Raw genomic sequence first — 72,089 nt, 5'->3', positions numbered from 1 at the left:
AGAGATCAGTCGGTTATTGCCTACCACTAATTCCACCTAATTGCCTACCCTTAATTCCCGCCTGTTGGTTGGCCCTTCTACTAGATCCCTCTTTAATGTGGTCATGTGTCCAGGCCCAGGGGAGACAATGAGTGTTTCCTGATCTCCAGCTTCTACTACATTTAAAGTTGCCGACAGGATGCAGCTAGAGCCAATGAGGCATAAATAAACGTTTCCTTGAGAAATCTGATAAATTTTTGCTTTCCTGGTGAGAGGGGATAGATGTCATTGGCTGCTCTTCTCCTTCTTCTTTAAAAATGGGCATAATATTTGGCATATAAGTGGCCATCTTGTCGTCAAGAGGCTAGCAAGTACCAAAAGAAGGATCAGCAGAATCAGATGGCAGAGAGAAGGAGAGAAAGCATCCTGGTCTCTGATAATAACTTGAACAATTAAACCAATACCCAAAAATCCACCTCTGGATATTCTGTTTTATAAGAATAATAACACCTACTGTTGTAGGCTCCTTTTAAGTAGGTTATCTATTATTGAAGCTAAATGTATTCACAAGTGATGTACCTTCTGTTACTTTCTCACATTGGTCATTTTGATTTTAGCACTTTGTTTGTCAATTTTTTTTTCCCTATTATTTTTCAACTGTCTGAGCTGATTCAGATCTTTCTCCCACCCAGCACTTTATAGAACATGACACTGAAGATGAGTTCCTTCAGGTTTAAGGACTGTTCTAGCCCTTTCCTTTCCCAGGATATTAGTTATTAAGTATAGTGAGGACAGTCACAACCCCCTACCTCATTTTGAATGGGTTCATTGGTCAGGTCCTACACTAAATGGCCAACTAGAACAATTTGAGGATAGGAAATTCTTGCAGGTACTTTGGAAACATCTATTTCACTCTTTGCCAAGATGTGAAATACATCATTCAGGGAATGGTACACACAAATATTTTCATAGCTTATTAAAAGCAATAATTAATAGAACCATTAGAAATGTATATTTTTTCCAAGAAAGAAAAACAATCATTACCTGTAATTTCAAATTAGAGGGAGCCTCGGACCTCTAAATGGGAAGTTGACCAAAAAAGCAGGGTTGGTCTTGCCCTTGACAGGACAAAAGGGAGAGCCCTATCATTTGTGGGAATCAACTTACTTAGAGCAAGAGGTAAAAAGCAATGTTCAGAGTTTCTACAGACTCTGTGGAAAGTGCAGAGCAAAGGGAGCAGTGCAGGAGAAAACTGTAATAGGAAACAGCATCATGCAACAGGAATGCCTTCAGCTTAGATTAGAGCAAAAGGCAGCTGATTTTGGAGGCTTCCAGGAAGCTATTTGAGGTCTCATGGTTTGACGGCCTGTAGGTGGTATGCTCCAGGGCATGAATGGAGGCCATTCTCATACTCTAAAAGATTGATGAAAGCCCTGCAGGAAATCTTAAAATGGAATATAATATTTTCTCTTGTGTCGCCCAGTGCCTAGTAAACATGCAATCAGTGTGGTAAAGTGAAATGAACTTTTTTTAGAGACAATGTTTTTAAAATATAATTGTTTATAGTGCACATTTATGCCACATTTTCCAGAGTAAAACAGCTTTATAAGTGCTATGTTCTAGTTTTGATTTTTCTCCCCTACATCGGTGACTATGTAGCACATCTAATATTAACAATGTGAAGTATCCATCCAAATAAGTGTCCTAAATATCTTCCTCATTTAATCTAGCCTAACCTAATTTAATGTAATTTATTGATTCATTCATTTTAGCATTTACTAGTTTTTAACTATATAAAAACAAAGAAGTAGAAGTGAACACAATCCCACCATCTAGATAGCAATGTAGAAAAGTCAACAAGTAGACAACTGCTTCCAACTATCTCTTCCCAGTGGTAACCACTGTTAGCATCTTACTCTCTGAGTCCAGACTTTCCTCACTCTCCCCCCTAAAAATACCCAACAACTTTTTGGACATATAGCCAGATTATCTAGTTTTATCTAAAGAATACCAACTTGCTTGTCAGCTTTTTTTTTTCATGTTTCAGATATTTATTAATCAGTGTAAACCCCAACACAATACACCAACACAATTTTGTACATTTAGAGGGGAAATATTTCCTAGATTAGTGGAAAATTGTGCAGACAGCTTCTGAAAGCCCTCATTCTAAGCAACTTTATAGTGAAACATGCCATTTAGAAGTCTGGACCTTTTTCTTCAGTTTGCTTTAATCTACATTCACTGAGTAGAACTTGTACTGATCATTGGGACCCAGTTTGTCCCAGGGTTCTGGGTTATTTTTCCAATCCCAACTGACATCTGGATTGAACAATGCCAGGTGCGAGATCATACAGCACTACTCCACTACCTCCTGCCTCAATAAATATGAAGAGGGGCTCAAGCTCAAATGCTTCTTGGCCTAACAAAGGATCTGGCATAATACGGTTATGGCAGAGGCCTCCAGTCCAGGAGAAGAAAAAAGTCAACTCTGTAAGGGCTGGCATTAGGTAATGCCTACACCAAGCACTGATCAGCTTTCTTAAGTAAGTACATACACCCTCAAAGAATAACATGAGATACAAGCATTCCAAGTCTTCATTAGACAATACAACAATCCCAAATTATCCATGTTTTTGAAAGTTTGGTTAAACAAACTGATTACCTTGCCCTGGAAAATTTGGTTAAATGAAGTGATATTATTTGAAGGAGATACAATGTTTTATCATCTTACATAATCTTAATTTCTATGCTTACATCAAGTAATAAAACTTTCAACGTATTTATTGCCTTAACTATTCACTTAATAATCTTCCTGTGGTTGCTTTGTAATCTCATGAGGCCAACATTCATCTTAGAGTTAAAGGAAACAGCTATTTTATTCTATCCTTCTTATTTTTATTAAAATATTGTTTCAGACATTATCTACCAAATCACTCAGCTGTTCCTACATACAAAACAAAGTGAAAAACATATTTTCTAACTTATTGCTGGGAGAAGTATGACTTCCCCTAAGCAAATGACAAGCAACTTCTCTGATAACAAAACTGTGTCACCGACTACATCTTTCCAAATTTATTTCAAGAAAACTGAGAGCTAAATTTAAATGTATTTATAATAACCTGATAAATCCTTATTACTTGCATATGTGTGTTCTTTTTTCTCTTAACTTGACTTTCTACTTTTATGTTTTCTCTGGACTTCTTTTTTACTTCTGCAGTAACATTTATTTTATTTAATTCTTATTTCAAATGTCTTTAATTCCCCTATAAAATATGTAAACAAAAAATAAAAGTATAAAACTATATAGATAAGTAGATGCAGATAAATGAATGATAAAACTATTGTTTTCCCCCACTGAAATCTACTCTGAGTTTTCTATTTTCTCCCTCTCATCTACCCTACTTTCTCACTGAAATGAAAACCAACAAAAAATCCCCAAGCTAAGAAAATATGATGTTTTTTTCCTAATCTTCAGAGTATGTCCATTCCACATTTATAAATAAAATTTCCACATAGCTCTTAATAAAGCCAGTGTGAAACTTTTGGTCAGTTCAACCAAAGCGATTAGATCAGACCAAAAGAGTTAACAAAAAGAAGTTTAAGGGTAGGGTTCTGAGGCTAGGCCAGGCGGCTGAGTAAGCCACAACTGAGACCCTGCCAAATGGACAGATATCACAAAGGTGGTGGCGGTTCCAGTGGATCAGGTTAGGGCAGAGATCGACTGGCAGGGAGAAGAGGAACCCAGGCAGAGATTGGGTAACATGAGAACCAGAACTAGGAAAATCTATCCAGGAAGCAGCTATAAGCAGCTATTGTATAACCACAGCCATAATAAATTCACTTCTAAAGCCTCACATTAAGAAGCCAATTCTTAATCTTGTGAAGTAGTAGCACAGCATAATAAAAAGGCTGACCTGAGGGGCACCTGGGTGGCTCAGTTGGTTAAGCATCTGCCTTCGGCTCAGGTCATGATCCAGGGCGCTGGGATGGAGCCCCACACGGGCTCCTGCTCAGTGGGGATTCTGCTCGCCACCCCCTCTGCTGCTCCCCCTGCTAGTGCTTGCTCTCTCTCTCTCAAATGAATAAATAAAATCTTAAAAAAAATTTAAAAGGCTGGGCGCCTGGGTGGCTCAGTGGGTTAAGCCGCTGCCTTCGGCTCAGGTCATGATCTCAGGGTCCTGGGATCGAGTCCCGCATCGGGCTCTCTGCTCAGCAGGGAGCCCGCTTCCCTCTCTCTCTCTCTGCCTGCCTCTCCATCTACTTGTGATTTCTCTCTGTCAAATAAATAAATAAAATATTTAAAAAAAAAAAAATTTAAAAGGCTGACTTGAGTTTGTTCTCCCCACTCTGTCACTTAGTAAATGAGTGACATTGTATCTTTCCTGGATTTCATTTCCTTATTTAAAAAAAGTAAATAATAATAACATATATCTTAATAATAACACATATGTTATATAAGGATTATATATATAAACAAATATAATCATATATATTGCATATGTGTATGTATTTATTAATTTATTTAGGACACAGCTAATGATAAATTATGTTGTTTCTTCTCACCTTTAATAGTATTGCTGGTCTGGGATCTGCAATAGAAAAATTAGAATTGCTTGCTTTGAACTTCGGTAAGAGAGAAGAAATGAGAACACAGCTGGATACCATTGAGTCTACTATCCATCTGTCCTTTAGAGTTCAAAACTGGTTATGGTTATGTCCTTTAGAGTTCAAAACTGCTTTTCTTCCAGAGGAGAGCTTTAGGAAGACATATTGAAATACTCCTATAAAATGATGTGATGGCTAGAATTTGTTTCAAAACACTCCAGAGGGTAGAAGAAAGTGATTGGGAGTGTAGATAAAACAAGATTGATAGGTCATGAGTTCAAAATGGTTGAAACTGAGTAATGGCTACAGGAAAGTTAATGATGCTACACTACTCTTGAAAATGTTTCTGTGAAAAGTTACAATAAATAAAACATACTACATAAAATATTGTATTAATCATAGATCAAATAAAAATTGAAAACTAAATCATTAAAGATAATTATTTGCTGTAATATGCTATTTGTACAATTATTTTTTTTACCCAGAAGTTACCTTTTAGAACTTAGACCAATAAAATTGGATGATGTATATGTTTTAATTAAATAAATATATAAATCTTTATAACATTTATTCTCATTTCCTACACATTCTCTATATATATATGTATATACATATATATATATTTTTTTTACTTTCAGTTCACATTAGTGGGATATTAGAAAGAGACAAACAAAAGAATTCAGAGTGGCTTTGTGATCTGAGTAAATTGGCCCCTTGGTGAAAAGAATTAAATTAAGTGAAAGTAACAATAAAAAAAATTATTTTCTTGCCAGGTCATTACTAGAAAAAAGAGATGTGAGACTAATCAGGGAAAATGGCAAGAAACCAAGAACTCTGAAGAATAGGTGTTAAAGAAGGTCTGAGATAAAGCTGAAATAAGTTTAGTAATTTATGTAGATGATACAATGAAGCTAAGAATAGGGAATGTGTGTGTAATAGAATCAGGTTAATTAGAAGGAGGGAAATGACTTTAGAAAAGCACACTGAAGGGCACGTATTGCATGGAGCACTGGGTGTGGTGCATAAACAATGAGTGCTGGAACACTGAAAAGAAATAAAATAAAATGGAAAAAAAAAAGAAAAGCACACTGAGTTCAAAATTGGAAGCAAAACTAAAGTAAATAGAAATGTAGACATTTTAGGAGAACATTCTGAGAAAAAAAATCAAATGTTAGGGGTATTGGAAATTTTTTGAAAGGTGACAACACAAAAAATGCCAGGCTGTCCTGTATATACAAAGGTTTGAAGGATTGATCATGGTCACATGGCACCTATTCCTGAACTCTTCGGGCCAGGGGTGGGTGAAAGGGCCAAAGTGCCGTTGTTTAAAAGACTAAATGACCTTTCTGCAGTAAAGACACATTTCAAAAACTCCTTGGTACCTCTTAGCCATGACTCCACCAATGGAAGATAATAACTCTACAAAACATAATCCAATCACCTCCTGAACCTTCAAATTGCATGTTACAGTTAATAGAAGTATTGATTCAATTGTCAGAGTCACTATGCAATTTTTCATTGAACAGAATCCTGGGTGGTGAGAAGTCTAAAGCTGAGCACAAATGAATAATGCACATTTTTTCTCCATTTTGCAATGATATGGGGAAAGGCTTACCCTGCTCCTCACAAGCACACTACACACACACACACACACACACACACACACACATACTCAATACCAACTCAACCCTATCGTTATCATGTCAGTTCCTACACTGATTAGTGGCAAAGGTTACAGTCTTTGAATTCAGGTAGATCTCAAGTCCTGTCTGAATTCTGCCATCCACTAGCTGTACCATTGCCGTCGTGATCCTTAATGTGCCACCTACTCCGTAGGATGGTTATAAGGATTGAATTACTGAGGCACGTAATAATTTCTGGTATTGTTGGTTTTCTCGGGCTGCTGTTGGAAAGAAGGAGCCACTGATCAGATTCAGAAATGTGGTAAAGTGTTGCTGGGAAATCCTAAGGAAGAGCAGCTATAAAAGCTAATGAATGTTCTATACCTCAGCCACGTCTTAGTGACTTCAAGCATGTAGCATGAATAGATCTCACTAAAAATTAGCCACATGTTCAAATACAGCAGAAATTTGTCTATTTGGTATGATTGGGGGACAAACTCAAATTATTCTTGTCACTCTGCCATATTACCTGAAATTCTCTCATTGGGGACAATTCCTTTGGGGAAAAGGTCATGAAGATAAGAATTGCATGAAGCTTACTTTTAATCCCCAGCACCTAGCACAATATCACACAAAGAGTAGGGGATTAAAAATTATTCTTAAAATTTCATTGGATAAATATATATCACATATATACTGTGCTTCAGACACTGTGCAAGGCTTTGGGGAGGCAATAATGAACAAAATGGATGGAGTTGCTACACTTACCAAGTTTATGATCTAGTGAGTAAAAGAATTAACTCATTACTGGGGTAATAATAAAACTGTTTAGGGGTACCTGGGTGGCTCTGTTGGTTAAGCATCTGACTCTTGATTTCCACTCAGATCACGATCTCAGGGTCATGGGATGGAGCCCTGTATCAGGCTCCACAGTAGGCGTGGTTGCTCTCTCTCCCTCTGCTCCTCCCAACCCCTCCTCACATGCTCTCTCTTAAAAAAAGAAAAAACTGTTTAGAAATTTGGATCATGTGGCCTTCAAACTTTGTTAAGGCTTCACCATATCTAATTGATAAACCTCCTGCTATGATTTAAGATAACTGCATGAACTACTATAAAAATAACAAATATGCTAAACAAAAAGACCTTGAATTTGTTTTTCTTAACATGCATTATAAAATGTCTAAAACTCTCCTCCTCCCACTCCATTCTTATTCCATTCACACAGCAGCTTCACCAAATGAGCCAAATGTGATCATTATCAGGTGCTCTTCAGGATCATTTTCCAATTTTAAGATATGATCTTCTCTAGTACATATTCATGACTGAGTTGTCTAAGAAGAAGTTGGGGGATAGGAAGGGTGAGCTTAAGCAGAGATCATAAAAACCATTTTGAAACATAAATTGGAATATCACCTCCTCAAAGACCAGTAAAGGGTTTAATGTCAAAAGAAGAAAGCACTCTGTAGGGAAAAATTGTGAATGCTAAGGAAATGGACCAAAAGATTAAACGGTGTTCAATGAAAACCATGCATTGTTTAGAACACACTAAGGATTAAATTTATGGACTTTGTACCTCTCATTGTCTTTAGATATTTTTTAATTCTCTAGAGATAGACATTTACTGGCAGAAAACATAGTAATCCAAAGAATTCTTGGTTATAGGCATGCAAATAAATTCTGTCCAGTGGAGTTTCATTCGACTTCCTTCTCCACTGCTGAAGTCAGCTTTGCTTCTATTAAGCACATTTAAATCAGTCTTTCTGATTAGCTTCTGTATTAGGTACTAATACAGAAGCTACATATAATAAAAACTAAAATAAACAAGAGCACCGATGCTCTTTAGACTCTCCGTTGTACTTATTAGTTTTAACATCTTTTCCAGTCCCTTCATTAATTAATGAGTGAAATAATGACATGCATTCATTCTATATTTGCGTGAGTCACGATTGTATTCTTTTTCAACATCCATCCTTTACCACAAACCAAGTGTTCAAACCAAGTGAGAAATACCTATTGTGGTCTTAGTAACTCCTTTCTCTTAAGATAAGCAAAGACTGAGACAAGTCGACCCATAGAAATTGTTATTTGGCCTAATAAAAGAATACAGTTCCTATGAATATGGAATTGACAAATTTATTATTTTCCCTCCCAGAAAGGAGTCAGAAAGGGCATTTCAAAAGTCCTGAAGGAACTGTGCTTTGCCTGTCATGAATAAATAATATTCATATTAGCTGCAAGCTATTAACCACAGGCTCATTTCAGGTGACGATGAGGAACTACAGGCATCTAAGCCAGCATGTACTTATTATCGTATAGCTCTATTTAGAGATGTTTGTCTAAAGAAATGAGTCAAATTTTATTAGTTTACTAACAGAGATTTCACCTCACCAAACTTATGCCCATATCTAAGTTCCACTTCCTTACTTCTGGAAGTTACAAAGCCTACATTCATTTCAGTCCCTTTTTTGTCACATAATGAAGTAACTCCAAAAGTGGAACAGCATTTCTTTCTTTAATGTGTTCCTAACGTGATTTGTTGAATCTAAGATAATTTATGTTGCTGCTAAATTCCCATTATCATGTCATTATTCTTGGCTTGATTACTATAAAAATTGAACCTGGCTAATTACTTGAGACTGACTGCATGACAAGTCTGAGACAGTGACTCTACCCAGAGGAAACAAAGTATGAAGAAGACCCAAAGACACGGGCTCTGGGGCTCTGGAAATAATAAATCTTTGAGTCAGATAAAACTAAGATCAGACTTTTAAACATGGACCTTTAAATATAAACATATAAAGCATATAATTCCCAGATGTTACTGGTGTAAGTCTGAATATTTGAAATGATATGAATAAAGAAATGGAGGTGAACACACTTAGAGAGATGTGGGATATGTAGTTAACAACCATACTTTTCTCATTATATTTAGAAGAAGCATATCCTCCCTAAAGGCTTGGAAGCCCAGTTCACTCCCATCTGCATCTGATTCTTAATCTATGTAATAAATAATAACAAGAAATGACTACAAGAGTCTTTCAGGCACTTTAAAAGTGTATATTTTGAAGTGACTGGCAGTTCTTCATAAAAGTTCAAAACAATTAAAAAAATTTTTTTTTATTTGTCAGAGAGAGGGAGAGAGAGCGAGCACAGGCAGACAGAATGGCAGGCAGAGGCAGAGGGAGAAGCAGGCTCCCTGCCGAGCAAGGAGCCCGATGTGGGACTCGATCCCATCACGCTGGGATCATGCCCTGAGCCGAAGGCAGCTGCTTAACCAACTGAGCCACCCAGGCGTCCCCAATTAAAAAAATTTTTAACAGTGAATTTTGAAAGACAACAAAAGAAACACTTGAATTCAAATCTACCCAGGAAGAAAAAAAAATAAATAAAATTTTCTTGTCATTTCAATCATTTTCTAAAAATCTAGCACAAGTCAAGAAATCACAGAAAGCTTAACGAAGTTCTCTAGAGCCTGAGTATATGGGATAACAACTTTGGTACAAAAACATCAAAGGATAGAGCAAGAAATCCATGAGCTCAGTGTTAGACAGGTTGGGTCTGAGATAGAATTTCCATCAGGTGTGTGAAAATATAGACCTGGAGCTCAAGAGGGATGTCAGGGCAGGAGACATAAAGTTGAGCTCTGAAGCCATAAAAATAGGTACATTCAAAATTGATGGCATATTGGAAAGGGAAGCCCCTGAGAGTGAACACTGAAGAAAAATACAAAATAAGAAAGTGAACAGAAGTGGACAAGCCATGCAAGAAGACTGAAAAGGACTAAGAAGTAGGAGGAAGAGTCGTTTCACAATTCCTACCGTCAAAGAGGGCAGAGATTCAAGGACCATGGACAGTGAAGGGAGTTGCAACCAAGTGCCACTGAAAGCTGACAAACACATTCCACAAAGTATATGATAATGGAGAGCTTCCATGTCTCACTCCAGTCCCTCTTCCTGAAGTTGAAGAGAGTAATTCTGTATTTCCATTCAAAAACAAGAGCATGTAACATCTTTTTCTCATTTGGGCAAATACATGTGAACACCTGCGCTTTCCTGCTGTACAATATCAACCTGGGATCCCCTAAAAAGTTTTCTGTCTCTCTCTTCTTGTTTGTTTGTTTGCTTATTTGTCTCAGAGCAGGTTTCAATTAGGAAACGGGAAATTGAGATTAGAATTCAAAGTGCTGCAAAAAACATGTAGCTAAGAGCTACTTGGATTAAAAAATAAGAGATTTGTCTATGAAACACACCTAATGTGGCTATCTACACTTATATAATGTATATAAATATATAAAAGATTCCAGGTTCATTCATGGCTAGCAAATAATGAAAGAAACTATCATATCACAAATGTTAAAGGAGCTACATATAATAAAAACTAAAATAAACAAAAATTATAAAAATATATATATATGGCAGTAGTTATGTTTTGGGAAGGATGAGAAGCAGTTTTTTAAAAAGTAAAACCCAAAAGCTTCTTCACAGTTTGGTGGTACAGTGAGGTAGTTAGCAATCCTGAATAAAATGAAATCCCTGAGTTTAGTCAGGCTCCTGGTAGACATTTACAGAGCACTATTTAAACAGACAGCTGGTTCTTACACTACTTAGCTGCCGTTTATTCCCAGAATCTTCTTCTTCTAGCCAGATCCCCATCAGATCTGAGCAGTGCTTGCTCATAATTATTCTCCAGGCAACTCCACACAGAGAGCTAGAAACAAGAGTCTCAGCGGAATAGCGCTCTCCCGATTTAACATATGCCCCCTTTGGTCTATCTGTAAACCGTCCCGTAACAGTTACAAACACTGCATTGTACCAAAGAGTCTCAACAAAGCTTCAGGTGCACACAGGTGCTTTCTCTTTTCTTTCTCTTTAAGTCAGGGTGGAGGGAAGAGTATAAGGTGAGGAGATGTGAAGGGGTGCTCCAAGTACCACTCTGAGACCTGGAATGTTTCCCAAACAGAAAAGAATAGAAATCAATACCGAAAGGAATTCTAAAGCAATTGTGCTCTTTAAAAAAGACATACAAAAAACCATAGGGGAAAATAACAAACCAGTATTCAAATCAAATCCCTCAAGGGATTAACATAGGTAAAATAAAGCCCCATCACATCCTTGCAGAACTATGTTCCGTGTTCCCGTATGTAAGTTTTTACAAACTATTACACAATTCTTATCGCACTCAGAACCCTGGCTGTCTGATTTTCCCTACATTTGGGCTACCCAAGAGTCTAACCCTCCTGCAGCCCCTCAGATCCCAGGTCCTGGGAATGCAGGAATGTGAGATTCATAACAAGGCCCTGACACCAGTGAAAGCCCTTTGGCCAAGACCAGGGTAGGAAGGGGATTGTGTAGAATTCTGCCTTATCTTGACATCCTTGTGTGTGATCCTTAACAATAGAATTTCATTAGTATGGATACTAAATAGTATGATATTTTAAGACACTGACATCAACTGGGGTTACAGAAGGGGGGGTGGGGGACAGGATAACCAGGTGATGGGTACTAAGGAGGGTACATGTTGTGATGACCATTGGGTATTATACCCAACTAATGAATCATTGAACACTACATCAAAAACTAATGATGTACTCTATGTTGGCTAACTCAACATAATAAAAATAAATAAATAATACTAACATCGTATTTGAATTTAAGGCAATATGATGCCATTACACTGATAGGAAAAAGCAAACCTATATGATACTCCCACCGGGTGAATGCGGAATATCAGTACATTGTAATTTTTTTAAAGATTTTCTTATTTATTTATTTATTTGACAGAGAGAGAGAGAGCACAAGCAGTTGAGAGTAGCAGGCAGAGGGAGAGGGAGAAGCAGGATCCCTACTAAGCAGGAAGCTTGATGTGGGGCTTGATCCCAGGACCCTGAGATCATGACCTGGGCTGAACTCCGATGCTTACCAACTCAGTTGGTAACCAACTGAGCTACCCAAAGTGCCCAGCACAGTGTAGTTTAAAGGCAAGTATTAAGCAGGGCTTCACCAATAGTCGAGCATCTTATAAACAATTTCACACTAACAATGTTTATGGTGTGTCTAAGCACATGGCAAGAAATATCATCCCTGTTCTCCAACTTTGCAGCCCTAGATAACACATGACCCCACTCCCCATCTTCACAACTCCTATCTTACCAATTCTTGCTAATACCACTTGACCATAGTATTTCTTGTGCCAGTCACTATTCTGTATACTGAGTAGATCCTTGTTCCATTGGGGACATTCTCTGGTTATAAAAGAAAACAAAACAAGAACAAAAATGAAAACAGGCTTTAAAGTCCAAAAGCCATAGGTTCACATCTCTGTCCTATCACCTAGAAGGTCTATTGATCTTTCCAGATAATAGAAACTGTTACCTGTTCTCTGGTAAAGCCAAAGCCCAGGGATTATTCTGGGATGAGCAAGAGCCAGACTCCTTGGCAGCTCAGAGACTGCCTCTGCTCTGCCAAGTATTGACGATCTGAAACTCATCCTTCCATGACCTTCCATTTTGATCCTTGTTAAGAGATGCCTCTCTCTATGCTGCAGAGGCCTCTGACAGGCATGTGCAATGAGAAATGAAAACATCAAGGTTATTATTAATAGCTTTTCTATTTGTCCTTAAATCATCAACTAAAGGGCCAGCCTCTGGTCTGTTGTGAGCCAGTAATGCCATGGTTCCTGTGGTACTTAGTGAACAACAGCCACTTCACACACATTGTCTCATGAGGCTGAGAGCTACTATCATCCCCATTTTGCACAGGAGGAAGTGTGGGCAGTGAATGTTTTACCTAGTGTTAAAAGGCTACTCAGTGAACAGGTCAGGACTCAAATGCAGATAATGTGACTCCAAAGTCTGTACTGTTAACCACCACCCTCTACGAACTCAAAATAATACTACTGGACTAACCAAGAAGAAACGCTTTCTCTCTGTGCACAGTAAGGAGCTAGAAGAGTAGGGGAAGAGAAGAGAAGAGCAAAGGAAGAGAAGCGAGGTTTTATCAAGAAGACTTAATTAAGAATAGGCATTATATGTACATCAATGCAGTAAATACTAGGAGACAACGTGTAAAGCACTAGAGGGGCTTAAATAATAGCTAAAGAAAGAGCACAACAGTGTAATTACAGAATTGTCAATATGTAATAGAAAATTCCAAGCTCTACTACAATGCTATCATAATGTACTGTAATTATCTGTTTTCACACGTTTCCCTTGTAGATTTAGAACAGAGTTGGAATCCCAATCACCATTGTATCTGCAGAACTTAGCACTCAGATTGGCACACAGCAGAGATTCAAATCATGCTGAAGGAATGATGGCTGAGTGAAGGAAAGAATGAAGGAATGCTTAAGACCCAAGTTCATGACGATAATGCCAGACACTTGGAGATTTTCAGAGAAGGAAGCAAACTACAGAGGGATGAAGCAGGACAATATCTTAAGGAAGTAGGTCTTTACCTAGATCATGTGGAATGAGTGGAATTTTACCTTGAGATGAGGGCTGATTGAAAGACAACAAGCTGTCACTTTCAAAGGCATGCTGTCTTTTCTCACCTAAACACCAGTTTCAGGAGCCAATGCTTAGAAAGACAATATTGTTTTCATTTAGGAACTAAATTTAACAGTCGTGGCAACAAAAAGCTATGAATAAAAGAAATAGGACATTTTGGCAAACTCTAAGAAAGAAAGGAGCTAAAGTAAGGCTAACTAAAAAAGTATATTGGAAAAAAAATTCTAAGATCCGTTTTTCAAAAATTATCTCCTCATGCAACTGTCTATGGATTTTCCATTATCTGGTAGGAATACTGCAATATTCCAGCAGCCTTATAATTTAGATTTCTACCACTCCCTAATTCTAATGGGTGTTTAAAAAGTTTCATGGTCCTCTGATTATTGCTTTAAAAAATGTGTTCTCATAATGAACACACAGTAATGCTGCTTTAGCACCAATATACATTCTCATAGTTACTCTTTCTAAGGGATATTGAAATTATAACAAAATGTAATTTATTCCAACCTGAGACACATACTCAAAATAAGCCATTACTCTTCTGTATTTCTAATACATCACTTTCCTCATTAGATTTTGTTGGCACAATCTTCCCACTCATATGCATTCTTCAATGTTATAAGTTTATATTCAATTTGATTGCTTGTGGCAATCAATTCTTTAAAAGCTATTCTTAGTTTAGATGCCTGAGTTTACATATACAATACAATATCTGAGGGAAAAGCAGAATTGTCATAATCAGCCATGGAACTATAGTTTGAAAACAAAGGAACCAAACTGGAAGGGAGTAGGGGAAATGTTAGTACAATGGTTTCACCTTTCTTAGTGTAAATGGAGTCATCTGCAGTGCCAAAATTTGGGATGTCTTAATGCCCATTAGTTATTCCATGGCATGATTTTACCCTTCCAAAGATTTTGGGACTGTGGGTATTGAGTTAAACTGTAAAACAGTTGTTAACCTTTTTTGTGCGTCATGGACACCTCTGGAATTTTGAAGCATGGGGATCCCTTCTGTAGTAGTTCCCTAATGTTGTTGTAACAAATTTAATGAATTGAACCAATATATATTTTGTTACAATTCTGTGGGTCACAAGTCCAGTATAAGAATCATCAGACTACAATTAAAATGTAGGCGGGGCGCTTGGGTGGCTCAGTTGGTTGAGATCTGTTTTCGGCCATGTCATGTTCTCAGGGTCCTAGGATCAGGCCCCATGTTGGGCTCCCTGCTCAGTTAGGAGTCTGCTTCTCCCTCTCCCTCTGCTGATCCCCCTGCTGTAGTGTCTCTCACTCTCACTCTGTCTCAAATAAATAAATAATTTTTTTTTTTTAAATGTGGGCAGGCTGCATCCATTTCTGGAGGTTATAGGAAGTAATCTGTTCCCTACTCATTTGGATTACTGGCCGATTTTAGTTCCTTGCAGTTGTAGGATCAAGATCCTCATTTTCTTGCTATCTGCACTTAAGGGTCTTTCTCACTATATTCTTTGATGCATGGTTACTTTCCTCCATTTTCAATGCCAGCAACTATAGTGCCAGTCCTCATTTCTCAGCTGTCTAAGACAAAACTCTTCCTTTCTCTCCCAATTTCAGAGACTTATATGATTAAATGTGACCCACTTGAATAATATGGAATAATCTCCCTACTTCCACATTCTTAACCATAATGTACCTACAAAGTCCCTTTTGTCATGTTATATAACAAATTCATTAAGTATTATGATGTGGACACCTTTGGAGGTCATTGTTCTGCCTATCATACTTCCTCAGAATAATTTTGTTTTAGGGGTACCTGGGTGGCTCAGTGGGTTAAAGCCTCTGCCTTTGGCTCGGGTCGTGGTCCCAGGGTCCTAGGATCAAACCCCACGTCGGGCTCTCTGCTCATCAGGGAGCCTGCTTCCTCCTCTCTCTCTCTCTCTGCCTGCCCCTCTGCCTGCTTGTGAATCTCTTTGTCTCTCTGTCAAATAAATAAATAAATAAAATCTTTAAAAATAAAAGAATAATTAAAAAGGAAACCCATTACATCTAAATGTAGTTGGTAAAAATCACTTCAAAACAAATTTTCGATATAGTTAGGTATGTGCTTCTTCATTGGTACAATAAATAGTAAGAGCAAGTGGTAAGTCTACCAATGAGGTATACTTTTCAGTGTTGAACATAAATGATATAGTGATTATTGGTAAAAACTACAAATGTGATATAAAAATATATATGAGTTCTAGTATCAATGCCACAGGTACTGCCAGCTCTGTTGTGCTTTGTTGCTTATGTTTATAATTGAAAAACTACTAAATTTCAGTTTGAGATTACCAAATTATACAAATTATACAAATATTTGTGTACCCTTCCCCTAAAATTTAAAGAATCCCTGGATCTTAACCCCTGATTTCTTGGTACCAAAATCCTGAAATTCTAGTTTGACCATCCTTCACCCCCACCCAAAGTATACTTTAGTTTGGACTTCTAGGGCAGAGATTTCTAGCGCGCCAGTTAAAAGGCACAGATTATCAGAGTGGATCAGAAAACAAGACTCAACTATGTATTATCTATAAGAAACTCACTTTAAATATAAAAACACATACGTATTAAAATAAATGGATGGAGAAATATATACCATGCTAATGCTAATTAAAAGAAAACAGTAGTAGGCATATTAATTTCAGAATAAACTTCAAAGCAAGGAGAGTTCTCAAGAATAAAGAAAGGTATATAAGGTGTATAATGATAAGAAGGTTAATTTCATAAGAAGACATAACAATCCTTACGATGTATACACAGAACAACAGAGCATCAAACCACATGTGGCAAAAGCTGATAGAACTTCAAGGAGAAATAGATAAAGCCACTATCATAGTTAGAAACGTCAACACGCCTCTATCAGAAATAGATCCAGCAGGCAGAAAATCAGTAAGGACATAGCTGAATTCAACAACACCATCAATCAACTGGATATAATGAACATCTATAGACTACTTCACCCAACAACAGCAGAATGCACATTCCTCTCAAACTCAAATGGAACATTTACCAAGATAAACCACATTCTGGGCCATAAAACATGCCTTAACAAATTTAAGAGAAAATAAGTCATACAATGTCTGTTCTCAAGCCACAGTGGGATTAAAGCAGGAATCAATAACAAATAAATAGCTGGAAAATCCCCAAAGATACAGAGAGTAAGCAACATATTCTTACATAATGCATGAGTCAAAGGTTCTTAATGATTACACTGGACCCATATATATAATCAAGGATAATTTCCCCATTTCAAGATTCTTTTTTTTTTTTTTTTATAACTCAAAATGGATCAAAGATTTTTTTTTTTATTTCCAGCATAACAGTATTCATTATTTTTGCACCACACCCCGTGCTCCATGCAATCCGTGCTCTCTATAATACCCACCACCTGGTACCCCAACCTCTTAATCACATCTTGAAAGTTGAGTTTGCAAAGGATCCATTATTTTGTCTAACTTCAATCAGCAATGAATATTTGAAATTTGAAATTTAAAATTTAAAAGAATGATCATTTATAATAGCACCCAAAAAAGTGAAGTCAGATGTAAATTTAACAAAATATTATAAGAACTATGTGTGCAAAACTACAAAATGCTAGTGAAAACTATTCAAGAAGATCTAAATAGTGGAAAGATATTCCATGTTTATAGATATAGATTAGAAGAGCCAGTATTATAAAGATGTCAGTCCATCCCAAATTGATCTGTATATTTCAATGCAATCCCCATCAAAAACCCAGCAAGTGAGTAATATATAAAATTCTTGAATCACTACTGTACATCTGAAACTAATATAACACTGTATGTTAGTTATACTGGAATTTCATAAAATAAAATAATTGGTAACCTCCCCCCCCAAAAAATACCCAGCAGACTATTTCGTAAAAATCAACAAATTGATTCTAAAGTTTATTTAGAAAAGCAAAATACTTAGAATATTCAACACAATCATGAAGAAGAACAAGCCTAGACAATTCACACTATCAAATTTCAAGGCTTACTAACGCTAAAGTAATCAAGACAGTGTGATAATAGCAAAAAAATAGATACACAGTTCAATGAAGCAGAACAGACAGGCCAGAAATAGGTCCACACAAATATAATCAGCTGATTTTTCACAAAGGAGCAAAGACAACTCAATGGAGAAAGGATAACCTTTAAAAAAAAAAGTGCAGAAATAACAGACAAATGGATAAAGATACAGTCCATATATACAATGGAATATTATGCCTCCATCAGAAAGCATGAATACCCAACTTTTGCATCAACATGGACAGAACTGGAAGAGATTATGCTGAGTGAAATAAGTCAAACAGAGAAAGTCAATTATCACATGGTTTCACTTAACTTGTGGAGCATAAGGAGTAACACGGAGGACACTGGGAGAAGGAAAGGAGAAATGAGTTGGAGGAAAACAGAGGGGGCGATGAACCGTGAGCGACTGTGAACTCTGAGAAACAAATTGAGGGTTTTGCGGGGGAGTGAGTGCGAGGTTGGGTGAGTCTAGTGGTGGGTATTAAGGAAGGCATGTATTGCATGGAGCACTGGGTGTGGTGCATAAACAATGAACCAATGAACACTGAAAAAATAAAATTAAATTTAAAAAAAGAGAGAGAGAAAGAAATCCAGGCACAGACCTTATACCTTCCAAGAAATTACGTTAAAATGGATCCTACACCTTAATGTAAAACTCAAAGTTACAAAATTTACTGAAGAAAACAGAAAAAAAAACTGCATGACTTTGTAATGAGATATTAAATAAAACACCATTAGCATGATCCATGAAAGGTAATACTGATAAGTTTGAGTTTATTAAAATCAAAAACATCTCTATGAAAGGCATTGCCAAGAGAATGAAGAGAAGCCACTGACTCGGAGAAATTATTTCCAAAACTTATCTATTATATAGGGCTTATATTCAAAACGTACGAAGAATTCCTAACAATAAAAAAAAAAATAGAAAACAACAACAACAAAAGAGACAGAGAGAGAGGCAAACAAAGAAACAGACTCTTAATTATACAAAGCAAACTGATGGTTACCAGAAGGGAGGTGGTCAGGGGGGTGGAGGGTGATTAATGAGTTAAACAGGTATTAAGGAGTGCACTTGTGATGAGGACCAGGCACTGTATGTAAGTGACAAATCACTAAATTCTACATGTGAAACTAAATAAAAAGTTGGAGGGAAAAAAAAAGCAATTTAAAGAAATAGGAGGAAGATCTGAGGAAGGACCTACCCAAAGAAGATATACAGAGAGCAAATAAGCACACACTAACTTTTCATTAGAGAACAGTAAGTTAAAACAAAATGAGATATTATTGTACAACTACTAGAATGACTAAATTCTAATGACTAATAGTCCTAATTGCTGGCACAGATGTAGAGTAATAGGAACTCTAATTCATTGTTAGTGAAAATGCAAAATGTTGTAGCTGCTTTGGAGGAGAGTTTTATAATTCCTTATAAAATTCAATATAGTCTTACCATATGAGCTAGCAATTGCACTGCTCAGGTAATTTACCAACTGATTTGAAATCTTATGTCCACACAAAAATCTACATGTGCAAGATGATAGTAGATTTATTAAAAATCACCCAAAACTGAAAGCAACCAAGATGTCCTTTAATAAATGAATGAACAAACTGTAGTGTATCCATAAAATGTGAAATTACTCAGCAATAAAAAGAAATGAGCTATCAATTCATAAAAAGACATAGATAAATCTTCATCTCATATTGCTAAGTGAAACAAGTTAGTATTAAAAAATCAACATAGTATATGATTTAAATTTTAGGATATTCCGAAAAAAGCAAAACTCTAGAGACAGTAAACAGACCACTTTCTACCAGGTATTTGGGGGGGGTGGGGGCTAAGGTGGTTTGAATAAGTGAAGCACAGAGTTTTGCTTAGAGTGGTATAATTATATGTATGATAATATAATGTTCAATATAAGACATTAAGCATTTGTGAAAACCCAGAGAGTTTTATACCACAAAGAGCCAATCTTAATGTCTGCAAAGTTTTTAAAAATTCATTTAGGAAAACAGGGTCACAAGATGAAACCAATCTCACTGAAGAGGGTAGAGTAATAAGTGCTGACCTATGTAATGTTAATAAGAATAAAGGCAAAGGGAACTGTTGTATTCAAGTTGATAAAATTATTTTCTACAGAGATACAGGTTAACAATTTCAAAATGACTAGACAATTATACTGAGATTGTACATTTATGTAAATGGATGGTGAGAGCCTGGTGGATCATGAAGTGGGACTTCACAGATAAGCAAGGGGAAGAGGTTTCAATGATTCATATGGTAAATTAGAGTTGGGGACATCAGTATGAATATTTAGGTAAATATGAAGATGGGTACATATAGAAATATTTCTAGACATATATGCATTAGTATACATGCATAGATCTCCTTGTTCTGTTAGTTAAAAGGGCCTAGGAGGAATAAGACCCCAAAAGCAAAGAGCAGACCTAGCACCCAAATCTTGGTTTCTAATTTCATTCTCAAATAGAAGAAACCCAGGCCCTTTAGAAAAATGGCTGTTTCTAGGATTATGGCAAAAATTATACAAGATGAGCCTAAAGCATCTTGCAGTGCCAGGAAGTAAGAAAGTACTCAAAGAAACAAAAACATAACCATGGGGGGGGTAATGTCAAATGGATATAGGAACCAACTGAAGGAGCTCACAATAGCCAAAGGGGGAAGAGCTTGAGCAAAAATAATAATGATTCCAATAATAATAATAAAATAGTATTAATTTATAACCCAAAATATAAAATACTATCCATGAGTTCATAACAATATAAATCAACGAAATAAACAATCTCCAATGCCAAAGAATTTCAAATGATGTGTATAGATACTCCATCTTTAAGGAGGTGGAACATAATTCTTTATCCTTTAACTGTGGGCTATTGTACATAGTAACTTTCTTCCAAAGAATACATTATAGCATACAATACAGTATAATATATAAGTCACTTTACAGTAGAAAAATCTGAAAGACATTACTGCAAGCCAGGTGACCATGGTTAACATCAACAGTGATAAGCCATATAGATGAACTATAATGGGAATGACACTTTACATCTGTGGTTTCCTCATGAAAATATATCCTTAGTCTAACAATGTCAATATTTGTCATAAAAATGTTAGACAAATCCCAACTGTGGAGCATCCTACAAAACACATTACCAATAATATCTCTCAAACTCCCAAGGTCATCAAAATAAAGGAAATTCTGCATAACTATCATAGCCAAGGGGAGCTAAAGATTCCTGACAACTAAATGCAATGGTGTGCCATAGGGAAGATCTTGGAACAGAAAAAGAATACTGAGGAAATCTGAATAAAGTATGGACTTTAGTTAATAAACTTCCTATCCTATCTTCATATGTAGTTCTGCAATTCTAAAACTGGTCTAAAATAATAAGTTTATTTACAAAACAAAACAACTCTAGAACAGTCAAATAATTACAAATTTCAATGAATAGATCTCAAGCTCTTTTCTTGCGAAGAAGATGCTGGTCTTTATTAAGGGATACTCCTGCCTCAGTGGATCTAGGTATAGAGCATTGGACCACAGAGTCTACATCAGATATTAAATTTGATTTGAATTATCTTTCTCTCTCTCAAAAAAAAAAAAAAAGTAAAGATCATCTACAACTGCCTCAAGTTCACATCTTCAATAGAAGACTTAGAGTAAGGCTTAGAGAGCCCTGAACCTTGAGAAGAACCTGAAGTTTTTCCTCTTTTACTTTCCCTGATTCTTCTTGGATATATATTTCTTCATTAACTGAATGATGAAAGAGCAGAGGATGAGAGTGAATGGGACCTCATAACTTTTTTAAACCCTGCCTTGGACCTGACTTTTCTGAGGAAAAGAGTCCTCAAGGAAGGCATTTCTAAGAGTAGAGTGTGGACAAACTCCAAAATTAAAGTCCTAAATCTCTTGTTTGGGTTTGATATAGCCAGGCTTGCTCTTCCTATTTATTCTTCCAGAATTTCTTGAAGTTGTTAGAGCAAAAACCAAATTTGCTCAGAAGTCCATTTGCTCAGAAGCCATTATCCTGACCAAATATCCCTTCTAAAATGACTAATAGAACTTTCTGCAATTCTTGATGGCATGAACCTCGATCTTTGGGGCTCTCTGTTCTCTTGATGCCCTTTCTCTTAATTTTTTTTAAAGATTTTATTTATGTATTTGACAGAGATCACAGGTAAGCAGAGAGGCAGGCAGAGTGAGAGGAGGAAGCAGGCTCCCTGCTGAGCAGAGCGGGGCTCGATCCCAGGACCGTGAGATCATGACCTGAGCCAAAGGCAGAGGCTTTAACACACTGAGCCACCCAGGCACCCCATCCCTTTCTCTTAATTTTTAAGAACTAGTTCTTCAGTGTCTTTTATCTGATTCCTCTGTGCCAGACTTCTGCTTTCTTGTGTAGTTCTTCTTCTACCCACTGTTTAAGTTGGTATTTAGGAGACTCCTGGACTTTTCTCTTGTCACCACAATCTTTCAGTCCCTGGGAAATTTCACCCACTCTCATAGTTTAAACTGAAGTGTAAATATATGCTCTGTACAAATATCCCCCTAAAAGTACAGGCTCATAAAACTACTTCTCTCCTAAACTATTCCATTGGTTTATCCTAAATGTCACTTGATGTGATCATGCGCATATCCTAGTTCAATATTATCTTTAAACTGTCCTACTTTTATTTTAACTCATTTGGTGACATTAGAGTTTGCACCAAAACATGGATATTAGCCTTTGCTTCTTTCTCATTCCATATTCATTCTGTCACTAAGTATTTTTCATGTGACCTGTTAAATATGTCTTGAAGCCATCATCGATCATCTATCCTCACTCCCATGGCCCTATGTTAGAGTATGTCAGGACCCTCACGACCCATCAACTGCTTAACCACAATCTAGCCACCATTTTTTCTTGGTTATAGTCTCCACAATACTGTCAGAATGCTACTCTGAAATGCAAAGGTGCTTACCCCACTTAAATCATATTCTTACCCTATTTATAAAACTTCAGTGAGTCCCTGAAATCTGTAAGAAAAATCCTAATTTCATTAGCATGAATTACAAACCTTTTACCTCCTCATCCCACCTCATTCTTTACCACACTCTTACCTTAAACTTTCTGTTCCAGAGACATCAGAAAAGCCACTACTTTTCCTATAGGCTCTGCAATTTCTCAAGACTCTGCTCTTGTTCTTGCTATCTTCTTTGCCTGGAATGATCTTCCAGCCCCACTCCTAACATGTGTTTCCTGGCTCCTCCCCAAATACACCAAACATCCCTCTATCTCTGAACTATCCATACTAGCTCATAATATACGTTTATATTTTTGTCTCAGAAAGCAGTATTCTGTATTACACCACAATTTTTGTTTTCATTCATCCTCATAAGCCACAAGCAGCAGCATATGATGCATATCAAGCACTCCATGACCACGTGTTAAGGAAAGGAGAGAGTGAAGGAAAAATGGAAAAGAGGGAAGGAAAGAGAGAAGAAGGAGGGGGTGAAAAGACAGAATGAAATTCTAAAGAGGACTGCTACCCAAAGAAAGACCCATTAAAGTGATGGACCTAGAGTTGTAATACCTGAGTAAGAAAGCTGGCTTGGAATATCAGAATTCCACCAGGACCCCTCAAATAACACAATGAACACAACTGCATGCCTTCCTCATACCTTCATTTAAAGCAGCATTTGAAAAACTACAGGCAAATTGTAGACTGGGTTGATGATACCAATACTGAAAATCATGCTATTATTAGGTGTCCCTTTTTTCAGAGTCATTCTTGGGGAAAGCTGCCTGGGGAATTCTTGACTAACAGAGCTAAGTACTATTAACTCCCAATTTTTCAAAAACCGATTACCTGGTGTGTGGATTTTCCAGACCTTTTGATTGTTCTGCTTCAGGCTATTTAATTGCACCTAAGAGAGTAGAAAGAGGAAGAAGACTAGTCAACCACATCTGTCACTCGTTAGTGTCTGTAGTAAAAACGTATTAGTAAAGAGGCTAAAACCATAGACTAAAACATGAATATTACTTTATATTATAGCAAATCCTCATTATCACAGGTAATGGAAAGTGGTCTCTACTCAGCTGACATTTTCCTAAAACTAATTTTGGAAATCCCCATATGGCCACCACTCAGGGTTTTTCTGAATACATTAAATATATTTAACGTACATTGGGCATCCTAATTGTCCTTAATACAGGCAAATATATAAATCGCTGTGCTGCCAACCAACACGACTGAGCATGTAACTTCCAGTCAAGGGTCAAGTAACTAAAACAATAGTCATTGGCATAGTTCTAACAATTTGACTTAAATTGAACAGAGAATATTTTTTAAGAAATACTAATATATATATTTAATATACTTTGTGTAGATGAACATTTTCTCATGTGTCTGATAGCCATTTGTATGTCTTCATTGGAGAAGTGTCTGTTCATATCTTCTGCCCATTTTTTGATATGATTGTCTGTTTTGTGTGTGTTGAGTTTCAGGAGTTCTTTATAGATCCTAGACATCAACCTTTTGTCTGTACTGTCATTTGCAAATATCTTCCCCCATTCCGTGGGTTGCCTCTTTGTTTTGTTGACTGCTTCCTTTGCTGTGCAGAAGCTTTTGATCTTGACAAAGTCCCAAAAGTTCATCTTCGCTTTTGTTTCCTTTGCCTTTGGAGACATATCTTGAAAGAAGCTGCTGTGGCTGATATCGATAAGCTTACTGCCTATGTTCTCCTCTAGGATTCTGATGGATTCTTGCCTCACACTGAGGTCTTTTATCCATTTCAAGTTTATCTTTGTATATGGTGTAAGAGAATGGTTGAGTTTCATTCTTCTACACATAGCTGTCCAATTTTCCCAGATTCTTCTCCAATGAAGTCATACAAATGGCTATCAGACACATGAAAAAATGTTCATCACTAGCCATCAGGGAAATTCAAATTAAAACTACATTGAGATAGCACATTACGCCAGTTAAAATGGCCAAAATTAGCAAGACAGGAAACAACATGTGTTGGAGAAGATGTGGAGAAAGGGGAACCCTCTTACCCTGTTGGTGGGAATGCAAGTTGGTGCAGCCACTTTGGAGAACAGTGTGGAGATTCCTCAAGAAATTAAAAATAGAGCTTCCCTATGACCCTGCCATTGCATTACTTGGTATTTACCCCAAAGATACAGATGTAGTGAAAAGAAGGGCTATATGTACCCCAATGTTTATAGCAGCAATGGCCACATTGCCAAACTGTGGAAAGAACCAAGATGCCCTTCAACGGATGAATGGATAAGGAAGATGTGGTCCATATGCACTATGGAGTATTATGCCTCCATCAGAAAGGACGAATACTCAACTTTTGTAGCAACATGGACAGGACTAGAAGAGATTATGCTGAGTGAAATAAGTCAAGCAGAGAGAGTCAATTATCATATGGTTTCACTTATTTGTGGAGCATAATAAATAGCATGGAGGACAAGGGGAGACAGAAAGGAGAAGGGAGTTGAGAGAAATTGGAAGGGGAGGTGAACCATGAGAGACTATGGACTCTGAAAAACAATCTGAGGGTTTTGAAGGGGCAGGGGGTGGGAGGTTGGGGGATCCAGATGTTGGGTTTTGGAGAGGGCATTAATTGCATGGTGCACTGGGTGTGGTGCAAAAATAATGACTACTGTTATGCTGAAAAAATAAAAAATTAAAAAAATATATAATTTGTGTAGAAGTCTGAATCTATAATGGTAATTTTTATTTTTCTTTCTCTCTTTACAAACTACTATAATGCTAAGTACTTCTAACTCACATTCCTTGATAATATTTATCTGGTCATGTGGTGAGATTTTTATTGTCTGGTGTTGTAACACTTAGAAGTATTTATGACTTCTGCTGATGAGGACAGTTCTCAGAACTAAATTCTCTGTTTCACTTCTGAAGCCCAAAGTGCACCAAGCAGTGAAAAAGCTTGTCGGCTCTCCACTTTAACAGAGGCAACTAACTGTGTTTAAATGACCTTCTTAATTTAAACCATACAGAATGGAGCATCTCAAAGGCCAAGCTGAACTGAAAAGATTGTATCATCATTTTCCACATTACCACTTTCATAATTTCCCCTAACTTCCTTTTTTTTTTGTTTTGTTTTGTTTTGTTTTGTTTTGTTTTGTTTTGTTTTCTTGGTCAGAAGTTGCTGTTCAAACACTCACCTAGTTAGAGGCCACCTAAGTTCCTGTCAAAACTTCATATTTTGGATTGCTCCTAATTGTTCTATATTAGTGTTTTCTGCCTCATTTCACACCTGCCTGACAAATAGGCTAATGAAAGCACTCCTTTCCCTAGACTCTGACAAACAAGGATGTAACAGATTTATTACCTCTTTCTCTTTTTGTAGCTAATAAGTACAAATGTTACAAGTTTCTCTACAGGTGGTCAGTCTTCTACAACCTTAATTGTTTTCTCAGCAGCTACTTGTCCATAAAACATGTACACAGAAATTTAACTTTCAGGAAAAATAACATGCATTTGTTCTCTTTAGGAATAATTTCTTGCTTTTAAAAAAGAAATGTTATAAGTGGTATGCACATTATTAAAAAGTACAAATCAATTTACAAGTAGACAAAACTCAATGGTTTTCCACAGGAAAGAACTATTTTATTATCATCGTCTCATGATCAGCTTGTATAGCAGCTTGAAGATTTTCTGAAGAAATGATGGGTCAGAAAGATCAGAAATTATCTGATAATACAACAAGATACATGTCTACTCTTTCTTTTACTTAACTTTTGTGTGTGACAGGAAGGGGGGCTCTATCACTACTGTTACACAATCCAACTCAGTAAATTTTAAAGATCTTATTGGTTTTATTCAAGGATTCATGAATCAGGAAGCATCCAATCTAGCAAATAAAAAGGATCTATAAGGACTAGGCAAAATGAACTTTTACAGGCAGAAGGGAGGAGCAACAAAGAAGTTATTCTAAGGGAAATACCAGGTTGATAATTGCAAGGTTACTTTCCTTGAGGGATCTATGGGGAAGATCACTAACCAGTGCTGACCAGGTGATTCTTGATTCGCTGGTTTAAGATTCATTTCTGGGAGAGCTGAAACTGTAATTAACTGGGGCTTAGTGGTACAAGTGACCCTTTTGGGGCCTGTTGTCTTGTTTTTAGCACTACTGTCCAAGGGTTTTGTATGTAACTATTTTCTAGTCAATGAAATGGCAATAACTAAAGCCTGAAGGTTCAGGAAAGCCCAGCTACATTAACATAGCCAAATTCTACACATTTAATAAAAGAATGGTAGATCATGAAACTTTTAAGACAGAAAATACCCATCTATATTATCTACTGATTGCTAAATAATTATTATTTAGACTTTTTATTCTGACTTCATTCCATCCTTAAGTTTTCAGTGATGTATAATAAACATACAGAACAGTGCTTAGATCATACATGCATCATTCTAAAGCTTGTCACAAATTAGATACACCTGGATATCCACCATACAAATGATGAAATGGAACAATGGCGACTCCTAAGGACGCCTCTTTTTTTTTTTTTAATCACTTTTTTTTCCCTTTCTTATTACTATCTTTCCTCTCCTAAGTTTCCTGGCTTTTACCATCATAGATTTGTTTTGTTAGTGTTTGAAACTTGTATAAGTGGAATCCTATAATATGCACTATTTTGGTTCTGAATACTTTCACTCAACATCAGTATTATTGTGTATGTAAGATTCACCTGTCATTGCAAGCAGCCACAGTTCATTCAATTTAATTGTGGTATAGGCATTTCACTGTATTCATATACAACCATCAGCTACTCTACCATTGAAGGCATTTGGAGTATTTCTAATTTAGAGCTATTACAAACAGTGCTGCTATAAACATTCTTTTGTATATATTTTGATGAATATATGTATTCATTTCAATGTGTCATATACCTAGCAGTGTCATTGCTGGATCATAGGTCATGTATGTATTTAGCTTTAGAAATACGAACAAATAGGCTTCTAAAATATTTTATAACAATTTGCACTTCTATCGATAGTGCCTGAGTGTTTCACTTGTTCCATATCTTCAATAACACTTGACATTTTCTTCTTTTAGTTCTATCTCAGTCAATTATATAGTTGTTATCTATAACCTCAGTGGAAACAGAGAAGTGAAAAAAAAATATTACTATAACTCAAATATTTGGTCCTATAAGATAAAATGGACGTAGAAATTGGCATCCAATGACTTTCAAAAATAAGAATAAACTTGCGAAGTATTTCCTATGATCCTAAGAGATAATACCAATAATCAGTAAGAGATTATCAAGGGGCACTTGGGTCGCTCAGTCTGTTAAGTGTCAACTCTTGATTTCAGCTCAGGTAATGATCTCAAGGTCTTAAAATAGAGCCTTTCCAAACCCCAGCACACCTCAACACCCCCACATGTACCCCACTGCCCCATATGTTTGGCTCTGCACTCAGGTGGAAGTCCGAGATTCTCTTCTTCTCCTTCCCCTTCTGCCAATTTCCTTGCTCACACATGTTCTGCTCTCTCAAAAATAAATAAATAAATAAATCTTTAAAAAAATAAAGGATTATCAAATAAATTGTTTTTTAGAGCAACTGTACACATGTTATACCATATAACATTACACTTTGTATGAGTTTTAGAAGGTACTACAATGAAACCAAAAAAAGCTAAAACACAACAAATAGATTACTCTCAAATGTCCTTCCAAATCATGTATTTGAAAGAGTCCCAAATTTTTCATTCATTCAACTTTATTATTACTAGGATATGTGCCAGGTACTAGAGATACAAAAACAAGTAAGTGATGATCCCTACCCTTAAACCATTTAAGACCAGCCACAGGTTCAAGCAAGTAAATTAACAATAATAATGGAGAATAAGAGGTGTTGTGATAGAGACAAGCACATGTGATCTTGAAGCACAGAGATATTACTGTGGGTGAGAGACGAGCCATTCTAAGACAAAATCCCCAGCAGGGATGAAATTCAAGCTAATCTGTGAAGAAAATGGGAATTAGCTGCAACATGAATTATTGAAGAGGTCTTCTAGACACAGGAGTACAATATTCAATACACCAGTCTGATATTACTACATTCTCTCAGGGACTGGAAATGCCAAGACAGTCAAGTCCAAAATCTTTCCTTACAAAGAACCAATGATCCCCTGGAGATTTCATCCATGTGTTCTGCTTCTATCCTTTGAGGTAGTAAGAGACAATTCTAACGATTTCTTTCCATAACTTCACATCCCCTCTCCATACAAGAAAGAAAATAATATCTCCACTTTCCAAATGCACTGAAAGAAATAAATACATAATGAAGATAAAAGAATACTGCCTTAAGTAAAGATAATAACAAAAACCATATGACAAAAATGTTCTAGACAGTATATTCAGAGAAAATGGCATCATTGTGTTGTTTTCTCTTTTCAGGTCATTTCTGGCACTTAAGAGAGGAAAGTGGGGGCAGGGGGAGTCACAATCTAACAAAAGCATAATGTCCTCTTCAGAAAAAGGAAAATGGTTCCAAGTCATTAAAGACAAAATAGGCATTCCATAAAAGCATAAGACTTTGATTGAAAAAGATTACTCCATTCACATGTGTTCCTGCAATTATTAATAGAATTTGAAAAATAAAGACATCAAATTACCTTTGCAATAGTTTCCAAAATGTAAATTAAGGCTACAGTTCTCTCCAAAAGAGCTGTACTGAATTTTTTCAGGTATATTAACTTTCTATAAATGTGACAAGGTCAGAGTTTTTGTTCTGAAAGGAAGAATAGACACAAGGATTTTCATGTTCCATTCTATTTACTGACATCGAAATTATTTGATGGGGAGATGTTTATTGGAAGACACATAGACATAGCACAATTCATGTTTAGGGAGATGGATTTCTTGCAATTGTAAAAGTCAATGGCATTTCACAAATGCTCTCAGCATTCTTTATTGACTTTCTGGATAGATATTTCTACTAATGAAATGAGTCAGAGTTTCATGAAGCACTGATGACACAGATAAATTCCAACTTATTTCAAACATCCTCCAAAGTCATAGTTGGTCATAATTCAGAACTGGTTTCTGTTGTACCATTTGGAATTACCTCACTTTGCATATTTATAACTTCTTTCTAAACAATGTTCACTTACACAACTTGATCAAGAGGTGGGAAATCATTATTTCAAATAAATAAATGAAAAATAACTGAATCATGAGGAGTTCAGAATGTAAGTTGGCTTAAAGGCAAAAAGATTTGTCCCTTATCTTTGCCCCTTACAAAATTATATCACACATAACTATAGGGGAAAAAAGATCTGCATACTATTGTAAAAATGCCGTATTTTCTATGATGTCAGTGAGAAAATGCAAATTTTAATTAAGGAAGATATGTAGAAAACTAGGTTACCCCCCCCCAAGAGTTATGGATACTTTATTCTCAAGAAAGAGAACATTTAACAGGTAGAGACATGGTCTTCACAATCGGTGAAGAACACAAAATACTCAATCTCTCTTCCTTTTATCATAGCTCAGGATTAATATATCTAGTTAATGCTTATTCTGTCCAAACATTCAGTATCACCTACATGGTTATAAACAAACACCAACCAAAATCTCAATAGATCTTAATAAGCTTTTAAAAATATTTGTCTTTATTTTATTTTTTTAAAAGATTTTATTTATTTGACAGAGAGAGAGACACAGTGAGAGAGGGAACACAAGCAATGAGTGGGAGAAGGAGAAGCAGGCTTGCCGCAGAGTGGGAGCCCAATGTGGGGCTCGATCCCAGGACCCTGGGATCAGGACCTGAGGTGAAGGCAGACGCCTAATGACTAAGCCACCCAGCAGCCCCTATTTGTCTTTATTTTAAAGTCTGGTTTGTGGAAGGTCATTTTATAGCCATAATATCCATGCATCAAAAACAAAAACAAAAAGCAAAAATAGCAAAAAGAAGAAGAAGAAGAAAAAGAAGAAGCAGCAGCAGCAGCAGCTGTCAGTCATAAAATTGAATTTTATTATATTGTTTAGTCTATTGGTGAAGATTCTACCTACATGAGCTGGAAAAACAAATGTATATCTCACAATGTTTCTTTCTACATGTATTTCTTTCTCACTGCTTCTGTACCTTTTCATTTCCATAAAGGATTTGGGGCAATTTGGAATAAAAGCTATAAATAAACCCAAGACTATGAACTCATGATAAAAGATTCTAAAAGAACTATAGCAGGAGAACTAAGGAGAAAAATTATATGACATCTTGACTGGGGAGAAATATAACAAGTGATTCCAAACCTTAATTCTAAGTTCCTAGCGATCCAGGTCAAAGGACAATACAATGAACTACATGCTCTCATCGTCCAGGAGATAATGAACTCACTAGGAAAGCTCCTAGCTCTTGGCTGAATCTGTCACAAGGATTTTTTACAAACGACTCTCAACAAGGTAATGAATGAAGACCTCAGCAGCAGATGTTGTTGTTTATAATGCTGTAGAAAAATTCCCTATTATATCATAGACCACCTATGAAAATAGCATGTAATATTTAAAGAGAGTTCAATAATACAAAATGTTAAAGAGAACCAGAGGAATAGAGCTAAGCTATGTCACCTTTTAGTCTTCAAGCTTATATGAAGGTAGAGAATTAGATGAGAACTTTTTAAATTATAAGTGTTTTTCAATTATTTCCACTGGAAATAATTTCATGCCAAGCATTTGGTTGTGTCCCCTACTACAGTGGAGTAAAATAACTCATTCTGGAGGTATTTCATATTCATTCTATGCCATAATATAACCTCTGAAGAAACATAATATGTCCCAGACAAAGGAATGTAGAACCAGAGAGCTATAAGAAATATAACCAGAGAGACAAACACACCCCAGACTAAGAAACACAGACTTCTGCGGCTTCTGTTCAAGGTCTCTCTCAGCTAGAGCTTTGACAAGCATTCCACATAACAGTGTTTGCAAGAAGGGCAGGAGAGTCTAGTGTTAAAGAGTCCAGTTTCTAGATTATGACTGTGTTCAGACTGCCTATGTTCATGACCTGTCGGAGGCAGGCCCCTGGCCAGGGCGGCCTCCGCCATTAAAAGATGGCGCCTGGCTAGTTGCCAGGTTAGGATTGCCTCGTGATTGCTAGCGAAGTTGTTCGTTTAGGTGCACAGCCTGATTTGCTCCCTCCTGTACCCTGCTTGCTGATTGGTCATGTAAATGTATATAATTGTGTAGACTTGTGGAAATAATGAGAGAGAAGATACACCTGAACTGGGGCTTCTTGTCGTCCTTGTGGGTCGAGGGCAATAATGACCCAAACATATCACTTCCTGGCTAGAAACAGAAAATTACTTATTCAATCTCTCCAGCAATCTATTCCTCTTTAAAATAAGGGTTGATAGAAACAGTATTTGCCTGGCAGGGTGGGGTAACCATGGAGAGATCAACCATGATAGTTATTTAATGTAATACCAGTGATCTGGTAAACATTGTCTCAATGTTAGAGACACTCAATATTCTTTATTGATAGAAATTAATGAATTCTAGTTATTAGACATGTACATGAGAGAGTCTTATTTCAAAGGTAAAAGTCTTGTTCTCTGTTTTTTTCCTTAAAACCAAGTGATCCGAATGCATTACTCTTTATTGCCAGACCATTCACAAAATACACTGAACACAGGAAAAGAAGAGGAGTTTATATCTGGAATCCAATTTTTAATCACAGACTGGGCCATGAGTTTTATAGGATTAGATTTATTTGTGGTGATTACTGAAGCACTCACTTCATAGTAAAAACTAATTTACAAAGATTTGCATCCTTTGAAATCTTATTAGACCCAAATGTTTAGCTTTGGGACACCTTAGCAGGGGTGTCCATGTGTTCTATAAAGCTCTCTAAACTTAGTATATAAAACAGAACCCCTGTAGCCTCTTTGTTTAAAACAGAAAATTTAGACATACAATAAGCAAACAAACAAATTATTAACCTTTCCTTTGATACTGAGCTAGAGAGCTTGCTTATTTCTCAGGTCATGATGCAAAAGTTAGAATGGACTCCTACTCATAAACTGAAGAGTTCAGAGCCCAGTATGAACTTCATTAGAAATTCTCTTCAACAGGAAAAATTCTGTGATTACACTTGACACGTCATAATACATTTTTTAATATATTGACCTTCTTTTGCTTTGCTTCTTCTGTTTTGTATGATTTAAGCACAGACCCTTGGACATGATTATTCTCTGTCTTATGTTCAAGTCTAGAGAAGTGGGAGAAAATTTTCTGATATGAGTATCACTGAACAAACTTTCTTCAATAATTAATTCACCCTTTCAGCTGCTCATTTTAACAAGCATTTATTGACTACTTACTACGTAATTTTTCTTTTGCTGGAAGGAGAGAAACGATGAGAGAAATCTCCTTTCTCAGAGGGAAAGTTGTAAAAGCCATCATTTATTGAATACTTACGAGTCAAAATACCTAAATGATGAGTACAGATGTTTTTACTACTTCATCAATTAAAATTGAAGTTTATTACAATCAAGTGACTTTCAGCAAGTCACAGGATGAGGCAGGCACAGCCAGGTGGCACTTCAGGACTGACCCTTTGCACACCTGTGCTCTCCACAGCTCTTCCTCTCCTGCTGTCAAAGAATTTGTAAAAGATGGGAAGCCAGAGCATAAATACACATTGACATGGGACATGACCAGAAGTTTCTAAGACATAAAATTAAGATTCAGTAACCAAAGATGTGTTGGGGGCGGGGGGAATAAGGCTAGCAGATATTCTATTCCTAAGAAAGATCATTCTCATTCTGATACTATACCAAAATTTTTAAATCACACTTTCAAATTCTCTCCACAATTCCAGGGCATTGTGGTTGTTCTCCTATTTTTATTTTTGTCTGGATAAAATGTACCAAGAAATTTTTACTCTTAACAATAATAACAGTGGCAGGTACTTCACGGTTAAGGAGGAAAATGAGCCAGAACAAAACCATGATTCTATTTCTTCATGCGCCTTCAGTAAGAGGCAGCTTTGGGTCCAAATGTCAAGACACTGGGTTTCTAGGGTTGCTGGTTTCAGTGTACATTTTCCTGCTGTTTGTTTTCAGTATACCTTTACATACATTTGAATTTTTCATCTTAATTTCAAAGCAAGTGAGTTAGCATATCTGCCTTATGTAGGCTATATATTTTAAATGAAGATTTCTCATACAGCTCTCTGGTCTGTTTTTTAAATCAATCCACTGAATGAGAATAACAAAGTGAGCTGCTTGAGGAAGCTCTCCCCTCATACCTCAAATCCCAGATCCTCAGGGCTCGAAGGCAGAGAAAGCAATAATGTCCTTGGACACCAATGAGAGAGCCAAAGTATGTTTATCCCTGGTTCCTCCTCTTCCTGGTTTTGTGGTGGATCACTAAATAGTGTACATTTTTTAAATCTGTAGGTTTTAGTATTGACAATGTTCATCTTTCAGCAATGTGAAAGCAAATCTAAGTATGAGACCTGAAATACTGCATTATTTTTTAAAAAATGAGACCACTTAGAGGAAAGTACACAGTTAAACAAAACATTCTCTAAAACCATCACAAGTTTAAATGTAAATGCTGGCACTTATCAATATTTATCTATTCCATATGTATTCTACATCTGAAATATATTTCCCAAACAGCATACCTTGAAGTGGCATTAAAGCTCTTGTTCACTGGTTATTAAGCAATGCTGCATCTGGGAAACAGACTTTCTTTATGCATTTATCTGTTTATTTTTCAAGTGCAACATTGCCATCTACAGGATATGAAATGACAAAATTCTACCCCTCCTTTAAAGTCGTGTTTACAATCAAAACTAGAAACCACTTAGGTTGAAAATGTATATGTCCAAAATCAGTCTATTTGATTATCCTGTCAGGCACAGCTGTTTTGCAAATTACCTCATAATCTCACAGCTCATCCCCTCACGTCTCCCCCCACCAAAAATATATATATATATATTAGATCAACTTTGCCACAGCTTCTTTAGCTTTGAGAACTGTTAGGGATTTACTCAAAGGCTGTATCATGATCATATTAAGGAGGTGGAGGAAAAGCTAGTATCAATATGAGGTTTTTAGTTGGTTACATTAAGGATCAAGCTTTGCACCTGATACCAAATTTTCCCGAAGTTAGCTGGATGTAGCTTGCATAAACTTCCTTGCAGAATTCAAATAACAAATACGGCTAATTGTCTTTCCTCCACAGATTTCAAATACCAAAAGAGCAAAATGTCTTTCTGCTGGTACAAGGAGGCAAATGCCACAGAGTTTACTTAATGAGTCTAATAATCGCATCAGACTTCATAATATTCGGATGACATGACAAAGAGGAAGCTCTCTGCCTGTTTTGCAAATGAAGAAACAGAGGCACATAATGTGCTGACCTTGAAAAGCTTGGTTCATTGTCAGACTGTCTTATTGAAAAAGTGAGAGGGAGAAGGAGAAACAACATAACTCATTTTCTCCACCTTGACACACAGACTAAAATATGAGCTAGGAAAAAATACAGAATATACAAATGGTATTAAGAAGCTATTTTTGACTGTTCAGTGTGACCTCAGTTCAGTTGAAATTGGAATTAAAATATTTATTAGAAAAAACTTGAATGTTTCAGGAAAAGCTATTACAATTTCCTAGTACATTTCTAATCTCCTTTCTTGGGGATATTTAATATTAGGATGTATAATTAGCTCACTCTAATTTCTTAATTGTGGCTTGTCTAGAGACTAAGGGATGGACATGATAGCATCCATATTACCCTGCTTTCTTGCAATTTTTAAAATCAACTCCCAGGATAAGAAATGGGAATCCATCTCAATATAAAAAACTCATATAGTATATAAAATTAAGCTTACATTCTTACCACGATTCTAACTAGAAAGTATCCTAGGAAGAAATAGTGGTACATTGGTACCAAAGAAAAAACATCATTAAAATGAGAAAACAAGTTTTTAAAAATTCAGTACCAGGGTTTCATTTCAAATGTTTACTTTGAAGTTTTTCATCACATATCCAGCATATCCTCTGGGTACATGAAGCAGTTTGAATCAAAAAATTAAAGGAAAAAAATCCTAGCCACAAAAACAAACTCATTTTCTCTCTAGTCCATCTACATACAGATATCAAATAAGGAACAAAATATCTACATGACTAAACAAGTAGCTTTTGATTCAAAGCCAATTACATGAAACAAAGGTTGAGTCTTTGGCTGAAGCCACTATGGCTACCCCCTTTGAAAAGCAATTTATAAGACATCATCCACTGTTAGCAATATAGAGAGGGTACATTTTTAGAGAAACTGCCTTCTCAAGTTCCTCAATGACCCCAACATTGCCAAATCCAATGGAAAGCACTTACACCTCACATAATTGACTCCAGAGCACTTGACATGATGTTTCCCTCCCTCCTGAAACATTGTCTCCACTTGACTTCCAGAATATAATATACTCTTAATTCTTCCTTCCAAGACCTTGGTCACCTCTTTCTGACCCTTTCGCCACACCCGTTTCCTCTTTCTGAGCTCTGAATGTTGGTATGCCCTCGAAGCTCAGTTCTTAAACCTCTTTACTTACCCATCTGCATTACATATCTAGATTATTTCATCCATCCCATTCTTTGAACCTCATCTTTATGCTGATGGCTCCCAAATGTACATGACCAGGCCCAAATTTTACTTCAACTATAGACTCTTCTGTCCAACTAACTCAACGTCTCTACTTTAATATCTAAGGGAGCATCTCATCCTTGATGTTTAGAACAGAACTGTTTTTCTCCTGCACACCTATGCTTGCTTCTTTTTAAAAGTTTCCCATTCCAGTAAACAATACTTCTTTATTCATATTTATCGAATTAAGTTGTAATTAATTAATTAACTAACACAAGGAAGTACTAGTGAGGAATTGAGACTGTGGTTAGGGAAATCTTCCCAGTAATGAAAAATATAACCAGAATTTCTTTTATAGAACAGTAGGCTCCTGTGAAGGAGGTGATACAAAAGACCACTTTCCATCCACACTTTAACCCACTTCACAGTGCCTACATAGCACTTACACTTGACAGATGCTTAGTTAATTTCAAGTCTATTAAAGGAAGTCTTCATCCACAAAGACCCCTCTGTATTCCACCCTCCTGAGTGCTAGTCCCGTAAGTAAGGCTTTCCTGATACCAGTATCCAATGTTGTAAGAGATTGATTTCTTCCCCATTGTTGACTAAGAAACAAAGTCAGCAACAAATCCCTGGGAATTTGATTCAGAACCTCTGGGAAGCTTGGGAAATTGAGCTGTCCATGGCTACTTGTGAGGAGCATGTGTGAGTGATCACATCTGATCTTTAAAAGGGTTAAAAGTCACTTTGTCCATCTCAATTTTGGGGGCTACACCTGTTCTAAAGTACATCTTATAGAATGTAAGTCCATAAAATTGCTCTGTGAACAGAAAGAGGTTTCTTCAAGGTCAAACACCTGAGAAAAGCTGTGAACTTGATGCCTCCCTTAGAGAAACATAGAACACAGAAGAATGTTATGGTTTCTGAAACTTCCTTAAGAACAGAAGCCCATTTTTTGTTTTTAGCCTGAAGTTTATTTGGCCACAGTCGTGTCTTTGTGTAGCACTACTAACAGTCCCCAAAACTGCGAATCTGAGCAATAGAGCACCAATTAGGGATTCTTGGAATTACTTGGTACATCAGTGGAAATTTTCAGATTCTCTCCTGATTAGAACAGCCAACGTTTTTTAAAACCTACTAAGCAACATCTTTGTTCCAAATCCAGATACTTGAAAATGTGTAGAAATAGCCTCTGAGTTGCCTTCATTTCTACAAATCTTTAAGAAACTTAGACCGGCTTACAATATACTTTGGGAGCATACTTTATAAGCGTTTATTATGGTAAAGCATTCAAAGACTCCCATTTGTGAAATAAATAGGCAGCAGACAAATAGAGAACCAGCAAAATCTTCCCAGTATACCTTAAAAACATCAAAATGCAATTCTGGTATTAAAATAAAGGCTGCCTTAAAAGTTATTAGCACTGAGATATATTTAGAGAAAAAGAAATTAGAGAAATCAATATTTGTAGAAAAATAGAGATGTCATTGACTGATAATTCTAGTGAAATAATCAGATCGAAAGTCTGACCTTTCAGTTAAGAAAACAATGTGCTGAGTTTAATTCAAAAAAGATGCAGTAGAAAACTGTGGAGATAAATGGTCATTCCATAGCGCTAAGAAAAGGCTTTAGAAAGATCACATCCAATTATCCCAAAGGAATGCTTTCATGAATGCCAAGAAACTAGGACAAGTTCTGATTTTTAAGACAATGAGGCTATAGAATATAGATATGTCTACATAATTTCGGTATTTGCTGCCTTCTAAATACATTCCTATCTCTGCTGTCTCTACAATAAATAAATAAATAAATAAAGCCACGGAAGTTCAGAAAAAGACAATTTTCACAACAGAACACACACATCACTGAGCCTAATTCAGGATACACTGAGCTACATTTTATCTGGGCCTCCATGTGTGATGGTGGGGGAGAAATTTCAGGGTGGTAAGGTAGCATGGACCACTGACATTTCTTTATTTATCCATGTCATCCTTTACTCAATAAAATTGTTTTGAGAGACAGATTTCAGCATACTGCTCTGTTCTTAGGAGTGAACCCTGTCAGAGCCTGACAAGAAAAAGAGGAAACTCACAAAAGGAAAATTTAGTAAGTGATGCATACAATTAACTAACAAGAGGAGACAGACAGAGGCAAGCAGTTTTCACAGAACTGTTCGGTGATGTCCGGAAATGATTACTCCTCTACTTTCTGCATGTGCTCGCTACCAGCTGGCCAACGTTAGACCCATGCAAAACCGTGAACTTGACAAAAGGTTCTCTTCGATGCATCATTGTTCTTCCCTCACACCAACTATACAAGTTGTTCCAGACCCTTAATTGAGGAACTTGAAGGCTCCCAATCTGAGCACCTACTCATAGCATCGGCAAAGCAGGGGTCCCAAAGGAAGAAAGGTTAGTATTCGATTTCCGATATATTTTTTGAAGCATCAGAGTAGTTAACATGGAGGGAGAAAAGCAAAAAAAAAAAAAAAAAAAAAAAAAAATTAGAAGTAGCTACTTACATGTCTGTCTATCCATTTAGACATATATACATACAGGTACATACAGAGACACATGTGTATATTCAGAGAGAAAGGTAGATAGATGATCGATAGATGATAATCGAGATAGATAGATAGATAATAGATAGACAGAAAATAAATAGAAAGATAGAAAAATAGACAGAAAGAAAATCAATAGATAGCGGGTAAATGTCTAAAAAACATGGGAAGAGATACCATTCTATTTTCAATGCCTGAGGATGTTAAATGTTTCAACTGGCCCCCATCAGAATCCTACTTAGCAACCCATGCCCCTGGTCCATCATTTGCCTCCCTAACTCTTCTCCTCTGTCAGAATAAAATTGTCTCAAGTCTCATATAAAGTTGCTACAAGTATTCATTTCTACAAGCCTCCTAGAGATTAATTTAGGAAATTCTGAATATGGAATATATATATGCATACATGGGTATGTGTGCCTTAAATTGTACATGCTTTTTTAACCAGAAGTGTATCTAAAGGACCAAGTATAAAATTTCTATTCTAAAGTCAAATGTTTAACAATAAGAAATGGTTCTCACAGCATAGTTTACAAATATGTAAACTAAAAATGTATAAACCTTATAACTAACTTATATGTTCAATAGAGAACTACTTCCGTAAATCTTACTATACAAAAAAATGAACACTATAAAGTAGTATAGTTTAAGATTCAGTTCAGGGAACCAAAATCTTTCTAGGTATTCAAAGGGGTATAATACAGACACTAGGTACCTATAAATGATGGTACAGAGCAAAGCCTAAAGCCACCACCAGACCACCAGCTCCAAGGCTGCTCTGCCCTGGATAGGAACCGGGGAGAAGAAAACCCCTGTTGCTGCTGCCTCGCCATCCATGAAGATGGTAACAACACACTGGCAATGGAGCTTGGCCACAGTAAACAAACCGACTTGACTCGCTGCCAGCCATCACAGCAGTAAGATGGTCTCTGCCTCCCTTCTGTCCCATAAAGTTTATGTGAGTTTCTTTCATCAGTAAACTCTAAATCAGATCCAGAACCCTAACAGGAAGGGAGCCTGAGAGGTGCAGCATTTCGCCTACCAGCCCCTGCAACACAGAGAACACAGAAGACAATGGAAATGCATGCTGAGTACTGACAGACACCTTCCAAAGATGAGGTTTTTCAATATTATTTTATAGAATACCCATTGCTGACAACTGAAAAAAAAAATTCAGAAGGCAAAACTATGGAGAAAATAAAAAATCAGTCATTGCAGCCATGGTGCGGGCAGTGAGGAATATGAATAAGCAGCGCACGGAGAATGTTTAGGGCAGTGAAAATATTCTATGTGATGTTGTAATGATCACATACATCATTATACTTCCATCCAAACTCAGAATGGACAACACTAAGAGCGAACCCTAAGGCAAACTGTCAGCGTAGGTTCAACCTACCGCTCTGGTGAGCCACGTTAATAATGAGGGAGGCTATGCATGTTTGGGGGCAGGGGACGTGTGGAAAATCTCTATACTTTCTGGAAACTGGAACTGCTCTGAAAAAAATATGCCATTAAAAAAAGAGAGAGCCATGTGGGGGGCTCAGTTGGTTAAACGTCTGCCTTCGGCTCAGGTCATGATCCCAGGGTACTGGGATTGATTGAGTCCCACATAGGGCTCTCTGTTCCTGCTTCTCCCTCTCCCTCTTGCCTGCTTCTCCACTGCTTGTGCTCTCTCTGTCAAATAAATAAATAAAATCTTTTTTAAAATAAATAAAAAGAGAAAGAAAAAACTGAAAACTACAAAATTTAAAAATAAAAAAAACAACTCAAAGGTGCCTGGGTGGCTCAGTGGGTTAAGCCTCTGCCTTCAGCTCAGGTCATGATCCCAGGGTCCTGGAATCGAGTCCCGCATTGGGCTCTCTGCTCAGCTCTCTGCCTCTCTCTGTCTACTTGTGATCTCTCTTTCTGTCAAATAAATAAATAAAACCTTTTATTTAAAAAAAAAAAAAACTCGGGTTATATTGACCTGCCCAAACCATTATTCAAAACAGAATATAGTAGTATATTCCATTTTTAATCCTACTTTGAAGGGAAACCCAACACTGACAGTCTTAGGACATTCTTACCATATACTTATTTTTATTCAAATTAATGGAGCAATCATGACAGAAAAGATGAAGGAAAGAGTAAATCTACTTTGTGTTCTTCTTTACCTTGCCTCTGCTTATAAGAAAAGACAAGGGTTGAACCTACTATTCTATCAATTTAAAACAAATTAAAACATTCTAATTTAGCTCACTCATTTATTTGTTCATTCAACAAATAGTTATTTGTACAAAGTTTTCTTGTTAATATAATTTTGCACAAGGTTTTTTCAAATATATTTGAGAATTGTGTCTCCATTAAATTGACTTCATTTTTTACTACAAGGACACAATAATATTTTTTTTACCGAAAGAATATAATCTATCTGTTATGTGAAATAAGGTAACAGATACTTAAGATATACACTAATTTGTGTATTTTTTTTTTTTTTTTAGTCAAGGACTTTAACAGAAAAACTCTTTCAGACTAGTCATTGTAAAATAACCATAAATTCCATGAATGAAGCATTAAATAGAAATTAATTAGGGAGAAAAATCTTAGAAATTTAAAATATTAGAAAAAGTAAGGTGTGGCTAGAAATCACTTAATAGTATTGAAATTTTTAAAAAATTGTGTTTAAATGCATTTTATTCTATGACCTCTTCAAAGCTATATCGAGAGAAATCCTGGGGACTCTTACTCTTGATATGTGATGTGGCCTCAGTTATAAAGGAAAGAGTAAGAGAAGAAGGAAAAAGAAAGGGAGAGGGGGACTGACCCATAGTAGGGGTGACCATACAGACTGGCTTGCCTGGAACACCCACTTCACACCTCCAGTTCCGTGTAACTATTAACGATGTTTCTTTTACTTTAGAGTGTTCCAATTTGAGAGATAAATTATATGGTCATTCTAATTGGTGAGAGGAGTAAAGAACTGGGATTATAAATAACATTAAATTAATGGCATATTTAATGGGACATGCAGGGAGTGAAAAATTTTAAAGAGGCGAGGAATCACTGAAATTGGGTCAGTTGCCAGAAGAAAAGCATTATCAAACTACCAAATGGAATGATAAAGTGCAAATCAATAAGCAATGGTCAACTTACTGTCCTTCACTAAATGAGGTTGGGTTTTATCTGCTTTCATCTTTAACTCTTTACCAAATCAACTGGGATAGGAGTTCTCTTAGTTGATCATAAATCATTAATCAGAAGGGATATCAGTCAGTCATGCTGTTCAACCTCTACTAGTAGTCCTAGACCCAGCTTCTCTGAGACAACATGCTAACAGCAGAAGGTCATAAGTATTTACAGATTCAGCATCCTTGAAATCACATTACTTTTGGCTTCCCTGATACCAGGCTTTCCTGCCTTACCTTCCGTGGAGACCCGTACTTCCCGATCCTCTTTCATAGCTCCTGCTCCTCTACCTTCTCCTTAAATGTTGGTGATCTTAAATGCACAGAAGATATTTCGGGAGATACTGAGTAACTGTAAATGAAAATTAGGTATTATGTTATGTTGGTGAATAACTGCCCTGCTTCTTACACAGGCCTACCTCATTTTCTTGAATTCTTCTGTACTATGCTTTGTCGATATTGTGGTTTTTTAACAAATCGAAGCAAGTCTACCAGTACCATTTTCCAATTGCATTTGCTTAATTCATGTGTCTGTATCACACTTCGGTAATTCTCATAATATTTCAAACTTTTTCAATATTATTATATTTGTTATGGTTATCTGTAATTAGTGATTAAAACTCACTCAAAGCTCAAATGATGGTTCACACATTTTTGGCAATAAAGTACTTTTAAATTAAGATACGTACATTTTTATTTTTTAGACATAATGCCACTGCCCACTTACCAGACTACAGTATAGTACAGGCATATTTTTATTTGTACTGGAAAATCAAAACATTTATTTGATTTGCTTTATTTCAATATTTGCTTTATTGTGGTGGTCTGGAACCAAATGTCCAATATCTCCATGGTATGACCATATGTGTTAATGGTACTGTAGTTATACAAAATGATGTCTTTAGTTTTAGAGGATGATTGCTGAAAGTATAAAGTGTCATAATATTTACAGCCTGTTTTGAAATAGTTTGGAGAAATGTGTAGATAGACATAGATATAAATGTAGATATAGATGTAGATAAAGAGATAGGTAGAAAGATGAACAAAATCTGGCAAAATGTTAACAACTGTTGAATCCACTACCTGGACTACTTGATGTGTGGCTGCTCACTATACCATTTTTAGCCTTGTTCAAACTTCTGTATTCAGCCTGTTCAACCTGTTCTGTATTTAGCCTGTTCAAACTTAGAATTTTTTTATAATAAAGAGAAAAAAGTAAAAAGAAACCATTAAGGTGACCATCTTTTGCTGTCCTAACTTCCATTGTGTATTCCCCCCACCCAGACCCTTCAAGCCTTGCCAATATTTTGTTTCTCATACTCTTTGTAGGTGACCTCATCTATTCTTTAACTTTAAATATCATTCAAATATAGTTCATTCCCCCAAATCACCTCTGACTCAGACCTCACTTCCAATATATATATAAATATAAAATAAATATATTTTATAAAATATAAATATTATATAATATATAATATAAAAATATAAAATATTATAAAATATAACCAATCGACTATTTGACCTAGATATCTAATATGCATCTAAAGTTTGATAGATCTAAAACTGACATCTTATTTCCCACTCTCCAATAAATCAATTCATCTGTAGTGTTCTTGAATTAAGCATTTAATACCTTTTTACAGCCAACAGCTTAAATCAGAAATTGGGTACTATCCTTGATTCTCACATTTCCCTCTTCCTCCACCCAATCAGTTAATAAATTCTATTCATTTAATCTTAAAACTGAGTTTTCCCCCAGATGGTCATCACCATTCTGTACTAATCTACATAGTTATCCTCACCTGGGCTAGAACAATAACCTTTAATCAGTTTCTGTACTTCCTTTCTCTCCCCTTTAAAATCTATTCTCTACAGATGATCTGAACTAGTTTTTTTAAATATAAACATAATCTTTAAACCCTCTGATTAAAATAAAATGGCTTCCCAGTGCAATTAGAGCAAACCAATGTTCTTCACCGGGAGCTCGAGGTCCAAATAGATCTAACACCTTTTCCACTTCATCTCAAGCTTCTCTCCACCCTTACTCACTGTTGTCCTTTCTGTGTGCATGCATTCTGTAGACATTTTCTCCTAAGAAGTTGTGTCCATATTCTTTCATCTGTTTGTCATGCACTTCATGCACTTTTTTTATTTAATAAGCTCTCAAATAGCACTTACTGTGTCTGGGTTCTTTTAAAAAGAGCTTTATGAATACTGATGCATTTAATATATCAATTCTATGATGTAAGTCATATTATTATTATTATTTTATAGATGAAGAAAATGAAGTGTACCAAAAAGGAACGACTTGAACAATTTTATATGGATTATGCTATAGACTAAATTCTGTCCCCCGCAAATTAGTATGTTGAAACCCTAACCCCCAGTGTAATGGTATTTGGAAATAAGGCCTTTGAGAGGTTAAGATGTGGTCATAAGTATAGGCCCTCCTGATGGTCTCAGTGGCTTTATAAAAACAGAGAAGATGGGAGAGAGAGAGAGAGAGAAAAGAGAGAGCACTCTCTTTCCGCCTCAGATATAGCCAGAAGGTGGTCATCTGCAAGCCAAAAAAAAAAAGGCTCTTTCCAGGAGCTGAAATCAGCTGGCACCTGGATCTTTGACTTTCCAGCCTCCAGACCTATGAGACATACATCTGTTGTTTTCGTTACCCAGTCTACAGTATTTCCTTATAGCAGCCTGAGCAGAGTAATACATATCGTAAGTGATAGAACCAGATTATAAGCCCAAACTAAACTTCCAGCAACTGTACTATATAACACCTTAGATTCTGTTCTTCTTTAGGCCCTTCATATGTTAACTTCTTTAGGCAAAGTCTTCTCTGAGTACCCTTTCCATTTTATCATAACATCTTAGTGTTTCCTTCATTGTACTTCTCTCGAAGTTTAGTACATATCTTTTCAGGTTTTGTTACCTTTGTGCTTACCTGCTATGTGATAGGCATTATTAGGTAATGAATATACAATAATACATAAGACAGACCTTGATCCTACTCACATAAAGTTGAGTCTAGATTACTCTCCTTTTTGCAATTTCATTTCAACACCAGGATCATAGGAATCAGTGGAGAATGAATACGAGATGAAGAGTTAAGACCAGATAAAATTGGAATAAACCATGAGACAAGTGTAAAGGTGAATATAAGCCAAAGAACTGGAATTGTTGATCTAGATTGGGTCATGATAAATCTGAAGAGACAAGAGTAGGGAAAGCAGGAGAGCTTCTAATAGAGAGTATCTGATAAGAAGTTTCTACTCTCCTATGGGAAATGTTCTCATTCCTTTGGGATCTATACATTTGAGGCAAGCCCTGAGATACACCTCAAACCAAAATAGCATGATCTGATTGCTAAAAAGGTGGGTGTTCCCAGAAAGCTAAATGAACCAGGTTGGAAAATGAGATGTTGCCCTATCTTTCAAAAACATGACATCAATATTCTGCAATACAGTCAGTCACTGGTTACTCCCCTAACTTACAATCTGGATGTTTGCTCTGGAAGTCAGTAAAAAAACCTGCCCAGTTCAAGATGGAAGTCTGTCATTTCTAAGAATGGAAGAATTCAATTAAAGTGCAATTCCAGCATACAATCTCAAATTTAGACCTCTGACTCTCCTCAAGTGTAGGCCTCTCAGCAGATGTAAAATAAAAGACACCACTTAAGAAAATAGAGACTTCAGCTTGAGCAAATGGTTTACCCAGTCTCAGGAGCCTCAAACCCTTGGGAATATACTCTATACGTCAAGCACTGTTCTGCGCTCTAAGGATGCAGAGATAAAATAGAATATGGTTCTGCTATTACAGAACATACATTCTAAAGAACAAGAAAAATGAATTAATTAACTCATTCATTAAAAATTATTTCTGGTAATGATACTGAAATGAAAAAAATAGAACAGAGTCATGTACTAACAGAGTGACTTAGTGTTGTGAGGACGGCTAGCTGTCCAAAAAACTCCGTCCTCCTATAAAAGTGGAGTTGAATTGAGCACATGGCTGCCCAGCTAACTACATTTCCCAGCTTCCCTTGCAGCAAGTGTGCCCATGTGATTATGTCCTCACCAATGAAATAGGGAAGGAAATAATATGTGCCTCTGTTAGCTGTGGGCATCAACATAATGAGCATGTCTACTCCATGTACTCTTTCCCTTCCCATTGGCTAAAAACTGAATGTAGCAACAACACAGCTTTAGTTACTCAGATAATAGAAATATTTGGAACATACGACCGAAAAAGATGGGAGGATCCTATATACATAAATGACCCCATGGAGTAGAGTTTTCCCATAATCTGGACCAATAACATCAATACTACTATGTGACATGTAAATAAACATGATCGTGGGTCCTTTTCTAAGTAGCAGCTAAGCTTCCCAAAGTAGTGGCTTGGGACACAGATATTAACTAGGGTGATCGCAAGAAATGACATTTCAGAGAGAAGGTCTGAATGATGGGAAGGAGTTAGCAATGTAAATATGGGGAAGTGAAGAAGAAAGAGCATGAATGGCCTGCCAGAGACATCTGCCATTTTTGCAAAATTTTTATTCAGGACCTTAACAAAACTCAGCTATTACATTAACCTCAGATCCCTAGCTACTGGTAAACCTTTGCAGAGGTAAACCTTTGAAACGCTGAAGGCTTGGGCTATGCCCAAGCATAGCCCAGACCTAAGGCAAGAACCAGATCTGAAGACCTCAGCGTCTTCTTTGAGAAGTATAGATCTTCTATTAGTCAAGGTCAAAAGCAAGTGGACAGCTGATGGTAAGCAAATAAAAGTAACAGGAGACATGGCAAGCAGCTGGTGAGACAGTGAATGTCAAGACAAACTGAAAATTTAAGTTATCTAGTCATTCAACATAGCTTTTTATTCTTAATTAAGATATTATATGTGAGCATATGTGATGGTTTCTGCCAGAATGATGTACCCAGACCTTTTCTTGTTCCCCAGAGTAATAATATACTGCTGTATTTTTTGCCTTAACAAGTGTTGAAAACTGTGTCTTTGTTTTGTCATTCAAGTAACATCTATTGACCTACACATAGTGTTCTGTATGTGCCTGAGATTCCAAGCAGACTCACAAAACCATGCACAAAAAGATAGGAGAAGGGAGAGAATATTTTACTATGAAAAAAAGAATGTTGGCTTCTAATGATTTTTAAACACCCATAAAAAACCTATGAAAATGATTTTCTGAAAGGTTCTAAGACCCTTAAAAAATGATGGATGAAGACAAAAATGCAAAGAACTAGGAGAATAATTAATAATAAAGTGATCCAGAAGAGCAGATAAGACAGAATAAAGCAAATAGGAGGCCACATCAGTGATGCCTGAAGTTGAAAACATTTGTACAGAAGTCTAATTTTGTATGCTTTCTCTTTAGGGCATAAGTCTAGGATGACTAATACAGAACCTGCAGGCAGAAATAAGTGGAAACACTAGGCAAGCATGTATAACAAAGAGAGAGCTTGCCATAGAAGCCCGTTTCTTTTTATATCACCTTCAATGAAAGTGGAGAAAATATTTGTTAATCACTGTACCATTTTTTAAGTAAATGTCAATGGGCTTAATGTTCCCCATCTGTCATGCAGGACTATAAATATTCTTGCTCAGTTACCATTTTTCATCTTCTATAAGAGTGAAGAAAAAAGAAACTATTTTCTCTAGGTAGTCAGAAAGATTTATAAAATGCTAAGAGTTCTAATTTCAAGTGTTGTTGTGATTGCTGCTCTGCCCATAGCAACAGAGTCTCTGGCTCTAGCAGACAAGATGTCTGATTCTTCCCTTCAGCCTGTCAGGAAGACCGCAGCTGAAGAAGGAGGTTGAGGGAGACACTCTACTGCTCTGTTCTCTCCCACAGAGCAAAAGGGGAAAGGTGGCTCTAGCGTCGCTGCAAAGTACCTTAGTTGCTCCAAGTTAACTGTCATCTCATGCCTCTAATGAAAAACCTTCAAAGCTTCCCTATTCCCCTCAGGATTTAGTAAAAACTCCAGAACATGGTTTAGAAAACTCTTTATCCCTACCATTTCCTACCCTTCTCTCTCTTTATCCCTGCCTTTCCATGTTCTCACCTCACATGCTTGAGTTCTGGTCATGTGGAACTACTCAGAAACTATCACAAAGTAGCATATGCTATCACTCTCTCTCTCTCTCCCTCTCTTCTCTGGACCTTGGGTTGCCCTTTTCTTGCCTTCATGAACTTCCTGCTTATACTTCAGTTCTCAACCTAACTCCCACTTTTCCTGAAGGGCAACCCCTGATGCTGCCCAGTCTGAGGGGATGCTCCATGAACACTCATGATGCTCTGTCTCACCCCTGCTGTCACATGCACATGTTTGTTCCAGAACAACATTTAACTTGTCTGCTTCCTCTCTGTCATCATGAGGTGATTTTACATTTTGTTTACCATTGACCCATCAACATCTAGCTTGATGTATGGCATATATTAGCCAATAAATAAGTATTTGTTTAGAGACTGTATTTAATTTAAAAAGTAAAGTCAATGAAGATAATTTTTAGGTAGCAAGAAATAAACTAAAGAATCTCAAATGAAATTTCTAGGTGCTATTTCTCAGTATGTCCAGATATTGTAGCTTCTGAGTCATGCCTCACTTCTACAGCTTACATATTTTTTTTAAAGATTTTATTTAGTTATTTGAGAGAGAGAGACAGTGAGAGAGAGTATGAGTGAGGAGAAGGTCAGAGGGAGAAGCAGACTCCCTATGGAGCTGGGAGCCCGATGCGGGACTCGATCCTGCGACTCCGGGATCATGACCTGAGCTGAAGGCAGTCATCCAACCAACTGAGCCACCCAGGCGTCCCTATAGCTTACATATTTTTACGCCAGTTTTTAAAAGACAACCCTGTGGCTCCTAAAAAAAATAAAATTTGAGCTATTTATTTATGCGACTTTGGTTAAGTCATTCATTTGTACACAAGTTTAAACAGCAAATATTAAGACAATAACTGCATAAGATATTTTCTGGGAAGATCATAGGAACTTTACAAAACACCTTTATATAACTCTGTTAAAGAAGAAAGAAATGAACATTTTAAAAAAAAAGAAAGAAAGAAAAAGGTTTTGACTCACAAAATGTTAGCTCTGCTTTTAATTTAATACCAGTGTTCGACACAAAGCTTTAAGGTTAAGTAACTAAGATACCAAAGAATATGTATTCAACATTTTTTCCCCTTAAGTAAACTTGACCCAACTCATTTATAAGTACATTTTCTTTCACAACTTTGGAAAACTTACAGAAGGGGGCTCCAGCTGAGTCAAGATAGGCAAAGAGCCACCATGACAATTCCCATCTTACACGCTTCCTCAGAAAATTTCTGTGGCTTATTCAAGTTCTTTCACATATAGTAGAAAGTGATTCATTTTTAAAAGGAAAAAACAGCCATAAAATAAAAAGAGCTGGTTATAAGTTTCACCAAACTCAAGATGTGCTATTCTAAAATAATGCTCTTGGGGCGCCTGAGTGGCTCAGTGGGTTAAGCCTCTGCTTCCAGCTCAGGTCATGGTCTCAGGGTCCTCGGATGGAGCCCCAATCCAGCCCCGATCGAGCCCCTCATGGGGCTCTCTGCTGAGCAGGGAGCCTGCTTCTACCCTCCACCCCCTGCCTACTTGTGATCTCTGTCAAATAAATAAATCTTTAAAAAATAATAAAAATAAGGGTGCCTGGGTGGCTCAGTGGGTTAAAGCCTCTGCCTTCGGCTCGGGTCATGATCCCACGGTCGTGGGATCGAGCCCCACATCGGGCTCTCTGCTCTGCAGGGAGCCTGCTTCTTTCTCCCTCTCTTTCTGCCTCTCTGCCTACTTGTGATCTCTGTCAAATAAATAAATAAAATATTTTTTAAAATAATAGTAATAAAATAAATAAAATAATACTCCTTACATAGGAGGCTACTTGTCCTAATTCCTCCCTTCATCCATTCAATAAGCATTCATGAAGCACTTTCTGTGCTCAAGGCACTAAGGATTGTAAATAATAAGGCATGTCCTTGTTTTCAAGATGCTCAAAGAATGTCACACATATTCTGAAAAATAATAATCACAGTAGGATAATAGGTACTGGAAGAAGATAATGACTCTAATATTACCTATATATGTATATTTTTTGGTTTTGAATAACATACTGATGTATATTTTGCTGATATCCATTTATATATTTTTCCCTTGTTACTAAGATCTACATATCTTGATAGTAGGAAACTTATACTGCTTTTATATCATGCACTACATTGTTTCTCTAAATTTAGCATGACTTACAGTAATAAATACACGTTGCATTGTGATTCAATGACACTTACATGCTTATATGCCTATATATACCTATAATAAATGTTTCACAAAAATACACCTACCGTTACTACATCAGTTTATTCCAGTGTTTTCAATTTTGTAATATTGTAATGTCTCTTGCATTTAAAAACAAACAAACATATATATGCTGGTAATTATTCACTAATGAGTTACAACCATGGTTTGGGAAAAAAAAAAATTAAACAAACAAAGAAACAAAAAATGTGGGAGTGATGTCACCACGATGGCAGAATAGGTCATTCCTGACTTCCCTCCTCCTCACAAGAACAACAAGCAATTACACAAGAACAAGACACCATTGGGAGAATCCTAGAACATGGAGGTGGAGCTAAGAACAGCGTCCCCACCCTGCTCCCAGCACTACTAAGACCAAGACAGCCTGCATTACAAGGGTAAGAGAACCAGCTACATGTTGACCACATTGCCCCTTCCCAGCCCAGCACAGCACCACCCAGAGAGGTCACCTTTGAGCCTCTGGTTCCTCTGGTGGTAAAAAGAACCCAGGGAGGATAAAGAGCCCCACCCCACCCAGCATTGTGTGTTGCTTTGTGGGAACCTCCTCTCCAATCTCATACCATGGGAAGTGCAGGGATATCTGCAGGGCTTGACAACTAGGAATCTGTGACAGAACAGAGGGGAGAGACTTGCAACATAGATCTTGGCCGACCATATTCATACCTGAAGTACCCAAGTAGTAATCCCAGTTTTGCTCATTGACAGAATGAAGTCAGGGGTGTACTCTAACCTGGAACTCCATGGGGTGCAGAACTGCCTAACTTGTTTCCTCAAACAGGGAGTCTTGCCTTAGAGCACTATTTGCCCACATCTAGGTAAGGAGCAATGTCATAGCCCCACGTACTGTGGAAAATGCCTTCCAGCTCCATCTGACAAGAAGTGGCAACAAATCCTAGAAGCTGAGTGGCCCAGTAATGCTAGTTCCAAGAAGTGGACAAGCAGAGCTGATCACCCCAGAGCAAAGCCAGTATAGGGTGTGGAGGATTTCCATGCTATGCATAGGCAAGGGGATCAATTTATGGCCAAGACTGAGAGTTAGCTCCCTACCCTGCCACCCAACTAAAGAACTTATTTGAGAGATTGAGAGTAGCCTGGAGTGTCACTCCCATTCTTTCCCAAGCAAGGGAGTTGGGACATAGACACACCCACTATAGACAGCATCTTCCAATCCCATCTGAAGAGAAGGACTGGAGACAACTCCTAGAAGCTGTATGGCCCAGAAATGCTCACCTCTGGAGAAGTGCAGGCAAAGTCAATAATTTGTAAAGCAAAGCCAATGGCCCTGTTGAGTCAGGGAACTTGGGTACAGGGCAGCTTGGGTTAAGACAATAAGCAGTTCTATGGGGCGCCTGGGTGGCTCAGTGGGTTAAAGCCTCTGCCTTCAGCTCGGGTCATGATCCCAGGGTCCTGGGATCAAGCCCCACGTCGGGCTCTCTGCTCAGCAGGGAGCCTGCTTCCTCCTCTCTCTGACTGCCTCTCTGCCTACTTGTAATCTCTGTCTGTCAAATAAATAAATAAAATCTTAAAAAAAAAAAAAAGACAATAAGCAGTTCTGGGATACCTGGGTGGCTCACTTGTTAAGTATCTGCCTTTGGCTCAGGTCATGATCCCAGGGAACTGGGCTTAAGCCCCACATTGGGGTCCCTACTCAGTGGGAACCTGCTTCTCCCTCTCCCACTCCCCCTGCTTGTATTCCCTTTCTTGCTTTCTCACTCTCTGTCAAATAAATAAATAAAATCTTAAAAAAAAAAAAAAAAAAGAATGGTGTTGGGTATTATGGAGGGCATGTACCAGTTACAACACTGGGTGTGGTACATAAACAATGAATTCTGGAACACTGGAAAGAAATTTTTAAAAATAGAAAAAAAAAAAAGACAATAATCACTTTTACCAGTTTTAAAGCTGATCCCCCTACCGCACCCCAGCAAGGAATTCATATCCCCACTCATTGTTGAATACAGCCCTCAACTGGTCTCACTAGGGAACTTAACCAGAGCCTGCTTACAGTAGCACTTGAACAAAGAGCACAGCAAATGGTTTCTCTAATCTGAGGAGCAAAACCAATGGTTTCACCTGAACAGAAAATTCAATGCACACTCTATCCTCATTCAAATCCTCAAATGACAAGCTATACAGACCCCGGGTCCTGTCCTAATCCCCTTCTAGGGATGGCAAGTTAAATCATAGCCTCATATACTACTGAATAAAGTGCCCATTAATGACAATCTAGTAAGTCTGATCAGAGAATCCAAGCAACCATGAGCTGATCTTATAGTATCACTTGGATAGAAACTAAACCAACAGTCCTATTCAACTGTTCTCAGCCAGAAGCATACCTTCCCCATCCCAATCTGAGTTCACACAGTTCCCTGGTCTTAAAATAGACTGTAATATCAGGTCCCACCTGACCAAGAGCCTTACCTGTAGATACAACCAATAACACAAGCTGAGCTGACTGATGAAGAATGTTCTCTGCCAAAGCAAATCTATAAAGTCTGGAAAAGGACCATGATTATTCAAATTCACAGGCAGCAACATAAAGAAACAAAAATCACCAAAAAATCAGGTAAATATGACACTGCCTAAGGAAACTAATAAAACTCCAATATCTGACCCTAAAGAAATAAGAGATCTATGAGTTGTCAGGCAAAGAATTCAGAAGAATCCTCTTAAAGTAGTTTAGTGATCTATATGAAAACATAAACAACTAAACAGAATTATGAAAACAGTGCATTAACAAACTGAGATGTTAGAAGAGGAGATAGTAAACATCAGAAACAGACAGACATCCTACAGTTGAAAAATACAATAGCTGAACTGAAGAACCCAATAGACAGTTTCAAAAGTAGATATAGCCATACAGAAGAAAGAATCAGTGACCTGGAGGATAAGACATTAGAAACTACTCAGTCAGAGAACCAAATGAAACAGAGAAAAGAGAGAAAGAAAAGAAAAGAAATAGTATTTGCATGGTAATTCCAGAAGAAGGGAAAGAGAAGGGAACAGATATATTTAAAACAATGATGGTTAGGAGGGAGGAGTCAAGATGGCGGAGAAGTAGCAGGCTGAGACTACTTCAGCTAGCAGGAGATCAGCTAGATAGCTTATCTAAAGATTGCAAACACCTGCAAATACATCGGCAGATCAAAGAGAAGAAGAACAGCAATTCTGGAAACAGAAAAACAACCACTTTCTGAAAGGTAGGACTGGTGGAGAAGTGAATCCAAATCGACGGGAAGATAGACCCCGGGGGGAGGGGCCGGCTCCCGGCAAGCAGCAGAACAACGGAGCACAAAATCAGGACTTTTAAAAGTCTGTTCCGCTGAGGGACATCGCTCCAGAGGCTAAACCAGGGCGAAGCCCACACGGGGTCAGCGTGGCCTCAGGTCCCGCAGGGTCACAGAAGGATCGGGGGTGTCAGTGTCGCAGAGCTTGCGGGTATTGGAATGGAAAGCCGGCTACAGAGACAGAGCCGACAGTAAGCTCACAGCTCGGTGTTACCTTCAACCAGCCGCAGGATCGTTGAGCTCGGAGCACGGCCGGAGGTGAGGCAGATGGGAGTAACTGGGCGCTGTTCTCTGAGGGCGCACTGAGGAGTGGGGCCCTGGGCTCTCGGCTCCTCTGGGCCGGAGACCAGGAGGCCGGCATTTGTATTCCCGTCCTCCGGAACTCTATGGAAGGCGCTCAGGGAACAAAAGTTCCTGAAAGCAAACCCGAGGGGATTACTCAGCCTGGCCCCTGGTAAGGGCGGTGCAGTTCCGCCTGGGGCAATGACACTTGAGAATCACTACACCAGGCCCCTCCCCCAGAAGATCAACAAGAAATCCAGCCAAGACCAAGTTCACCTACCAAGGAGTGCGGTTTCAATACCAAGGAGAGCAGCAGAACTCCAGAGGAGGAGAAAGCAAAGCACGGAACTCATGGCTTTCTCCCTGTGATTTTTTTAGTCTTGCAGTTAATTTAATTTTTTTTCTTTTTCATTTTTTTCTATTCTTCTGCTAAAAATTTTTTTAACTTTTACCCTTTTCTTTTTTTAACGTTTTTTAACTAGTTTATCTAATATATATTTTTTTTCTTTTTTATATTTTTCTTTATTCGTTTTCTTTTTTTTAATTCTTTTCTTTTCTTTTTTCTTTTTTTTTCTTTCTTGTTGAACCTCTTTTTATCCCTTCTCCCCCCTCACAATTTGGGATCTCTTCTGATTTGGTTAAAGCATATTTTCCTGGGGTTGGTGCCACCCTTTTAGTATTTTACTTGCTCCTTCATATACTCTTATCTGGACAAAATGACAAGACGGGAAAATTCACCACAAAAAAAAAAAGAACAAGACGCAGTACCGAAGGCTAGGGACCTAATCAATACAGACATTGGTAATATGTCAGATCTAGAGTTCAGAATGACAATTCTCAAGGTTCTAGCTGGGCTTGAAAAAAGCATGGAAGATATTAGAAAAACCCTCTCGGGAGATATAAAAGCCCTTTCTGGAGAAATAAAAGAACTAAAATCTAACCAAGTTGAAATCAAAAAAGCTATTAATGAGGTGCAATCAAAAATGGAGGCTCTCACTGCTAGGATAAATGAGGCAGAAGAAAGAATTAGTGATATAGAAGACCAAATGACAGAGAATAAAGAAGCTGAGCAAAAGAGGGACAAACAGCTACTGGACCACGAGGGGAGAATTTGAGAGATAAGTGGCACCATAAGACAGAACAACATTAGAATAATTGGGATTCCAGAAGAAGAAGAAAGAGAGAGGGGAGCAGAAGGTATACTGGAGAGAATTATTGGGGAGAATTTCCCCAATATGGCAAAGGGAACGAGCATCAAAATTCAGGAGGTTCAGAGAATGCTGCTCAAAATCAATAAGAATAGGCCCACACCCCGTCACCTAATAGTAAAATTTACAAGTCTCAGTGACAAAGAGAAAATACTGAAACCAGCCTGGAAAAAGAAGTCTGTAACATACAATGGTAAAAATATTAGATTGGCAGCTGACTTATCCACAGAGACCTGGCAGGTCAGAAAGAGCTGGCACGATATTTTCAGAATACTAAACGAGAAAAACATGCAGCCAAGAATAGTATATCCAGCTAGGCTATCATTGAAAATAGAAGGAGAGATTAAAAGCTTCCAGGACAAACAAAAACTGAAAGAATTTGCAAAAACCAAACCAGCTCTACAGGAAATATTGAAAGGGGTCCTCTAAGCAAAGAGATAGCCTACAAGTGGTAGATCAGAAAGGAACAGAGACCATATACAGTAACAGTCACCTTACAGGCAATACAATGGCACTAAATTCATATCTCTCAATAGTTACCCTGAACGTTAATGGGCTAAATGCCCCTGTCAAAAGACACAGGGTATCAGAATGGATAAAAAAACAAAACCCATCTATATGTTGCCTCTAAGAAACTCATTTTAAGCCCGAAGACACCTCCAGATTTAAAGTGAGGGGGTGGAAAAGAATTTACCATGCTAATGGACATCAGAAGAAAGCAGGAGTGGCAATCCTTATATCAGATCAATTAGATTTTAAGCCAAAGACTATAATAAGAGATGAGGAAGGACACTATATCATACTCAAAGGGTCTGTCCAACAAGAAGATTTAACAATTGTAAATATCTATGCCCCCAACGTGGGAGCAGCCAACTATATAAACCAATTAATAACAAAATCAAAGAAACACATCAACAACAATACAATAATAGTAGGGGACTTTAACACTCCCCTCACTGAAATGGACAGATCATCCAAGCAAAAGATCAGCAAGGAAATAAAGGCCTTAAATGACACACTGGACCAGATGGACATCACAGATATATTCAGAACATTTCATCCCAAAGCAACAGAATACACATTCTTCTCTAGTGCACATGGAACATTCTCCAGAATAGATCACATCCTCGGTCCTAAATCAGGACTCAACCGGTATCAAAAGATTGGGATCGTTCCCTGCATATTTTCAGACCACAATGCTCTTTAGCTAGAACTCAACCACAAAAGGAAGTTTGGAAAGAACCCAAATACATGGAGACTAAACAGCATCCTACTAAAGAATGAATGGGTCAACCAGGAAATTAAAGAAGAATTGAAAAAAATCATGGAAACAAATGATAATGAAAATACAACAGTTCAAAATCTGTGGGACACAACAAAGGCAGTCCTGAGAGGAAAATATATAGCAGTACAAGCCTTCCTCAAGAAACAAGAAAGGGCTCAGGTACACAACCTAACTCTACACCTAAAGGAGCTGGAGAAAGAACAAGAAAGAAACCCTAAGCCCAGCAGAAGAAGAGAAATCATAAAGATCAGAGCAGAAATCAATGAAATAGAAACCAAAAAGACAATAGAGCAAATCAACGAAAGTCGGAGCTGGTTCTTTGAAAGAATTAATAAAATTGATAAACCCCTGGCCAGACTTATCAAAAAGAAAAGAGAAAGGACCCAAATAAATAAAATCATGAATGAAAGAGGAGAGATCACAACTAACACCAAAGCAATACAAACTATTATAAAAACATACTATGAGCAACTCTACGCCAACAAATTTGACAAACTAGAAGTAATGGATGAATTCCTAGAAACCTATAAACTACTACAACTGAACCAGGAAGAAGTAGAAAGCCTGAACAGACCCATAACCAGTAAGGAGATTGAAACAGTCATTAAAAATCTCCAAACAAACAAAAGCCCAGGGCCAGATGGCTTCCCGGGGGAATTCTACCAAACATTTAAAGAAGAACTAATTCCTATTCTCCTGAAACTGTTCCAAAAAATAGAAATGGAAGGAAAACTTCCAAACTCATTTTATGAGGCCAGCATCACCTTGATCCCAAAACCAGACAAGGATCCCATCAAAAAAGAGAGCAATAGACCAATATCCTTGATGAACACAGATGCGAAAATACTTAACAAAATACTAGCCAATAGGATTCAACAGTACATTAAAAGGATTATTCACCACGACCAAGTGGGATTTATTCCAGGGCTGCAAGGCTGGTTCAACATCCGCAAATCAGTCAATGTGATACAACACATCAATAAAAGAAAGAACAAGAACCATATGATACTCTCAATAGATGCTGAAAAAGCATTTGACAAAGTACAGCATCCCTTCCTGATCAAAACTCTTCAAAGTGTAGGGATAGAGGGCACAAACCTCAATATCATCAAAGCCATCTATGAAAAACCCACCGCAAATATCATTCTCAATGGAGAAAAACTGAAAGCTTTTCCGCTAAGGTCAGGAACACGGCAGGGATGTCCATTATCACCACTGCTATTCAACATAGTACTAGAAGTCCTAGCCTCAGCAATCAGACAACAAAAGGAAATTAAAGGCATCCAAATCGGCAAAGAAGAAGTCAAATTATCACTCTTCTCAGATGATATGATAATCTATGTGGAAAACCCAAAAGAATCCACTCCAAAACTGCTAGAACTTGTACAGGAATTCAGTAAAGTGTCAGGATATAAAATCAATGCACAGAAATCATTTGCTTTTCTCTACACCAACAACAAGACAGAAGAAAGAGAAATTAATGAGTCAATTCCATTTACAATTGCACCCCAAACCATAAGATACCTAGGAATAAACCTAACCAAAGAGGCACAGAATCTATACTCAGAAAACTATAAAGTACTCATGAAAGAAATTGAGGAAGACACAAAGAAATGGAAAAATGTTCCATGCTCCTGGATTGGAAGAATAAATATTGTGAAAATGTCTATGCTACCTAAAGCAATCTACACATTTAATGCAATTCCTATCGAAGTACCATCCATCTTTTTCAAAGAAATGGAACAAATAATGCTAAAATTTATATGGAACCAGAAAAGACCTCGAATAGCCAAAGGGATATTGAAAAAGAAAGCCAACGTTGGTGGCATCACAAATCCGGACTTCAAGCTCTATTACAAAGCTGTCATCATCAAGACAGCATGGTACTGGCACAAAAACAGACACATAGATCAATGGAACAGAATAGAGAGCCCAAAAATAGACCCTCAACTCTACAGTCAACTAATCTTCGACAAAGCAGGAAAGAATGTCCAAAGGAAAAAAGACAGCCTCTTCAATAAATGGTGTTGGGAAAATTGGACAGCCACATGCAGAAAAATGAAATTGGACCATTTCCTTACACCACACACAAAAATAGACTCAAAATGGATGAAGGACCTCAATGTGTGAAAGGAATCCATCAAAATCCTTGAGGAGAACACAGGCAGCAACCTCTTCAACCTCAGCTGCAGCAACAACTTCCTAGGAACATCGCCAAAGGCAAGGGAAGCAAGGGCAAAAATGAACTATTGGGATTTCATCAAGATCAAAAGCTTTTGCACAGCAAAGGAAACAGTTAGCAAAATCAAAAGACAACTGACAGAATGGGAGAAGATATTTGCAAACGACATATCAGATAAAGGAGTAGTGTCCAAAATCTATAAAGAACTTAGCAAACTCAACACCCAAAGAACAAATAATCCAATCAAGAAATGGGCAGAGGACATGAACAGACATTTCTGCAAAGAAGACATCCAGATGGCCAACAGACACATGAAAAAGTGCTCCATATCACTCGGCATCAGGGAAATACAAATCAAAACTATAATGAGATATCACCTCACACCAGTCAGAATGGCTAAAATCAGCAAGTCAGGAAATGACAGATGCTGGCGAGGATGCGGAGAAAGGGGAACCCTCCTACACTGTCGGTGGGAATGCAAGCTGTTGCAACCACTCTGGAAAACAGCCTGGAGGTTCCTCAAAATGTTGAAAATAGAATTGCCCTATGACCCAGCAATTGCACTACTGGGTATTTACCCAAAGATACAAACGTAGTGATCCAAAGGGGCGCGTGCACCTGAATGTTTATAGCAACAATGTCCACAATAGCCAAACTATGGAAAGAACCTAGATGTCCATTAACAGATGAATGGATAAACAAGATGTGGTATATATACACAATGGAATACTATGCAGCCATCAAAAGAAATGAAATCTTGCCATTTGCGACAACTTGGATGGAACTAGAGCATATCATGCTTAGCGAAATAAGTCAAGCAGAGAAAGACAACTATCATATGATCTCCCTAATATGAGGAAGTGGTGATGCAACATGGGGGCTTAAGTGGGTAGGAGAAGAATAAATGAAACAAGATAGGATTGGGAGGGAGACAAACCATAAGTGACTCTTAATCTCACAAAACAAACTGAGGGTTGCTGGGGGGAGGGGGGTTGGAGAAGGGGGGTGGGGTTATGGACATTGGGGAGGGTGTGTGCTTTGGTGAGTGCTGTGAAGTGTGTAAACCTGGTGATTCACAGACCTGTACCACTGGGGATAAAAATATATGTTTATAAAAAATAAAAAATTAAAAAAAAAAAAAATGATGGTTAAAAAACTTCCCAAAGCTGGGGAGAAAAAAATGGACATCCAGATCCATGAATCCCAAAGGAGTTCAGACACGTTGAACCCAAACAGGGCTGCACCGAGATAGATTATAATTAAATTTCCAAAAGTCAAAGACAAAGAATTTTAAGACTAGCAACAGAAAAGAGTGAAGTTACATACAAGAGAACACCCAGAATACTACTGACAGATTTCTCAACAAAAACTTCAGGCCAGGAGAAAATGGGATGACATACTCAAAATATTGAAAGAAAATACATGCTAATGAAGAATTCTCTACCCAGCAAAAGTCTACCCACCTTCAGAATCAGGTGGAATAGTCTCCTGAACAAACAAAAGCTAACAGAGTTCATTACTATCATACTTGCTTTATAAGAAATGCTATAGGCAGTTCTTTAAGTAGAAGTTAAAAAAAAAAAAAGCTAAATTACATCATACAAATATTAAAAGGTAGCATAAATCTCATATGTAATGATAAATATACAGTCATAGTTAGATTTTTCAATATGGTAATAGTATTGCAGAGTTTACTTATAACTCTAGTTTAAAAGTTAAAAAAAATTAGTGCAGCAAAGTGAGCCATGCCTATAATAATCTCTTATTAGCTACACAATATATAAAACATGTAAATTGTAAAAATAATAAAATGTGTCAGGGAGGAGAGGTAAAACAAATTTTACTGAATTTAGGTAGTTATAAGTTTAAAATAAGGTGTTAAAAATTTAAAATATGTTTATGTAAGCCTCATGATAATCACTAGGGAAAATGCTGCAGTATTCATGCAAAAGAACATAATAAAAGTCAAAGTATACTAAGATCAAAAAACATCAAAATACACAGAAAAAGAGGCAATAAGGGAAAAAACAAGTAAAATAATCTAAAAGAATGAATTATAAAAGAATTAAACTATTTCTTTTTTGAATGTTTGGTAGAATTCCCCAGGAAATCCATCACGTCCTGGGCTCTTGTTTTTTGGGAGGTTTTTGATCACTGCTTCAATCTCGTTACTAGATATCAGTCTATTCAGGTTGTCAGTTTCTTCCTGGTTCAAATTTGGGAGTTTATAGTTTTCCAGGAATGCATTCATTTTATCTAGGTCGCTTCACTTATTGGCATATAACTGTTAATAATAACTTCTGATGATTGTTTCTATTCCCTTGGTGTTAGTAGTGATCTCTCCCATTTCATTCATAATTTTATTAATTTGAGTTTTCTCTCTTTTCTTTTGGATTAGTGTGGCCAATGGTTTATCAATCTTATCAATTCTTTCAAAAAACCAGCTTCTAGTTTCATTGATACATTCTACTGTATCTCTAGTATCTATCTCATTGATTTCTGCTCTAATCTTGATTATTTCCCTTCTTGTGTGTGGAGCTGGATTAATTTGTTGTTGATTCTCCAGTTCTTTAAGGTGTAGAGACAGCTGGTGTATTCTGGATTTTTCAATTTTTTCGAGGGAGGCTTGGATGGCTATGTATTTCCCCCTTAGGACGGCCATTGCTGTATCCCATAGGTTTGGGGCTGCAGTGTCTTCATTCTCATTGGCTTCCATGAATTGTTTAAGTTCTTCTTTGATCTCCTGGTTGATCCAATCATTCTTAAGCAAGATGGTCTTTAGCTTCCAGGTGTTTGAGTTCCTTCCAAATTTTTCCTTGTGATTGAGCTCAGGTTTCAAAGCATTGTGATCTGAGAATATGCAGGGAATAATCTCAGTCTTTTGGTATTGGTTGAGCCCTGGTTTGTGACCCAGTATGTGGTCTATTCTGGAGAAGGTTCCATGCGCACTTGAGAAAAATGAGCATTCTGTTGTTTTAGGGTAGAATGTTCTGTATATATCTATGAGGACTATCTGGTCCAATGTGTCATTCAATGCTCTTGTTTCTTTATTGATTTTCTGCTTGGATGATCTGTCTATTACTGAGAGAGGTGTGTTAAGATCTCCTACTATTAATGTATTCATATCAATATGACTCTTTATTTTGATTAATAGTTTTATATTTAATTGGCTGCTCCCATATGGGGGGCATAGATATTTACAATTGTTAGATCATCTTGGTAGATAGTCCCTTTAAGAATTATGTAGTTTCCTTCTGTATCTCTGCACAGATTAGAGATCCCAGATATGGACCCTCAACTCTATAGTCAAATAATCTTTGACAAGACAGGAAAAAATATACAGTGGGAAAAAGACAGTCTCTCCAATAAATGGTGCTGGGAAAATTGGACAGCTATATGTAGAAGAAAGAAACCTGACCATTCTCTTACACCATACACAAAGATAAACTGGAAATGGATAATAGACTTCAACATGAGACAGGAATCCATCAGAATCGTAGAGGAGAACATAGGCAATAACCTTTTCAATATCAGCCACAGCAACTTCTTTCAAGATATGTCTCCAAAGGCAAAGGAAACAAAAGTGAAAATGAACTTTTGGGACTTCATCAAGATCAAAAGCTTCTGCACAGCAAAGGAAACAGTCAACAAAACAAAGAGGCAACCCAAGGCATGGGGGAAGATATTTGCAAATGACAGTACAGACAAAAAGTTGATATCCAGGATCTCTAAAGAACTTCTCAAACTCAACACACACAAAACAGATAATCATGTCAAAAAATGGGCAAAAGATATGAACAGACACTTCTCCAATGAAGACATACAAATGGCTATCAGACACATGAAAAAATGTTCATCATCACTAGCCATCAGGGAGATTCAAATTAAAACCACATTGAGATACCAACTTACATCAGTTAGAATGGCCAAAATTAGCAAGACAGGAAACAACGTGTGTTGGAGAGGATGCGGAGAAAGGGGAACCCTCTTACACTGTTGGTGGGAATGTAAATTGGTACAGCCACTTCGGAGAACCGTATGGAGATTCCTTAAGAAATTAAAAATGGAGCTTCCCTATGACCCTGCAAGTGCACTACTGGGTATTTACCCCAAAGATACAGATGTAGTGAAAAGAAGGGCCATCTGTACCCCAATGTTTATAGTAGCAATGGCCACGGTCACCAAACTGTGGAAAGAACCAAGATGCCCTTCAACGGACGAATGGATAAGGAAGATGTGGTCCATATACACTATGGAGTATTATGCCTCCATCAGAAAGAATGAATACCCAACTTTTGTAGCAACACGGATGGGACTGGAAGAGATTATGCTGAGCGAAATAAGTCAAGCAGAGAGAGTCAATGATCATATGGTTTCACTTATTTGTGGAGTATAAGAAATAACATGGAGGACATGGGGAGATGGAGAGGAGAAGGGAGTTGGGGGAAATTGGAGCGGGAGATGAACCATGAGAGACTATGGACTCTGAAAAACAATCTGAGGGTTTTGAAGGGGCAGGGGAATGGGAGGTTGGGGGAGCCAGGTGGTGGGTATTATGAAGGGCACATATTGCATGGAGCACTGGGTGTGGTGCATAAACAATGAATTCTGTTACACTGAAAAGAAATAAATAAAAAGAATGAAACTAGAGCCATATCTTATAGCACTCATAAAAATTAACTTGAAACTGATTAAAGGCTTTAATATAAGATTTAAAGGCATCAAACTTCTAAAAGAAAATGTAGAAATAAAACCCTTTGACATGAGTCTTGGTAATGATTTTTTTAATATGACACCTAAAGCACAAGCAACAAAAGGGGAAAAAAAGTAAGACTACATCAAACTAAAAAGTTTCTGTACTGCAAAAGAAACCAAAAACAAAGTGAAAAGACAACCTAAGAAACTGGGAGGAAAAATGTCCACAAATCATTTATCTGATAAGAGGTTAATATTCAAAATATAATGGGCAAATTACCTGAACAGCCATTTCTCCAAAGAAGATATGCAAAAGGCCAATAAATATACAAAAATATGCTTAACATCAGCAGTCATTAGGGAAATGCATCATCAAAAGGATACGAGATAACAAATACTGACATGGATATAGAGAGAAAAAGGTACACATGTGCAGTGTTGGTGAAATTGTACATTGGTAGAGTCATTATGGAAAACAGTATGGAGGCTCCTCTAAATAGGAAAAATAAAAAATACCATATAACCCAGCAATTCCCCTTCTGGGAATAAACTCAAAGGAAATAAAAACAGTAACTCAAAAATATATGTACTCCCGTGTTCATAACAACTTTATTTACAATAGCTAGTACATGGAAACAACCTAAATGTCTATCAATGGATGAGTGGGATATATATATATATGCAATAGTATATTATTCAGTGATTAAAAAAAAGAAAAAAATAACTCCTATCAGTTGTTACAATAATGGATGGAACTTGAAGGCATTATGCTGAGTGAAATAAGTCAAACAGAGAAAGACAAATACCATAAGATTTCACTTATATGTGGAATCTAAAAACAAACTCACAGGAAAAGGGATCATACTTGTGGTTACCAAACACGGGGGCGGGGAGGGGGAATTAGAAGAAGGTGGTCAAAAAGTACAAACTTTCAGTTATAAGATAGTTACTAGGGATATAATGTACACCATGATAACTCTAACCAACAGTGCATTATGGTATATAGGAAAGATGTTAAGAGAGTAAACCCTAAGAGTTCTCATAACCAAGAGACTTTTTTCTGCCTCTTTCTTTTCTTCTTTTTTTCCTTTTTATTGTATCTATATGAGAAAATGAATATTAGTTGAACCTATAGTGATAATCATTTCACTATATACAACCATCATGCTGTATACCTAAAACTTATATAGCGATATATGCCAATTATTTCTCAATAAAACTGAAGGAGGGGAGATCTGCAAAGTATTAGTAGAACATGTGTAATGATACTTGGTGAATAATCACATGGCTGAAGGTAATATAACACAAGGATTATAATTCAGGATCTGCAAAGAAACAGATCTAAATTTAAATCCAGGCCCCACCAATCATTGGCTACATAACCCTGAACAAATTACTCAACATCTTTAAGCCTTAATGTCTTCATGTTGAAAATGGTGAAAATAATAGTACCTATCTATTGAGAGAATAGAAAAGATCAATAAAGCATATACTAAGTACTTAGCAAATGCTAAATTCTAAAAAACTGTACAAAGAAAAACAAGACTTGAGGGGAAAATTGAAAGAATCTGACTTTGACCAATTTCAACAATATATTGGGGGTGGGGGGAAGGTAGATTTAAGTGGAGATTTCACAAACTAGATAAGTCCACATATATATTTCATGGACTAGGAAGATAGTAGAGTGGGTTACCAAGGTAGTTCCTTTCCTGTTGAGTTGCAGAGGAGAATAGCATTCCATTTATTTAATGTGGCTTCTTAAATATGGTCAAAAAGAAGAACAGGGAGAAAAAAGTGAAGAGAGAATATTTTTGAGGCTTCTCCAAGTCTTACGATGAAAATGAAGTTTGACGAACAAGTCGAGAATGGATACCCAGGACAAAATGTCTCCCAGTATCACACCCAAACAGCTGAACCAAGTCCTGACACCTGTAACCTGACCGTAGGGCTAAACTGTACAGCATCACCATGGCACTTTGCCCAGATTATGCCCACTGTTTACTCTGCTGTCTGTAACTTGGCTGCATAGACTCACCCTAAACACAACGGAAAGCAGCCTCTTTACCATACCTCTTAGTTTGGGAACTACTACACAGAGCATTCTAGGGCCTTTAGGCAGAGCACATTTAAAAAGGTTCACTCTCTAACTTCTCCAGAAAAGCCAGGCCATCATTTCATCATTTACCTCACCCAAAAGAGCTCGACTAACCCTAGAATCATCTGGTGCAGAGACAAGGTCCATAGGACTAAGAGATGTGACTTCTGCAGAACATTTTGTACACAGTCTCCAGGTAAATCAACTTGAAGTTTTATGTCCTCAAAGCAGAGGGGGGTGCAGAAGAAGCACAGTTGTAGCTTGCAGCCCCCAAATCCCAAGGCAGCTAAGTGGGGAGGAAATAAAACTCACTTTCTGAACACACATAGCAACTTGGTACTTCCTGGAGCTGGTTACGGAGAGAAGCCCTGACAACGATGATTCCAGTGAAGTGTAGCCGGCTTACCCGCAAGACATTGATATGTAGGCATTGGCCTTTTGGACCTGCCAACCAGTTGGTGAATAAATAAATGAACAGAAAGAGTGTAGTTCCACTACAGTCACTGAATTAAACAGGCAAATGGCAAGGATTCAGCATAGAGCTATATGATGCATAAGTAATCAGACAGAGACTGTATGTCCATTCAACTGGAAACAGATTCTGGCTGCTACTTAAAATATCAGCAGGAGTGTCCATCTACCATGTTTCCAACACTTTCTCAAAACGCTCAGGCAGCCAGATAAATCACTCTGTGGCTTGCTCCTGCTACTTGTGGATTGATAATGTTTATAAACAGCTGTGTTAACATCCTCAAAATCCAAGGAAACGTTCTTACTGCGCTGAAGAGCTTTTACAGTTTCTATATCTAGCAATGGACAGGCAGGGTCTTTTTGTTCAGATGGCTGTGTTTCTAGCATCTGGTTTACGACAAGAGCCAATAATTCCTTTTGTGTAGCCAGTAGTAGCAAGTGGCAATAACTCTAACCCTGCCATAATGCAGAGGAATCTCCAAACAGATTTTAACTTCCCCCATCTGGGTATTTGCAATGGTAGAAAAAAGAATAGTGCTCCATATCACTCGGCATCAGGGAAATACAAACCTTATGTCTTAAGACACTTTACCACCTGAGCCCTTTCCGCCAACCTACCTCCTCCCCAGCTCTTGACTTGAAGCGTACACTTGAACCAGTCCTGGGCCCTGCCTGTGTGAGCTGTGTCCTGCATGTCCCTGATTCTGCACATGAGTCACTAAGTGCTTTCTGGAATGTAGTACATTCTTCTCTTATCCACCTGGAGGACACCCACTTATTTTCATCGCAAGTCTAAGATTACCTGTAAGTCTTACCCTTTTCCCCAACCCCACCCCAGGACAGAATTTAAAGACTTTTTAATACATACTCTAGACTGCAAGCCTCTTGAGAACAGGAAGGCATTTCAAGAGATTTGTATCTCTATTTCCTGGCACATGGAAGCTAGGTAATAAAGGACTGTCAGAGGAAGCATTTTTAGGTGAATGTTACGATCTCTTCTTACCAGAAACAAGGTAGGGAGGACTGGGGAGTGTACAAGAAGAAAAGTGAAAGTAGGGGACCATCTATCTGGTTGAACTCCATGGAAATCTCAGGGAAGGTCAGGTTTTTCCTTTCTTTTGTTGCAGCTGGGTTATGCTTGGAAGTGGCTACACTCATTAACACATTATTTTTTCTATCTGAGCCCCTAATTACAGCCCAAGAAGAGCTTCCATGGATCTCTTTCTGTTCCCCTTCTGGATTTGCACACAAACACATAATTTTCATCATATTCTCAGAGATGTTCAAAACCCAAAAACAATTACAGGCTAGTACCCAAAAAAAAAAAAAAAATTTAATTTGGACATGTCAAGAAATGTATTCCATCATGTTGATGATATTTAAGGGAATCAAAGTGACTCGGAAAGAGTGTAAAAGCATTTTAATACACCACTTTCCTCAAGGTAAAGTTATTTTCTGTATGTACTTATGCAGTTTTCACTATAATAAATGACTGTCACATGCTTGCTACTTGTCCAACATTATACCTGTTCTTGGGAAGTCTGCATTCTGGTAAGTCAACATACTCAAAGAAAATGATTTTAAAAATAGCAAACAAAAAAAAATAGTGAACAAGAGAATCCACAATATTTGCCAAATTTGGAGGGTCACATGATAAATATGGGTGCCAACAGGAAGCTTAATGTGGCCAGAAAAGTTTTTTCAGAAGACCTTGGGAAGGGTGCCTTCCCTTTACAAAGGTTCTGTGAGGCAGTAGTGTTTCAATTAAGAGAGAATGTGATTATTGGACTTAAGTCAGAAGGTCTAAGTTTTAGGCATAGTGTTGTCTCTAACTAGCCATGTCCCTAGCCACATAACAGAGTAGTTCCGTACCTCAGTTTCCCCATAGCTCCCATGAAGATAAATCTTAGCCTGGCCTTTCTCTGTGACATGTTTGCAAGATTCAGACATAATAAGGCAGGTGAAAGCATCTTCCAAATCATGAATCATTATACTACTGGATACAAAAACAGTCTTGGAAGTGGTCAAGTCAGACACATGTAACAGTCTGTAGCACAATACGTCATTTCCCTCAGCCTGTTTTGTGTTGCTTTCTTGGCTCTCAGCAATCCAATCCAAGGTCCTTTATGCTCATTTAATAACAATCCTTGTCAAATTTATCATACACGAAGTTTCACAGGCAACCAGCACAAGAACCACAGGCTGGCTGCTAGGATTTTTTTTCCCCCCAGAAAGGGGCAAGTGTAGTACGGTAGCTCCATTCTAGCCCAAAGTAGGCACACTTGCTTGTTAAAGACTCTCCAGGAGGTGGAACATTTCAGCCTTCACGTGATTTTTTTTCTTTTAAAGCCTCTCCCCTGAGCCCTCTGCTGCTTGTCCGTGCTACACAATTCAGAATCACCCAACCACTTAGAACACTGGAATCCAGAGGCAGCAGCCAACATATTTCACATTCAGGAGGAAAACATTAGCGAGAACAGCATTTAATACGCTGTATGCCTCCAGAATCAGGGGCTTAGACTTTCCATTTCGGTGTCCCGGTTTAGACTACAAGCCGAACAAGAGTGTGCAGTGATGCAGTGTGTTGGCCCTCGTCTGCGCCAAGCAACAGTTTTATCATCAGTAAGGAAGCATTAAGTGAGCCCCAGGGATAGCATATGTATTGTATTTAGTGGTAGGGGTGAAAATCCATCAATGCTGTGTAATTTAAAAGGTTTTCATGCTGTTTGCAGGGAGCTGCAAGCTTAGATTCCTTTGTCCCAGTTAAAGAGAAAATGGTTCTAGTAAAGAAAGATGGATTTAAAATAGTGGTTACCATGGAGTGAACTTAAGTGATAAAGGAAGGCAGAGAGGATAATGGACACTGCCCGGCACATGAGAGATGCCACACATTATTTAGTATTTGCAGAAGAACGCAATTTGGGAATTCTGAACTAGACACCCATTCAAATGAATATTTTTATTGCCTTTGATTACTCAGTCTTTTAGTCCCTCCTCGTCAGTTCCCAGTTGTCTCCTGTTAGAGGAGAATTACAATCAGCATTTATGCCAGGAAAGCATAAACTTGAGGGGCAAAAAAGGACAACAGAACGGGGCAAATGATAAGAAGAAAGAGATATATGAGTCAAGATTTCATGACGCGAGTTAGATTTGCACTCCCGTGCCAGGAATAAATAAGCATAAACAAGATCCCAGACTCTCTTCAGATACAAATGATTATAACCTCCTGATTCACCCTGTGTTCCTTGATTTTGTCCAGTTCCCTGCTACCAGGCCTTGATCTCAGTCCTGCCTTCTATCTGTCATATCCACCTGTCATGAGAGCCCCTACTGAAGTCCTCTCCCTCATCCAAGTGAGGGTGTGAACCCAAGTGCTGCCTTCTCAGAGAGCATTCCCATTTCCTGCCACTTAGAATTAATCTCTCCAGCAAAGTGCTTTGAACTGTAGTTTACAATGTATGTGGTTTGGAATTGGTGTTTGTGGAAATGTTAAGGTACTCCCCATCAAATTACATGCTCTGAGGGCAGATGCCATGCCTCAGTCATCTAAAGTGTCCAGCAGCTGGCACGCGGTCAGTGCACAGTATGCATGGGTTGTGCTGGGATACAGGCGTGACTTGGAGCCCTGCAATTTTGACCAATCCATACTGGAGACCTTGTGAATCTGCAAACGTCTTTCCCCGTTTCCAAGAGGGGTTACTATTCACTTAGCTCCTACTTAATCTGCACCCCCAGGGCTACCTCTTCTAACTTGAAGACATTTAATCTCAATCTCGTGAACTCTGTCAGTCACTACTGAAAAACCACTTAAGCTGAAATTCATTTAAATATTGCGTATGTAATAAATACTTATCCTAGCCTTTAATTGGTGATTGCAAGGATGTCCACAAAATTTAAAACCTGACAAAAGCTTTTGCTCACTTAAATATGCATAAATAAAGTTTATTTAGTGCATGGTCTATTATAAGTAATTTACATATACTAATTCTCAAAACAACTGTATATGACAATATCATTTTCACAATGGCTATCTATAGTAATATTATTGTTTCCAGTTTAAAGATAATGTAAATTGAGGCACATAGAATTTAATAACTTGCCTACTTCTTGCCACTCACTAGTGGAGGCAGGCTTTCAACCTTGGAAATAAGACTTCAGAGTTTGTGTTTTTAGTCACTGCACACAGAAGGAAGAGGAAAGTTCTATGAAACTCAGACACCAATATAGGAAAAAGTAGTTTAATTGGAATTCTGTACAATGTCAATGCTGAGATCAGGACCTGGGTGTTAAAGAAGTCTAGAGACAGTAGATCCTGGTCTTTGCAGGATGCCCAGAACAAGTTTAATGGATAGAGATTGATCCAGTTTCCAATTACTTCCAATTATTTATACAATTAAAGAGATAGTTCATTATGACAAGGACATAAATGTGTTTACTTGCATACCAGCATGTGTTTTTAATAAAAATAAAACTTTAATTCTACAGAAGAAATATATCCAGACCCTTTTTCTAACACTGGGGAATCGACTGAATTACAGCTCACGCTCTGCCCAGAATTTTTACTTCTTCAGAAACATCAATTTTCCTGGAAAGATAGTGAGTTCTGCTCAAGAATGATATAATAAATCAATATGGGATGCAATATGGGATGGGGACATCATTCTGTTAGGAAAAGCAGGCCCCCACATACAGTCTTTTGATCCAACTAGATCATCTCAGAACGGGCCTTGGGCCTGGAACACTTCCTCAGAAGAGATGAGGATTCCAAAGAGCCACTGCTGGACTTGTCACCTTGTGTGGAAATACCTTTCCCTATGTCAGATCCAACACATGCTCCTTTGTTCTGCTCAAGTGTGCACATCATGTGGCACCTGCCCCAAACCACTGCCATATCCGTCCCTTTTAGGGAGAGGACAGTTCTTCTGGGAGAGCACAAGAAGGATGCCGGCGGCCAACTGCCCGCATAGGTTGGATGGATGGACAGGATGGCCGTGGGGGACCCATGCATACTCCTGAAGCTGATTTTGCTCTGTCTCTTCTCTATGTGAGTAAAACATGTTCCAGGCAGTGCTCAACTACATGTGTTTTCCTTAGAGACTCTGATGCTAAGGTGCAGTGGGCACCAGACTTCAGACTTCAGACTCCTACTCCTGATAATAGTCAACAGATACCCCTTGCTCAACACCTGCACTCCCTGGGACCTGATATGCATGGGTTTTCTGCGTTGTTCCTTCTATGGGACCTGCCTCTCACCTCCTTCCAACCCTTTCCCAAAACTTTTCCTCAATAAATCCTCCCTGTTATTTAGAACTCATCTCAAGAAGCTTCTCCCTGACCACCATTGTGTCTGAGATGTGCATTTTCTGAGCTGCTACAGGACCTGGTTCTTACCTCAGTTACAGCAATCCCGTGTTCAACTAGGATAACCCATTAACTTATAGCTTCTCTAAATTACGAGCTCATGGGAGCAGATACCATGTATTCTGTTTCATTACCAGAATCTGATACTATGCCTAGCACATAGTAGACATCTGTGCCTTCATCAACACATATGTGTTGAATACCTCATGTGTTGCAGGCCATATCCTGGATTGGGTATATCATGGTGAACAAAACTATTCAAGATCCCTGCCTTCAAGGAGATTATATACTAACAGGAGAAACATACATGAACCAAATGATCACAACAAAATAAGCCAATGGCAAAATACAACTGGAATGACTAATGGATAAGGAGCTCTCAGATATATAATAGAAGAAAATGAAATAATAAAGAGAAAATGTTTTAGGAAAAAAGATCAGGAGGGCTCCTCTGGGGAAGGAGCCACTGAGTGAACTTCTGAAAGAATTAGCAAGAGCGTTCCAGGCTAAAGAACGCCACAGGCGAAGGTCCTTGGTAGTAGAAGAGAGGGCGGCATACGTATTCTGACAAGGCTAGTGCAAACAAAGCAGAGGGAGCAAGGGGAGCACATGATGAGCAAAGAACAGGAGAGATGGCAGAGATCAGTTGCTGCAGAAGGCTTTATAGAACGAAGGAGACATAGAATCAATCACATTGATGCTTCAGGATGATTCCTCCACTACAGTACAGACAGAGAAGGAACAAATGGATGAG

The 72,089-nt window shown here is 37.6% G+C and overlaps 1 long non-coding RNA gene and 1 pseudogene across 2 annotated transcripts; both read right to left on the bottom strand.

The window, feature by feature from the left end:
• Positions 1–1,810: 1,810 nt before the first annotated feature.
• LOC116590643 lies at positions 1,811–6,383 on the bottom strand (annotated as a pseudogene).
• A 17,238-nt stretch (positions 6,384–23,621) lies between these two features.
• LOC116588937 lies at positions 23,622–54,010 on the bottom strand. Of its 2 annotated transcripts, none has more exons than XR_004285128.1 (3): positions 53,971–54,010; positions 42,354–42,468; positions 23,622–23,680 (listed from the first exon to the last, which is right to left on the bottom strand). It is a non-coding gene; the product is annotated as an uncharacterized LOC116588937 (long non-coding RNA). The 2 variants fall into 2 exon arrangements; XR_004285131.1 differs by lacking the exon at positions 23,622–23,680 and adding an exon at positions 39,554–40,000.
• Between the last annotated feature and the right edge of the window lie 18,079 nt (positions 54,011–72,089).

The sequence above is a fragment of the Mustela erminea genome, chromosome 1 (genome assembly GCF_009829155.1).
Source record: "Mustela erminea isolate mMusErm1 chromosome 1, mMusErm1.Pri, whole genome shotgun sequence".
In the NCBI taxonomy this organism is placed as follows: Eukaryota; Metazoa; Chordata; class Mammalia; order Carnivora; family Mustelidae; genus Mustela; species Mustela erminea.
The sequence above is the reverse complement of the archived record's forward strand: the minus strand, read 5'-3'. Positions and strand labels throughout refer to the sequence as shown.